This window comes from Podarcis cretensis (genome assembly GCF_951804945.1).
Source record: "Podarcis cretensis genome assembly, chromosome: 16".
Taxonomy (NCBI): Eukaryota; Metazoa; Chordata; class Lepidosauria; order Squamata; family Lacertidae; genus Podarcis; species Podarcis cretensis.
Genome location: NC_137186.1, coordinates 6,322,988 through 6,394,062, shown reverse-complemented (window position 1 = coordinate 6,394,062; position 71,075 = coordinate 6,322,988). Strand labels below are relative to the sequence as shown.

The following is a 71,075-nucleotide window of genomic DNA, read 5'->3' as shown; positions in this document are numbered from 1 at the left end:
GGTAAGAATCCAATGTCTCTATTCAGACCAGGTCTCTCCGTGGTTTTAAGTTTAGTACTAAGTTGTAATTCAGCAACTTCTCTTTCCAGTCTATTTCTGAAATTCTTTTGTAATATGACAGCTACCTTGAGATCTTGTATAGAATGTCCTGGGAGATTAAAGTGTTCTCCTACTGGTTTTTTAAACCTCCTTAGGAAACATGGGTAGGTTTAACAAAACAAAAAAAAAGGCCAATAAATCAAATAGCAAAAAAACCAGCAAGAAAACTCTTGCAACGAAGAATACTTCAGGATCCAAATAGCCAGACAAGTTTTTGTTTTGTTTTTAAGAAAAAAGTCTTTAATCATTTCTTCAGTGTGTGAGCTCAAATATCGTTTGGGAGGGGGCTCCCAAGCTGAGGCGCCACCCTTTGTGGCAAAGGACTCATCTACTAAGATTTTGGGACTTTCCAAAAGCACACACGCAAAAACCTTTGGGCAGAGCATTCTAAGGAACCAGGAATCACCCAGTGAGCTCATTCCAGGCTTCTAATTCACCAGAACTGGCCTCTCCCCCTCTTTGCAAGAGAGCCAGTGTTTTGCATATTTCTCTTCTCCCCTCTCTTCAAATGATGATAAGATAGCAGGTTCTGCATCAACAGCAGGGGGAATTGAACTAGACAAGTAACCAGTTGTCTGTGTGAAGGGGGTTGGGAGCAAATGAGAGGGATTGTGGCTTAGAAAATGGGGAAGCTGCAAATATCTCTCAATTGTGGGAAAACAGGGATGTCACCGAGTGGCTCCAGGATGAGCAGCCGCCTTTCTGCAAATATAATTTGTTGCTTCTGCTGGCCCCACAGCTTTTGCTTATCTTACCACAAGGTTGTTAATGTGCCAGAAATGATATGGAGCGAACCACAGTCAGATTGCCAGTGCAGCTGCCCAGGGTAATTTGGACTGCAATAAAATATATGGCAAAATAATAATAATTAAGGGTGGAGATTATTGGGAGAGCAAACAGGTGGGGAACATTCAGTTGAAGGGTGTGTCTGAATAGCAGTTGGGCTCGAATCCTGCTTGTAAGCCTCCTAAAAGAGATCTGAGGTGGGCCAGTTGTGAGAAAAGGATGGGTCATTGGCTATGATCCTGCAGACTCATCTTATGGCATTCATTCCAAAGGCTGTCAATGGTCTTCGGAAGCCCGCACTAGGAACCATTTGCTCTGGAAAGCTGAAGGCCTCATCTCGCTGTGGTTTCCAACAGCTGCTCTTCAGATACATCACTGCCTCTGACCACGGAGGGCACCCTCAGAGGCTTCACAGGTGGCAGGAGAAGATCTCGAGGTCACGACTGCACCCTTGGGTGCCACACCGGTGGCCCAAACCTTAAGGAACATTGTTACATGCCACCCTAAGCTCTGAGAGGTGAGGGACTCCAGCGGTTCCAGGCAGGTTCCTAGATCCAGTTTCCTTGGAATGAAGGCTACCTGAGGCTGGAGCAGAACCCAGCAGAGACTGTGGTGTCTTTAGGATATATGTTTTTATTTACACACCTGTGCAACCGGAGCATAAGATGGAAAGGCTCACAGCACTAACACCCCCAAAGATCTCCGTGCGTCACAACTTAGGATCCAGCACAGAGCAAACATGTCCCTGTGTCTGCAGCTTCCAGTCTCCTTGAAGCCCACCTCTCTCTCACTCTCTCTGGCTTTTGTTCTCCTACCTAGCAACTGTCAGGCTTCGGGGAATTGGCTCCCCCCCCTCCCCCGGCAGCAGATAAGAAGATCAAACAAAAGGAACGGCTTGCCAGTTAGAATCTTTACTCTTCCCACCGTGAGAGAACAAAGAACACATCTCCTAGAATGCAGTTCTTCTCAGAGAATACCAAGTTCTTTGTCATGAGCCAAAAAGTTCCCAAAGTGCATACGGCTATGATGAAGCTGCAAAGATCCTGACCATCACTTCTGCTCCCAATTAAGGCTCACACACCACCACCCCTGTCCCTATTAATCTACGTCACCCCTACATCTTGTAATCTGAGTTTGTAACCTCTGCGCTTTCTGTTCTGACACTTTCTGAGCTCTCTGACTTTGGAGACGGTGGGGAGGGAGGATTGAATGCTGTCCAGAGACTGAATTTGTTAACTCCCTCTCTTCTAGTGTTTCTTCTGCTAGCTGTTCCCCATCCAGCATTTCCCAGCTTCTGCCTTCTGAGCTGTGCCCCTCTGCAAACCACTGTTCCAAATCTATACATGGTACCTCTGGTTACGAATGGGATCTGTTCCAGAGGCCAGGCTGTATCCCGAAAATTTCATAACTGGATGACTGCTTCTGCACACGCGCGAGCGGCAAACCCACTTCCGGGTTGGCCGCGTTCACAACCCGAAGATTACTTTACCCGGAGGTAACGTAAGCTGAGGGTTCACTGTACTGTCCTCCTGCTCCTGGGAAGAATCAGGATCAGGATAAGGGAGAGGGGGTGGCTCCCACCATTCTTCCTCAGTGCAGTCCTCCTCAGCATGGTCCCTGACATCAACTAGATGAGCGGGCAGAAGAAAGCCCCAGCCATTAGCTTGCAAGTGCAAGGCACCATTACTTAGGTGCAATTCTTGCAACCCGGTTCATTCTTTGGGGATGCTGATGAGGACACTTAAGTGCCCAACTATGGTCCTTGCCTTATAAGTTCAGCAACCTCCTCCTCTGCTGGATTTGAACCCTAACTGGGTACAAGACTCCAAGAACTGGAAGGGACTCAGGCATCATCTAGACTGACCGAACTCACACGCACCCACCCAAACCTACAACATCATGTTCTGCTGAGGTGCTTCTGCTTGTAATGCTGCTGTCTTAAACAAACCAGACACTTTTCTGCTCAGAGGATGACGACTGCTGAAATCTAACTGGGAAGTGAAGGGGGGGGGGAGAGAATGGCAGAAGTCCACCTGAGCTGAACTGGGGTATTTTGGGTAGGGCTGCACAGCTGGAATCTCCCGAGTTTGAAAAACAGGAAGGTCATCTTTGGGTCAGGAAGCACGAAGCAAGGGAGGAAAATTTACAGAACACTGGATCCACAGCTATGAATGAGGAGAAAATGAAACTCACACAAGAGCTTGGTTTTAAAAGTGTTGATATTGGCATGAGTGTCCAAACAGATTTGATCAAGTGAACACGTGTGAAGTTGCTGGACTTTTTAAAGGATTTTAGCCCAGGAAATAAGCTGACACAAGGGCCAAATTAAACCGACCAGAGGGCCGGATTAGGCCCCCGGGCCGGACTTTGCACATGCTTGGCTTAGGGTCAGAGAAGAAGAAGAAGAAGAAGAAGAAGAAGAAGAAGAAGAAGAAGAAGAAGAAGAAGAAGAAGAAGAAGAAGAAGAAGAAGAAGAATTTATTATTTGTACCCCGCCCATCTGGCTGGGCTTCCCCAGCCACTCTGGGCGGCTTCCCAAAAAATATTAAAATCCTCTAATACATCAAACATTAAAAGCTTCCCTAAATAGGGCTGCCTTTAGATGTCTTCTAAAAGTCTGATAGTTGTTGTTCTCTTTGACATCTGGTGGGAGGGTGTTCCACAGGGAGGGCGCCACTACCGAGAAGGCCCTCTGCCTGGTTCCCTGTAACTTGGCTTCTCGCAGTGAGGGAACCGCCAGAAGGCCCTCGGCGCTGGATCTCAGTGTCTGGGCAGAACGATGGGGGTGGAGACGCTCCTTTAGGTATACTGGGCCGAACTTCAGAGACCACCTGCTCACAAATGGATTCCCCACCTTTTCTTCCCTGACCAGCTTCAGGGGCACCGCCACCCCCTCTCTCTTGGTATCAGCCAGGCATTTAAAAGAGACAGTGTCTCCTCAGTGGCAGCACCATGATTGGAAAATACTTCCAGATTCCCTCTCTTCTCCGGCAGATTGAGGTTGGGCATTCATTGCATCACTGAAAAAGAGGCACCATTCGCATTAAAGTTGCATTTTCCAATTTATACCAATGGAGGCAAACTTAGAAGCTGGTATCAAAATTTAACGAGAAACACAAAACACCTCACCTTAGTAGAGAAGACTGCAACCTGAAGGCCATCCCATTTTGCTGCCCAGGTGCTGACAACACACCTTGCCCCTTTCTAAAATGTATTTATTGGTGTGCATTTTCCTTTTAGTACCAAAGAATAAAATCTACCAAAGAATGAAATATAATAAAACTGGGATTAACGGGTTTTCTCAGGACGGTGGAGGTTGTGTGTGCTGTGTCCCATTGAGGTAGCAGTCGTGGCACTCGCCCTGTGGATAGAAAATGTTCTGTGGTGGTGTCAAAAAATGGGGGGGGGGGGTGTCAAGGAGGGTCGGTTGGCAGGGAAGTGAGAAATAACCCTCTTTTCACCAGAGGACTGATGGAGAGTACGTTATTGTCCTTCTTCTGGTGAATGTGCAGCGCTAGAGCTTTGTTTTCGAATGCAGTTCTTCCCAGAGAATACCAAGGTCTTTGTCGTGAGCTAAAAAGTTCCCCAAGCGCAGACGGCTATGATGTAGCTGCAAAGGTCCTGACCATAACTTCTGCAAACCCAACCGCGAGGCTGCTGAGCAAGGCCGAGACCTTGAGGCCTCTTCTGGTTTCTCATCCCTCTCACGCCTGAAGGCCACCACCTCTCTGCAGCCACAAGTAGGCCACCCTCTGACCACGACGCCCACACGACAGGCTCGGCCGTTGCTTGGAGCAGCCGAACGGTGCAGATGTCTCCATCCTCTGCTCTCGGGTTGGCAAGACAGCAGGCTGTGGGAATGTCTGCCGAGGGGAGAGAAGTATTGCATTTTGACCTAAGTTCTTGCAACCGATTGCTGAACACCGAAGGCTAGCGGCATGCTTTTTTGTGATGTGTTTTCAGCTTTTATGAGAATAGAGAGCATTCCCCCCTACTTCGCTTTGAGAAGAGATGGCTGCCTTGCTTTAGTTTCAGATTCAAAGCTTCCTCGTAAGAAAACCTTCCCTACTGAGCCCATGACCCTTTCCTACAAACAAAAGCAAGGTTTTCGTCTTCGTGGTCCTGAATAAAACCTTGTTTTCAATAGGGAACTGTCTCACGCTGTATCAGTCCATTCTTATTGAAATATACTCGGAGTCGAGAGTGGATTTCATGCTCTTTATTCAGCTCTTAGTGGTGAGGAAGAATGGAGGTTCCCCCAGAATGTCTGCTTTATATACATTATTTACACAATGGGCCCCACTTGATTGGCTAATTCTAAGATTCTCCTGTAGGCCAATCAGGTTGTGGATTGACTTCCACCTGGAGCTGGATTGGGTGGCTCCTGTGGACCAATCAGACTGCTGCATTCTGAATCCTATTGTGCTAGGACCAATTAGACTGCTGCCTTTTGGATCCTATTCAACTCAGTACATAACAGTTATGGATCCCCTTCCCCTCTGTCCTTTTTCCTTTCTCCTTCTGTGATGGAACTCCTATTTGGGGACTTCCCTGGCTTTTTTCTGGCTCACGTAGGACCAGTCTGGATAGTTGGCCTTGGTGAAGATTTGACGTTTTCATCCCCAAAAAGTTTTTAATTTGAGTTTCTACTGAAATGAGGCTGCATTTTAATGTTGTATTTTAATCTTGTTTTTAAGTTGTATTTTAATCAATTGTTTTTATACCTGGTGTTAGCTGCCCTGAGCCCGGTTTTGGCTGGGGAGGGCGGGGTATAAATTATTATTATTATTATTATTATTATTATTATTATTATTATTATTATTTTCCAGGGTTTACTGTTCTGGATTTACAGAAACCGTCCCGGTTTCTGATTTGATCCCGGAATGTCCCTCTTTTCCTTAGGACATCCCTATTTTCAACATAGAAATGTTGGAGGTTTTGCAATGGCCAGGCAGATACTTCTTGGAAGTATCCTGAGCCATCAGGATCTGAGCATAAGAGCAACTCTTCCCTCCTTTGGCTTCTAGCCACTGATATTCAGAAGCATCTCTGCCTCCAGCTATGGAATCAGAGCATAACCATCATGGCTAATTGTCCTTCTCAGATTTGTCTCATCCTCTTTTATATCTACCCTAGTTGATGGTCATCACCGGAGTGCCACAGTTTAACTGCGAGCCGCATAAAGAAGTTATTTTATTTTGTCTGCCCTGAATTGTTCAATGTTCAGAATCACCGGATGTCCACAAGTCCCAGCTCAAGAAATGTTGCTTCTATCAACAGTTCCATATTTAGGGTAAAAGCTGCTGGCCCTGTTTGTTTTTTGGAAAACTCAGCTGTTTATGTTACGGTCATGAGTTTATGCTCATGACTTCATGGTCAGGAACTGAGTTTTTCCCCTGCTTACAGTCAAAGCAAAGATTATGATGAAGCATAAACTACAGAGAATTTTAACAAGCTCATATACCAGTCCATGGTGGGGCTCACATCTTACATTCCTTAAATTTTTGGGGTGGGAGGGAATGTTCCTTTCTGCCTCTTGTTTTTTTAACTCTCTGCCTCCTGTTTTTTAACTGGTTACTGAGCCAAAAGAGGACTTGCCTTCTTATTCCACAACTGCCAGGATTACTCAGAAATCTTTACAAAGGGCAGTGGTGTTTTTCCTGGGGGGACACAGGGGTACGCACACCCCTAAACATTTTGTGCATCTAACTTTGGCCTCATTAAGGGGCAGTATTTCAATATGAGTAGGAAAATTAGAGTACCCCTTGTCGCAGGAAACCCCCCCCCAAAAAAAACCTTCAGTTTATACAAATTCGACACACACTCACACACGACATATGCTACGCTTCTGTTATAAATTCATAGAAAATCAACCATACATCAGATCTGCACCATTCCACTTTTATTTTACTCCATGAAGGAAGGACTACAAAATGAGGAAAGTTTGATACAGGGCAGACATTATCCCTTGAGCATACCAGCACATACACAGGAGCCCTGCCCAGTTGGCATGACAACCTTGATGGTCCCAGACAGAAGACCATCAAGGTCACAAAGGACTTGCATATGGGAGTGGATTCAACACGGACTGGAACAAATGATCAGATCTTCCCTCTGGGGGCAGGAAACTGCCAACTCCCCTTTGTCCTCTGGAAATGACTCATGGGGAGGGGGTAAGGAGGAACCAGCCAGGTGACAGGACACTCAGGTTACCACCACAACTCCTCCCTCAACCCCTCCTTTTTGTGATGTTTCAATGATGTAGCCATGATGTAGTTGTGATGTAGTTCTAGGGCTGTAGTTTGGGGGATTACTAACTGATAAAAGTTGGGGTCTTGTTTTGTTCTGGGCTTCCATTTTGTTTCACCTGGTGGCAGGTGGGAGTCCTGTCGCGACAGTCTTCAATAGCCTACTGGCTGCTATTTTGCTCTGGTAGTCCTGGCAGGTGTCCTTGTTTTTTTCTCCAAAGGAGCCCTCAGATTTCTCCGTTAACACCCTAAACATTATTTTTAGAAGGAAGGAAAGCGCTGAGTAAGGGAATATATAGAAAGCCTTTTTCTTTTCATTTCTTTTCTTTTCTTTGTGGTTTTTAATTCTGAAAATGCAAAGAGGGTGGGTTTTTTTAGAGGAAGGTTTTTGAATATATAGGGTTTTTGAATATCATGGTTGTATGCAAAATAATTTTTAATTAAATTTTTTCTAAGCCACACAGAAAACCTCGTGCTATGCAGCAGCATGCAAATGCCAACAACACAATTAAAGGAAGAGGAAGTAAAGAGGAATAAATTTCACACTGTGACATAATGAGCACATGATAATCTGTTCCCCCTTACATGGTTTTGGTTATTTTTGCTACGGATTTGCAAATGCCAAAAGAGGAGGCTTGCAACAACAACGTGGTGAAAATTTCTGGGACTTGACACAGAGCAGACACTTTCCACAGCCGGACTGAAGGTTGTGTTTTTAGTGGCTTCGGTGCTTCTCCGGTTAAGTTTTTTTATTGATGTTTTGGGGAAACAGCTGTAAAAAATACCAACAAAATAAACCAAGTCCTCTTAAAGGTAGCTCTCTTGACCCTTACCTACCCATAGAAGGCATGCCACTTTGAGTTACTTGGGGGGAAAGTTCAGGAAAATTGGTCAGCATTTTGGTTCCCGCGGGTGGCGCTGTGGGTTAAACCACAGGCAAAATTTGGAGAGGAGCAAATAATAATAGTAATTCAAAATGCAAAGGGCGGTTTCGCTTCGGTTTTTGACTCATTCCTTATCTACAAGGGAGCTTCATGCTAAAATAGAAACCAGACGGAGATTCTTCCTTCTCTAAACTCTAGGCAGGGAATCCCCTACATACAGTGCTTTTTTCTGGGGGTATGCACACCCCTAAACATTTTGTGAATCTAAGTTTGGCCTCATTGAGGGGCAGTATTTCAATACGAGTAGGAAAATGAGAGTACTCCTAAACATTTTTTTAGGGGGGAAAAGAGTAATATGTAACCTACATTCCTCGCAAACATATGTAAAAGGGAGCTGAGCAGGTCTTTACATTTATTTTTTAATCTTTGCTAACCCTGTGACTCACATTCCTTTCCTTGGTGGTTAATAATAATAATAATAAATTTAAAAATGAAGTTTTAGGTTGTGTATATCTGCTGGAAAATGTAAAGGCATTTCCTCCCTTTCCTGACCACAACTTTCAGTCTGACTAAGTTACCTGAACCTGAAGCAGTTGCTAACTCTCTTAAGCAGGGCTTATCGGAAAGAAAGAAGGTGGTCGTCTGTTATGTACTGAGTTGAATAGGAACCAAAATGCAGCAGCCTGATTGGTCCTAGAACAATAGGATTCAGAATGCAGCAGTCTGATTGGTCCTAGAACAATAGGATTCAGAATGCAGCAGTCTGATTGGTCCACAGGAGCCACCCAATCCATCTCCAGGTGGAAGTGAACCCGCAACCTGATTGGCCTACAGGAGAATCCCGGAATTAGCCAATCACGTGGGGCCCATTGTGTAAATAATGTATATAAAGCAGACATTCTGGGGGAACGTCCATTCCTCCTCACCGCTATGAGCTGAATAAAGAGCATGAAATCCACTCTCGACTCCGAGTATATTTCATCTTCTAGATTGAGGGTGGGGGCTCAGGCCTGTGGACCAGATGTACCCCCCCCCCTAGGCTACTCTGTCTGCCCCCTGAGACTCTCCCCACACCATGTCTCTCACTTTCCCTGCTTTGCACCCTCCCGGGGGTCTTTTTGCCTGTCTGGAAATGTGTCCTTGAACTCCGATCCTGCTCTTGTTCTAAGAACTTTAAGGTCTCAAACCAGGGTAGGCAACCTAAGGCCTATGGGCCACAAGCAGCCCAAAGGGGTCCTTTAACCAGCCCATGAGCTGCCCCCAAATTGAGCCGCCTGTTTGGCAAGTCCCTGTGCGCTGCACTAAACTGGCGCAGCACAGTGCGGGGACTCGTTTCCACGGCGCTGGAAGCCATGTCTGTGCATGCGCAGATGCCAGAAACCGCATCTGCGCAGACACAGATGCTGGAATTCTTGAGCGCACGCATGAACACGCGCACACGATCCAGCCCACAGAGGGATCTGTGCTGGAGTGAACCGGCCCAGGCGAGGTAAACCTTGCCAACCCCTGGAAATATAGAATAAATATTCATACAGTAGTGCCTCGCAAGACAAAATTAATCCGTTCCGTGAGGCTCTTCGTATAGCGGTTTTTTCGTCTTGCGAATCAAGCCCATTGACACCATAGCGGATTAGCGCTATTAGCGGTTTAGCGGCTTTTAGCGATCAGCTGTTAAGCGGCTTATCAGCGGATCAGCTGATAAGCGGCTTAGCGGCTTAGGAAAAGGGGGGGGGAAAGGGGAAAAAACCCACAGGAACTCGCAAGACATTTCCCCCCATAGGGAAATTCGTTTTGCGAAGCGCCTCCAAAACGGAAAACCCTTTCGTCTAGCGGGTTTTCCGTCTTGCGAGGCATTCGTCTCGCAGGGCACCACTGTAAATGCACGCATATCTAAATATATGAACCATTTGTCTGAAATAGTACAGGAGAGCAATCCTGAAGCCATTTTGACTCTCCCAGTTACCTCAAATATTCCTCTGCTGTAAGGGAGGCAAATGGGGAAAGCCTTCCCATTGTTTTTTTGCTTGCAAATCTTGTCTTAAGGGCGCATTTGCATATGAATTGGGTGAGCCTGTGACCTGGATTCAGGAACTAAAAGTATTAACCATCACAAAAGAATGGCCAGGCTGCCCGGGTAATGCAACCAGTGACCCTTATCAGGTATCCTGGCAGACAGGATTTCTGCTGTAGACCGCCTCCTTCTGTGATGTATGTATGATGTTTTGGGAGGTGGTCTTGGGCTACAGGGTGGGCAATTTCAAGAGTCTATATAAGGGCTTGCACACCGTTGTTCAGGGTTCTCCTCCCTCCTGCGTGTGGTGAGTGGGGACCCTGTTGCAATAGTTCCTTGAATAAAGATCAGGCTTACTAGCTGCTTTGCTTCTCAATATCCTCTGGTTGGCCTCTGTTATTTCTTCTACTGATAGGGAACCCACTTAAGGACTCTGTATGGGCTCCGGAATACCCCATAAGGCAATAGGAGCAGTTTTTCTTATAACACTGTTGTTGTTAGGGGTCTTTTTTGGGAGAAAGAGCCAGGATACCCCTCAGCAAAATAGGAGACTGAGGATGGAAACTCCGTTCAAATAATCCTTCAATCAAAACTGAAACTTTGAGTACTCCCTCCAAAAAAAAAGTCTATCCAGAAATAAAATGGTCCATTCAGCAGCGAACACAAGATGCTGACTGACTTTTCAAGTGAATCTCAAACTTCCCTGGAGGAGTAAAAAATCTGATTAGGAAGGGATTTTCAAGCCCACGGCAAATCTTCAAAAAGATCATCAGTCTTGAGTTACCCTTATTTCTATAAACTAAAGAAGAGGAGCTTTGAGTGGATGACAGACCAGCTTTTGTTTTAAACAAGGATGACCAAAGCTAATGCGAATTCAATTATGTTTTAACTGTTTTAATTCTGAATTTTAAAGTGTGGTAACCTACCCTGGGGCCTGCTGGTGAAAGGCAGTTAATAAAGTTCATAGTGATAATAATCCATACTGTCAGGGATCTGTTGGCTGAGAAGGGGGGAGAGATAGGAATGTACAGGGAGCCACCTCCTTTAATGAGCAGCTGCACTTTATCCGAGAGAGAGGAGTAGGAGGGGCTGTCAGGAAACACAGAAACAGAGAGAAAGGAACAGCCTCCAACGCTTCGGTTTTTAAGTAAGGAGAGGAGGAAAAGGGGGGTGGCTCAGGAAGTTTCTATGCTGGAAAGGGAAAAGGCACAAGCCACTTCCGGCAACTGATAGAAACTGAGGAAGGCATGCTTTTAAGAGTTTCGGATTGTACATAGTTTTGGGACTTAATAAATCTTGTAAAAGCTGGCTGGAATCCTGGGTTGTTATCTCAGCTAGCACCCACATATCATCCTGACACTTACAATTATTATTTTTTTGCATGCAGCTGTACCTAATGTACACTGTCAGGGAACTGCCATCAGAGACAGAGGTGGAGGGAAGGCTCCAGAGCGATGCCGGAGAGGGTCCCAGCAGGGAGAGAGGCAGCCCAGCTGCTGGGGAAGGAAATCAAAGTAACACCAGGAGAGAAGGGGGGCAGATGGGGGAATCGGAGAAAAGGCTCCAGGACTCTTCACCGGAGACCAGTGGGGAGAGCACGAGTACTCCGCTGCCCACACCCTCCCTGCGCAGAAGACTTCCGTGCAGGGAGAGTAGGAGGAGACTTGGCGTCAAAGAACTTTTTTGCTGGAAGAAGTTTAAGAAACGCCCACTGACGGATTCTGCCAGCGACTGAGACAGCCACGCAGTGAAGGGCTGTCCAGACAGAAAGGGTTCAACCAGGCAACCAAGCCAAGAGTGGCGGCAACTTACACATGAGCAACCCCCTAGAACCATTACATACACACTTTGGCAAAGAACCACCCTGACAGAATGCATCACACATATATATTTCTTTAGGCACAGTTTCTCCTGATATACCATTTTCGTTTGAATGGAGAACTGCACCACAGAATTCGAGAAGGTGCCAATTTGGAAGGGCGGTTCTGCTTCCCATAGTATTTCGGGAAGGGCTAATGAAACAGCTTAGCAAGTCAAATGCAAGCTGATATGAATTTCCACCCCCTCGTCACAAATGCCTTCCCTTCCCCCAAACAGCGATATTCATTCCTTTCCCCGCAATGTTGTAAGCAGACAGCTTGGTCAGAATGCAACCACGAAAAGACGAAACTAGAATTCATGGGCAGTGGCACGATGCTTTTGATAGGATGATGCAAGAAAGACTGAGACTCGTATGAACCAGATGGTTGTATTAGCCTTGTTGACATGAGATGAGATTTAGCTAGGGGGAAACGTCCTCATTCTCCAGTCCAAAGTTCTGGTGCTCAGAGAATCAGCAGCGGTCTTGGACTCAGCGGTAAAAAATCAGCATTGCAGACTCCAGCAACTGTTTTGAAACACTCCAGGCAGTGTGGGTGCCGTAGCCGTCCCAGTCGAAGGCCGTGTAGTCGCCGCACTGCCGGCTTGATTCTGGAAAGTACCCTCCTCCACCGACACAGAACTGGAGACAGGAAATTTGGGAGAGTCTAGCTCGGAACTGGGAGTGGCCTTCATCATATTCGGCTTCGCCAGTGGGACAAAGCAGCTCCCAAACTTATCCTGCCTCTTTTATTATTATTTACCGCATTTTTCGCTCTATAAGACGCACCAGACCACAAGACGCACCTAGTTTTTGGAGGAGGAGGAAAATAAGGAAAAAAAATATTCTGAATCCCAGAAGCCAGAACAGCAAGAGGGATCGCTGCACAGCAAAAGCAGCGATCCCTCTTGCTGTTCTGGCTTCTGGGATAGCTGCGCAGCCTGCATTCGCTCCATAAGACGCACACACATTTCCCCTTACTTTTTAGGAGGGAAAAAGTGATTCTTATAGAGCAAAAAATACGGTATTTATCACACTTTTTTTTCCTGCAAAGTGGAAGGCGTGGTTTCCTCCCCCCCCCCCCATTTAATCCCCGCAACAACCCTGTGAGGTAGGTTAGTCTGAGAGGCAGCAACTACCCCCCACCCCCACCCCAAAAGGTAAAACCCAGTGATTTCCGTGGCTGAGCGGGGATTTGAACCACAGTCTCCCAGGTCCTAGTCCGACACTCTAACCGCTACACCACCCCGGGAGTGGATCTAAACACAGTGGGGAAACCACTATAAATACAGTGGTACCTGGGGTTACAGATGCTTCAGGTTACAGACACTTCAGGTTACAGTCTCCGCTAACCCAGAAATAGTACCTCGGGTTAAGAACTTTGCTTTAGGATGAGAACAGAAATCGCACGGTGGCAGCAGGAGGCCCCATTAGCTAAAGTGGTGCTTCTGGTTAAGAACAGTTTCAGGTTAAGAACGGATCTCCGGAACGAATTAAGTACTTAACCCGAGGTACCACTGTACTGCATTTTTTCGTTTATAACATGCCCCCAAGTATAAGATGCCCCACCCCCTATTTTGGGGACTCCAAATTGAGAAAATGGGGGGAGATTGTATCCATGTATAAGACAACCCACAATTATCAACATAATTTTAAATTTTAAAACACCTAGTCTTATACCCGGAAAAGTACGGTAAGCCAGAAATTATATTGTTTTAAATAAAAGGAGAAAAAATCCAAGGGGAAATCCAAGGGTGTAGGTAGTTGGCAGCAGCTCACCCCGGGTGTCATCCCTAAGAGGGGTGACAAAACCCCCCCTGAGCGGATCACACCCCGCCCCCCTGGGCACCGATTGCCCCCAATGGCTGCTGATTGCAGTGCCGCTTGCCCCCAATGGGCACCAAGGGCCCCCCTGGGCAGCTCCTCCACCCCCACCCCTCTAGGTGCCTGAGCAGCTAGCTCCGCCGCTGGGGAAATCTCGTTTTAAACTATTCCTTCTCCCTTCCGCCATCTGCTGTTGCATGTGTAAAACGCGTTCAGTTCCTTTTTTCTTTGCTAATGTAGCTGCTTTTGAATTCTGGTGCTGGAGGAGACTCTTGAGAGTCCCATGGACTGCAAGAAGATCAAACCGATCCATTCTGAAGGAAATCAGCCCTGAGTGCTCACTGGAAGGACAGATCCTGAAGCTGAGGCTCCAAGACTTTGGCCACCTCATGAGAAGAGAAGACTCCTTGGAAAAGACCCTGATGTTGAGAAAGATGGAGGGCACAAGGAGAAGGGGGCGACAGAGGACGAGATGGTGGGACAGTGTTCTCGAAGCTACAAACATGAGTTTGACCAAACTGCGGGAGGCAGTGGAAGACAGGAGGGCCGGGCGTGCTCTGGTCCAGGGGGTCACGAAGAGGCGGACACGACTAAACAACAACAATAATGTAGCTGAGTCCTGGCTCTCTTTCCACCAACTTACAACTCACCGTTTCTGTATTACAGCCGGTGGCTTTGATCCCAGCACAGAGCGCCATGGCAGCTTTCTCGTGGTTGAAGACCCGGAACTGTATGTAGCCAGCGACAAATTCACCTGGAAAGACAGAGAGGCGGGGAGGGAGAACACAGTCTTGGTGGCTGATAGCAATTGACAGCTTTCTCCTCCTCCGTGAATTTGTGTAATCCTCTTTGAAAGGCATGGGGACAAAGCTCACGTCCATAAAATGGATGATGCACATTCAACTTACCTTTAAAGCACAGAGCTCTGCCCCCCAAAGAATCCTGTGGGTTCTAACTTACCCCTCCCCAAGCTACAATTCCCTTAACAAACTAAAGTTCCCAGGATCCTTGTAGGAAAATCCATGTGGGTGTATCTTCAGACCGGAATGGACTTGCCTCTGGAATTTGGAGAGTAATAGAACGCCGTCTGCTGTGCATTTCCGGTGTCATAGACGACAGGGACAATGGGGCCATTATTACCTGGGCAGCTGCCGAGCCCAAACTTGACTGGGTATTGCTGGAAAGAAGAACAAATGGGAAATAAACCAGAGAGAGAGAGAGAGAGAGAGAGAGAGAGAGAGAGAGAGAGAGAGACCTTGGCCTGTTCAACTTAGAAGCATACAAGCCTGAGCATCAAATTTGTTTAAAAAGAATATACAGTGGTACCTCGAGTTAAGTACTTAATTCGTTCCAGAGGTCCGTTCTTAACCTGAAACTGTTCTTAACCTGAGGCACCACTTTAGCTAATGGGGCCTCCTGCTGCTGCCGCACCACCGGAGCACAATTTCTGTTCTCATCCTGAAGCAAAGTTCTTAACCTGAAGCACTATTTCTGGGTTAGCGGAGTCTATAACCTGAAGCGTATGTAACCCGAGGTACCACTGTAATTGCATCATCCTCCCTGTGTCCTTGCTTATTTACTTATTAATTTGATCACATTTAAGGACATAAGAAAAGCCTGCTGGATCAGACCAATGGCCCATCTAGTCTAGTATTCTATTCTCTCATTGGTCAACCCAATGCCCCAATGGGAAACCCTCAAGGAGGGCCAGGGCACAAGAGATATTCTCCCCTTCTCCGGTTTCCAACAACTAGCATTCAGAAGCATCTACAGCCTCCAGACAGAGGTGAAGCTAGCTGCTCCGACACCCAGAGCGGCGCTCATGCTGTACACCCGGGGGTTGGGCCATGGGGGCATGGCAAGCATCTCTTTCCCATGTTTTCCCTAATGAAGTCATAACAGAGGGCAGAGTGAAGTTGCGTGGCGAGTTCCCGCCCCCCACCAGGATAAATAAAGACACGAGACACCATAATTAAGGTTAATTGGGCGAATTAGGCCACAACTTTATTGAATTCAGGAATGAGAGGCATTGGCTTAGGCATTGGTCCTATCGACTATCCGGCTCCAGCCCATTTGCTGGAGACACGGGGAAGGGTTAACACTTTATCGGGGGAGTCTCCTGCCGAGGCACGTCGACTAGGAGCTCCCCCGGGTTACCGCTCTGGGGCGTGCCTTTGGCCCACACCTCCATAGGCGTTCGGACAGGGCCACGCCCCCCGGAGTCCTTTAACGGACCACCCTTCGCTCGCTGGGGGGAGGTGATGGCGTTCCTCCCCCCACACACATCCTCTTAACCCCTTCTTACCAATGCCTACCGCCAATGCCGAAAAGTTGTGACGAGTTGCTATGAGGTAGGCGAAAAACCAAAAGGCTACAAATTGCCAATTGGGAAAAATTCCTACCTTTCCTACCTTTCGGCGACAGACCAAAGTCCATAGCAAAGTCAAAGACCTACCTAAGCCTAGTTAAAGGGAGGGAGGGTGGGAAAACATGGGGGCGAGCCGGCGAAAAGAGGGCGAGCCCCCTCTGCGCCGGCCCTAAATAGGGCAGACCCAGCCGGGATTCCCCTGTTCTCGCGGGGGCTGAAACCAGCCCCCGCTCACGTGGGGGTGGGCGTGAAGCCCGCAACCCTACCTCCTGGGCAGGCCGGAAGTGGCTTTGTGATGTGATGGGAACCTGGACCTCTGAGATCTACATCTGAGGCTTTCGGGTATTTGGAAATCTCCTGCTCTCCAACACACATCGCCACCTCCTTGTGAGAGGTCCAGGCTAACTGAGGCACTAAATATTGACTGTCCATTCAGCCACATCAGTTACCTGATAAAGCCCGTGAAGGTTCCCTCCTTCTACAGACAAGAACCCGGTCTCGGTGTGATACCTCAAGAAGGCAGAGTCACGCCATTCCCTCATGGGGGTGTTGTTTGGGACATGCCAGATGGCCATATCCCGTGCTTGGAGGTCAGAGTAGCCTGGATTCTGTAAAATATTAAAAGAGGGTAGGGGAAAACACCTATATATTTAGTCAGGGCCTTATTCTGCAATCAGAGTGCCTCGGTGGCGGATTCATAATGGACCATCCACACAAGACTCTGCTTTAATACCGTATTTTTCGCTCTATAGGACACACCTGACCATAAGACGCACCTAGTTTTAGAGGGGGAGAACAAGGTGGGAAAATTCTCTCCCTCTCTCCGCAGCGCCTCTTCAGTGAAGCAGCAGGAGAAACGGAGGCTTTGTGTTGCTTTCGCTGAAGCCATGGAGCCTGCATTTGCTCCATAAGACGCACACACATTTCCCCTTAATTTTTGGAGGGGAAAACGTGTGTCTTATAGAGCGAAAAATACGGTAGTTGTTCTGTGATGCTTCCACAAGGTTAACACATTGCTGCCATCTAGAGGGACGACTCCATAACGCAACCAAAGTGGAATGAAAAGTTAGGCAGGAAGTTATAGGGCAGGGGTCAGCAACCTAAGGCCCATGGGCTGGAAGCAGCCCACGGAGGTCATTTGACCTGTCCACAAGCCCCCCCCCCAACTGAGCTAGCCAGCGTGACTAAGCTGCTTCTGGCACAACAGAACACCGTGAAGGAAACCAGAGCACATGGAAATGCTATTTACCTTCCAGCCACAGCGGTACCTATTTATCTGCTTGCACTGTGTGCTTTCGAACTGCTAGGTTGGCAGGAGTTCGGACCGAGCAACAGGAGCTCACCCCGTTGCAGGGATTCAAACCGCCGACCTTCTGATTGGCAAGCCCAAGAGGCTCAGTGGTTAGACCACAGCGCCACCCACGTCCTCAAGAAACTCAAGAAAGGTAACAGAGCCTCACCTTATAGTCATCACACGTTGAGCCCACAGCTGTCCCAAAGGTGTTGTTATTGGACCAGTTGCCTTCTCCACTTGGGTAATTGGCAGTGTTCCCTTGTTGACTAGACCAGCGATCTCCCAGGGTGCACTTCCCATAAATGTTGTTCTCGTGGATGCTGGCCACCAGCGTCCAGCCGCCTCCATTGGTGGACATGTCGCAGAAGGTTTGGTAGATCTCACCATCCTCCGTGCTCAGGAAATACAACCCATCTGCCGATGAGCCAAACAAGCTATCATTATGACCCTCTCTCCGTTGGCGGCATTGACTCTGATCACGTTTTGTAATCCTTGCCACATCTCAGGTGTGGAGAGTCCTCCCCTCCCTTCGGGAACTCCACAGATAAGAATTAACGAGCATTTGATATATTTATGGTCCTTTTATTACAGCATCATGTCGCAAGCACAAATATACAGCTCTTCACAAGGAGGGTAGCTGGCTACTCTAAATCCTTCCTCCGACCCTCTGCCTCTTTTGCTCCCTGATACGTTCGGACCTCCGAGTCCATGGTGAGGGCAGTGTCCCCCACACTCTCAAGTGGCGTCTCAGCTAGCTGCACCCTCCCTTCTGTCTCCCTTGTCATTATCTCGTAACTAGGTAGCTCCTCCCTAAGCTGTTCAGCTCCTGTCTCTTTCTGTTTCTGAACAGGTTGTGGACGGAGGGAGGCGACTCTTCCCCCTACAGCTCTCCATCAGAGAGAAGCTGGTCTGCCATAGAATGCAGTCCCCAGTTCTCGTTTTCAGACCATTCCCTGACACCGCGGTGAGCATAGAATCATAGAATTGTAGAGTCGGAAGGGACGTAAAGGGGCATTTGGTCGAACCCCCTTGAGATGCCTACGAAGAGCCCCTGATCGGGCGTGTCTCCTTCCTGGCTTACCTACCTGGAGCTCCTTCCAGAGCCGTTTTGATTTCCTTGCAGCTCCGAGGGAGGGTCTGGAGGAGGTTTGGGACCAGGCCCTGCTGGTTCTGGAGGCAACTGGCATCTTCCCATTTGACCATCAGCGTGAGGATGTCTCTTTTCAAGGAGGCGATGCAACCGTCCGTGTCTGCGCAGAAGGGCCTCCTTATTAGACTCAGGAGAGGAAAGGTGGAGTGCATTTATTGGGGAAAGAGGTGGGAATGTGTTTTGTGGACCTCTCAATCTACAGTCATACCTCCTGTTATGATAGCTTCAGGTTGCGCGATTTCAGGTTGTGTCCCACGGCGACCCAGAAGTAATGGAACGGGTTACTTCCCAGTTTCGCCGCTCACGCATGCGCAGATGCGCAAAATGATGTCATGCGCAGAAGTGGCGAATCACGACCCGTGCATGTGCAGGCGCAGGTTGCGTTCTGTTCAGGTTGCAAATGGGCCTCTGGAACAGATCCCATTCGCAACCAGAGGTGCCACTGTAAAGTCTTCTGGACGGTCTTATTTCATGCCATCACCATGATAAATTCTCATAATCCTGCCCCACATTCCCACCCAGCTGCCAAACACCGCCTCAGTTTAGGATGTCTGATGAAGATGAGGATCAGACACTGGGACTGCTATGCCTAAAGAACCGCTTTCCCCCTTAAAACCGTCTGAGGATCTTCTTTGTGTCCTACCTTCAAGGGAGGTCCAGGGGTTGGCGGTAAGAGAACAGGGCCTTCCCTGTAGTAGCCGTGCTGTTAAGGGAATGTTTCCCCTGGCAATTTGACTGGCACTGATTTCGTCATCATTTCAGTACCAGGCAAAATCATTTTTCTGTTTTTCTAAGCAGTTGGGTAGCACCAATGATGTTATGCGACACTGTTAAAACTCCTTTCTATTTATTTTATTATTTTATTTCTTACCTTGATTGTAAATTGATTTGAGGCTTTTTTTAAATCTCCCTAGATAGAGCCATAGGACTGGAAAATCCAGGACTTTGCACGGCAGAAATTTCAATAAAACAATGAACAGAAGGGTGGTGATACAATGGCTACTGCAATTGACACATGTAATAGGTTTTCTTCCAAAAGAAAAGAAATGAGCACTGACCCACTGATATATTACAAGTGAGCTCTTTACTCAATACGTTTGCAATTGTTTAAGATAAAACCTATTTGGAAGAGAAACTACTTTTGCCATTTTTCTGGACGTTTATTGTTTGTTTACAGATAGTTGCTTTGGTGATATTGTCTTGTGAAGATGTCGGCAGCCTTTCAAAATGTCTGGGAAAACTTGGGGAAAATGTGCAAGCAGGGTTTTTTTGCTGAAATGTTTAAGAAATTGCTACAAAACTGTTAGGGGGGGTTGCGAGAACTTTGGTCAATAAACTTTGGCACTGGTGGAGGCATTCTATGTCTTGCGTATGTGTGAGAGAGAAAGAGAGAGAAAGAAAGAAAAGGGGAACTGGGGTGGAGAAGGAAATATGTTTTTGTCCTTTTGGAGGGCAGCTGTTTGTGAGAGAGTGGTCTTGAAACATAAGGTAGTGTGGCCCTTTGGTTGGTTCAGAAGCGGAGAAGGAAAGAAAATGTCAGTGTGGTTTTAAGGAGGGAAATTGAGGCAATAAAAGCTTTACAAAACATTATGTAGCTAGTTCTCCCCTCTTCCCCTATGAACATACATAGACTTACCACACTCCAAACCATTTGGGAAGACAATCACACAAAGCAGAATGGCCACAAGCGCCTTCATTCTTCTGAGTGGGAGGGATCAATTTTATTTCGTGAGAATCACTCTTCACCACCTACAAAAAAAAAGTCTCTCAGGCAGAAATCCACATGAATCTGACCTTTGAAGAGTTTGTAAGTAAAATATTTTTAACTTACTGAATGTGCAGTCTTTTTCTATGCTGGGGGAAGAGGGAAACTCTGGTACTGACTTTAAAGGGCACATTTTAAGGGTCTAGCAGCCTTTACCTCCACACTTTGCTGAATATTTTGTGACTATAAATCTCTGCTGAGGTTCTCTCACCAAAGAGTACCAAAGTACTCTTTGCATCCCAACAAAAACTGCAATGTCAGCAATTCCAATTTCCTGATTCAGTCCACAATCCAAGGAAAACACACCATATTTACACTTTCTGAAAAAATATGTGAACCAAAGTACAGCCATCCTTTTAAACTGGCACTGAATTTTGCAACGAAGTCCTCCAGCCAACAAGTGTACAGTATATACAAATAGATTGCATATACTATTGTGAAGTGTGCATAAAGATAAATACACCTGTGACTATTGCATGCAAAAAAATACATTATATTACAGGAAACAACTTTGTAAAAATGTGTCTGTTGGACATATCCATATGAATGAGGATATTAGGAGAAATTTGCACTAAAATGCTGATAAATTTTCATGAGCACATTTTTAAATTTGAGGAAATTTGGTGAACCAAACTTAGGGTTGAAAACACCAGGAACAGTTTCACCCAGTCCTGCTCCTGGGTGATTGGAGGTTGCACAAAAATGCTTTCAGACTTTATTTTGGAGCTGCAAGCCTCCTCCACCCGCCCACCCCTGCTTGAAATTTCTTTGTTCCAGTTGCAAAAGCGGAACTGTCCCCAAGGCCATGAGAAATGCCTGTCAAATAAATCTGAGGGAAAGAGAACAGACTGACATGGGGAGGGGTAAGTTTATTACAAAGCCAGGCCAATATTCTAGAGGACAGTGAGAAGGGGAGAATTTTCAAGGCAAGCAAAATATTGCGGTGGGTGTGGCATAGACCACCCCTTCAGCCAGACAGGATGGCTGGACTGTTGCAACTAGTCTCCAGACCACAGAGTCTTGTGCCTCCTTCCCAAAGCCTGGCATATTACCAAGGTCTGCCCCTAAAGAGAGGGCTTTCTCCAGTGACAACCCCTAATCTGCAGAATTCCCTCCCCACAGAGGTCTATTCCAAAGCTTCAAAATGTAGTTTCTGTCATGTCATTAAGACCCACCTCTTTATCCTGGCCCTTGACACCACATGTATCTGTATATACCGTATTTTTTGCTCTATAAGACTCACTTTTTCCCTCCTAAAAAGTAAGGGGAAATGTGTATGTGTCTTATGGAGCGAATGCAGGCTGCGCAGCTATCCCAGAAGCCAGAACAGCAAGAGGGATTGCTGCTTTCATTGCGCAGCAATCCCTTTTGCTGTTCTGGCTTCTGAGATTCAGAATACTTTTTTTCTTATTTTCCTCCTCCAAAAACTAGGTGCATCTTGTGGTCTGGTGCGTCTTATAGAGCAAAAAATACGGTATTTTAGATTTCACCCTATTTTTTTGGACCGTAATTCGCATTAAACTGGTGTTGTCATTCTTGTTGTTCTTGTCATTTTACGCTGCCAGCACCCACACTGGAACCTTAAGGTGAAGGGTAGGTAAGGAATCCAATTAATGATAATGAATTAATTAATTAATAGCTCACCCTTTCAGCAGCTCAGCTCGTTTGGAGTTTCTAAACTGCAGCTTTCAGCGGCGGCCGTGGAAATGGAAGGAAAGGCGCTGGCGTTCTGCCAACTGCCCTCTGCTTTAGACAAACGGACCTTAGTCGAGGATGAGGAAATCTAAGCAGGTGACCAGCAGTGACCTGGGCTTCTTGGCACACACAGGGCAGGAGGGCAGTGGATTGACTGCAGACGGGATCATTCTTTCTTTATTTGTATTTTTCCTTCAAGTATTCCTTCCAGGGCTTACCATCTGCAAATTCTGCTACCAATCTTTCCAACCCAGTGGTCCTCAAAGAGGATGGTACAGACCCCTGGGGGGGGGGATGAGACTACCTGGTGGTGCTGAGAGCTAAGAAGGGGGCACAGGGGCACTGGAGGTGTAAATGTCTATCAGAATTTGAAAACCTCATATCAGTGGGCCACGTTCATCATTTTTTGTTCAACTGATTAAACTGATTAGTTGGATTTTGAATAAACATGCAATTAATTGTTACTGTTTTGAATTTTATTGCTTTGCTTCTAGTGGGCTGTGGAAGCCACTATTCTAAATAATGCTTCTTATAGCACAAAAGTAAAGGGACCCCTGACCGTTAGGTCCAGTCGTGACCGACTCTGGGGTTGTGGCGCTCATCTCACTTTACTGGCCGAAGGAGCCGGCATACAGCTTCTGGGTCATGTGGCCAGCATACTAAGCCACTTCTGGCAAACCAGAGCAGCGCACAGAAACGCCGTTTACCTTCCCGCTGGAGCGGTACCTATTTATCTACTTGAACTTTTTTTTTTAATAATTTTTATTCATTTTTCAAACACATAATAAAAGCAAAGCACAAAACAGAAAGTCAAAACACAAAACAAAAACATACAAAACATTTAAACAAATATAACTTCAAAATTGTATTTTCATACCCTTCTTTCCTTCGACTTCCCCATACCTCCCCATCCCTGCATCCTTGTTTTATGATTCTTTAGCAACCCTTTGGTCAATTTATCCTGATTCCCTTTCATTAAATTTCCTTTAGTTTTTTGGTTACAGCTGTAATTCTCTGTTTCTTACCCCTTGACATCTTAGCATTCCTCAATTTTGCAACAGTTTTTAAGGTATATTTTAAATTTCTTCCAGTCCTCTTCCACTGTCTCCTTCCCCTGGTCACGGATTCTGCCCGTCATCTCAGCCAGTCCCATAAAGTCCATCATCTTTGTTTGCCATTCTTCCAGAGTAGGTAGTTCTTGCATCTTCCAATACTTCGCCAGTAGAATTCTTGCTGCTGTGGTAGCATACATAAAGAAAATCCTATCCTTCTTTAACACCAATTGGCCAACCATGCCCAAGAGAAAAGCCTCTGGTTTCTTAGGAAAAGTCCACTTAAGGACTTTCTTAATTTCATTATAGATCATTTCCCAGAAAGCTTTAATCTTCGGGCAGGTCCACCAAAGGTGATAAAAAGTACCTTCAGTCTCATTACATTTCCAACATTTATTATTTGGCAAATGATAGATTTTTGCAAGCTTGACTGGGGTCATGTACCACCGATAGATGATTTTCATTATGTTTTCTTTTAAAGCATTACATGCAGTAAATTTAATACCGGTAGTCCATAACTGTTCCCAGTCAGCAAACATAATATCATGACCGATGTCTTGTGCCCATTTAATCATAGCTGATTTCACCGTCTCATCCTGTGTGTTCCATTTCAACAGTAAATTATACATTCTTGATAAGTTCTTAGTATTGGGTTCTAACAATTCTGTTTCTAGTTTTGACCTCTCTTTCTGAAATCCTATTTTCCTGTCCTGTTTAAATGTCTCATTTATCTGATGATAGTGCAACCAATCTCAAACTTTGGGCTTTAATTTCTCGTAACTCTGAAGTTTAACCCTTTCACCATCATATTCTAAAATTTCACAATATTTTGGCCATTTAGAGTCCATATTAAGCTTTTTCACTTCCCTAGCTTCCATTGGTGACACCCACCTGGGAGTTTTACTTTCTATCTACTTGAACTTTTATGTGCTTTTGAACTGCTAGGTGGGCAGGAGCACGGACTGAGCAATGGGAGCTCACCCCATCGCGGGGATTCGAACCGCTGACCTTCTGATCAGCAAGTCCTAGGCTCAGTGGTTTAACCCACAGCAACACCTGTGTCCCTTCTTATAGCATATTATCATTTTATGTATTAAATTTGTATACTACCTCTATACCTGTAGATCTCAGGGTGGTTCACAACATAGGGTAGCAGGGCACTGGGGATGAGTTTATAAAACCAAGGGTGTGGGGGATCAAAAAAGGTTTGGGAGTCAGTGAGTTAAGGTCTTTGTGTACACAAGAGGTCATGAAAGGAGAGCTGGAGGCTGCTGGGAAAATATTTGCATTCAGATACGTAGGTGCTGTGCCAGTAATAGCATGGATGGATGGATTAGCACTATATCTATTGCTTATTATTGTAGTTTCTAAGCGTTTTGCAAGAGCCAGATAGCATAGAGTCAGTGAACGCAAACCATGCATTTTGTGTGACTGTGACAGCATTTTGTTTATGCAGCTATTTTGTTTTGTTTTGTTTTTCAAATTTTTTATTGATTTTCCAGAATTTTAGGCAGACAAACAAACATACATCTTAACTATACTTAGTCCAATCTTAGTAACAGTGTTAGGTGACTTCCTCAAATCCCCCTGGCTGCGTTTCATTGTATATCATTGTAGCAGTTTTCCAAAACAAATTTTCTCATAAAATTAACTTAATCACATAACGACTTTTTTCCTTTTCATTTTAACTTTAAACAAATTATTCTCTAACATCAAATATTTAAATCCTAAGCCTATCTGGTATTTGCACGTTTTTCCAATTAAGATCTCTTAACTATTTTGTACTGAGTTTGCGGTGTTTGCAATTTAATTCAACTTCCTGCCCCGATCGTCTGTCGTTCTGGCTGCCAATTTTTTGCTACACGCCTCCAAGCCGTTAAATTAACTTCAGCACGCCCCCTTGTGGGTCGTTGGTCTAAAACACTTTATAGAGTGACCCACTGTAGAAGAGTGAAGTCCTGTAGCTTTAGAATCACAGGATCATAGAATTGCGAAGTTGGAAGGGACCCTGATCATCTAGTCCAACCCCCCCTGCGGTGCAGGAATCTCAGCCAGATCATCCATGGCAGGTGGTCATCCAAACTCTGCTTAAAAGCCTCCAAGGATGGAAAATCCACCGTCTGTTCCGCTGTTGAAGAGCTAAGTACATGAAAGGAATAGAATAGAATAGAATTTATTATTTATACCACGCCCATCTGGCTGGGTTTCCCCAGCCACTCTGGGCAGCTTCCAACAGAGTGGTATATAAATGAATTGAAAATCAATCCATCATGCAGATGTATGTTTGGTATAGAATCTGTCTTTTCACCTTTTCTGTCTTTTTCTACGTTTCTGAGCACAATTTATTGGTGCTGACCTTTAATACTCTAAATGGCCTCAGCCCAGTATACCTGAAGGAGCATCCCCTCCTTCCATCGTTCAGCCCGGACACTGAAGTCCAGCTCTGAGGGCCTTCTGGCAGTTCCCTCCCTGCAGGAAGTGAGGCTACAGGGAATCAGGCGGAGGGCCTTCTCGGTGGTGGTGCCCTCCAATCGGATGTCAAGGAAATAAACAAGTCTCTGAGTTTTAGAAGACACCTGAAGGCAGCCCTGTTTAGGGAAGTAATAATAATAATAATAATAATAATAATAATTTATTTATACCCCTCCCATCTGGCTGGGCTTCCCCAGCCACTCTGGGCGGCTTCCAACAGAATATTAAAATACAATAATCTATTAAACATTAAAAGCTTCCCTAAACAGGGCTGCCTTCAGATGTCTTCTAGAAGTGTGGTAGTTGTTTTTCTCTCTGACATCTGGTGGGAGGGCATTCCACAGGGCGGGTGCCACCACCAAGAAGGCCCTCTCCCTGGTTCCCTGTAACTTGGCTTCTTGCAGTGAGGGAACCGCCAGAAGCCCCTCGGCACTGGACCTCACTGTGATGGTCTGGGAATCTGATTCAGAGGCTGAACCTGAGGAATCCCAGCCTGCACAGGAGTCCCTGCCTCCAGGGCCAGCTGAGCCGGGGCAGGGACTTGAACCTGAAGGGTCCTCGCCTGTGCCAGATCCTCAGGAGCAGACACCAGCTGAGTCTGCTCTGGCTCCGGAGGTGATGGAGGACCCATTGCCTGCAGGTGCTCCACTCTCAGCCCTGTCAGAGGAAGCTGAGGTTGCCTCTGGGTCCAGTAACCCTCCAGCCTCTCCTGAGCTGCAGAGGCTCAGGGCAGAGAGGCGGAGGGAACTAAGTTCTCGCAGGAGGAGTGCTCGCCTCCAGGCCAGGAGAGGCGAGTCACCTGAGGATTGGGGCCGCCCTATGCCTCAGAGGAGATAAAGGCCAGCCCGCCCAGTCCCAGGTTGCGGGAGCAACATTGTTGGTTACCTGCTCCTGCCGGCACCCTGTCCTGCTCTCCTGCCAGAGTTCCTGACCATACCTGACTCCCTGCCTTGGACCCCGCTTCAGTCTCAGACTGGACACGGACCACACCGCACAGTAACCCCACCCCACCCCACCCCCACCCCCCGGAACCAGCACACTCAGTGTCCAGGCAGAACAATGGGGGTGGAGTCTCAAAAGGACCACAGTGTAGGCCAGAGCACCTGCTTTGTGCGCAGAAGGTCCCGGGTTCAATCCTCAACAGCATCTCCAGGTGAGAAGCTCCTGCCTGAAATCCTGAAGATTTCATTGCTCGATGGATGCAATCATCTGACTCTGTACAAGGTTAGTTGCTGAAAGCAGTGGCATCACAACAGGGGGTGGTGCACCCTGGGTGCCATGTCTGGGTGAGTGACAAGAAGGCAGGGACTCACCCTGCCGTGATGGCGAGAACAGCCATTGTGCCGCCGCGGCCACATGTGGAGGATCCTCCGTTCACAGCTGCAGCCACGAGCAGAGGATCCCGACACTGTCCGTACAGCGCATGTGCGGCATCGCTACGTACGGCGCATGCGCAGCTCTCACTTTTCTTGCCCATCCCTCCTCCCACCTCGCTGTAAGGCAAGCAAAGCACCTGTCCCGGTGTCTCCTCTTTTACAGTGAGGCAGGAGGAGGGATGGGCAAGCAGAGTGACAGCTGTGCAAAGCAGGAGAGAAGCCCTGTAAGCGACTCTCACTTTGCTTGCTTTAAAGCAAGAAAAGAGAGAGCCACTTACATGCTCTGCACATAATTTTTTTTTTCTTGCTTCCCCCCACTAAAAACTAGGTGCAACTTATGGTCATGTGCATCTTATGGAGCAAAAAATATGGTAAATTGCTGCCTGATTTTGGGTTGTAGTCAACTTAGCCCTACCTTCAGAGTAGACCTATAGAAAGTGGGTCTGCTTTGCAAGGGAAACGGGACAAGGAGGGAAGAGGGAAAAGGCAAACTCAGCACCTATCGGTTGTCACACAACATATATCAATTTAACCAAGTTGTCTTTACCCCGGGCAGATACCTAGGAGCCAACTCCTAGGGGCCGAAGGGTCTTTGCCTGCCCCCCTATAAAATATTTGAGGGCATTGCCATTCAAATGGTGTGTGCGCACTGCGTTATGTGATCGATTATGCAGAGAGGGGCTTACCTGGGCCCCCCAAATATTTTATTCAAGTTGGCACTCCTGGGCAGATTGAAATTCATTTCTGGGCAGGTGTTTACACGGCTGTGAGTCATATGGTATCTCTTTGTGGCATCTAGCGCTGACAGGACGAACTGCAGCTCAGGCCAGAAGCAGGGAACATCTGGTTAGAATCTGAAACCACGAATTATTAGTTTGATCAAACAAGCAGGGACCTGGTTTATACAAGGAGCGTGCTGAGCATCGTTTGCTGGTGAGGATGCAGAGTGAGCCAGCTCTGTCCTGCATTAAAGCAGTTTTGTGTGAAGTGGCACATTTGAGAGGTGTCTGTGTGTGTGGTTGTGTGTGCTGTGTGTGCTGTTCCAAAGCATCTCGTTGGACGCGGTGAGAAGAGGGTGTGCTAGACTACATGGGGGTCAAACTTTTGCCTGATCCATCCACAGGGATATTCTGATGCTCTTATATACCTTTCATCATCTGCAACCTTTAACTGGTATAAATGGAGTATAAAACATTCTTTTAAAAGGTCTTGATCATGGGTAGGCAAAGTAAAGCCCAGGGGCCGGATCTGGCCCAATCGTCTTCTCAATCCGGCCCACGGACGGTCCAGGAATCAGCATGTTTTTCATGAGTAGAATGTGTCCTTTTATTTAAAATGCATCTCTGGGTTATTTGTGGGGCATAGGAATTCATTATCCCCCCCCCTTCAAAATATAGTCTAGTCCCTCACAAGTTCTGAGGGACAGTGGAGCGGCCCCTTGCTGAAAAAGTTTACTGACCCCTGGTCTTGATGAAATCAAAGGAAGTCGACCTAAAAATTGATCAGAATCTAAGCAAAATTATCAGTTGTTAGGGGGGAGAGAGAGAGAGAGAGAGAGAGAGAGAGAGAGAGAGAGAGAGAGAGAGATTGCTTTCATGAAGGGGGAAAAGTCCTTAACAGGACCAAAAACAAATCTAATAATAATAATAATTTTGTTCTTTGTATGCTGCTCATCTCACCTGGTTGCCCCAGCCGTTCTGTGAAGGTATTAAAGATGCAGGAGGTGGTCTGCTGTTTTGCAACTTTACCTTCCATGGACAGCTCCTGCTCATTTTTCCCCCTTTCAAGGCATGCACAGATTAACACCTTGGTTAATCTGTGCATGTTATTTAATGGGAGAGGGGCCTGGACTTGCCTGTTTTCACCGGCCCTATTTGTCAGAAACACAACTGTAGAGACATAGCTGTCAACCGTCCCTTATTTGGCGGGAAAGTCCCTTATCCCAGCGCCATGTCCCGCTGCTGTCCCTTATTGATGATGTCCCTTAAATTTCCCGGGTTTCAAAGGAAGCAGCTTCTCTCCCTCCCTCCCTGCCGGCCGGGGAGGAGGGAGGCTCCAGCTGTGTTGCTTGGTTGCGTTGCTCACCCAATAAGGAGTCTGATAACGACTGGGGGGTGGAGCTTGCATGCCTTGCGCCAATCAAATTGGCCGCATTGCCTGGGGACTCGCCTTTGCTCAGCGCTTCCCAGCGGAGAGGTGACAGTGGTTTTCCTTGCTGCATCCCCTTTGCCGGGTTGCTGCGCTGTGGGAACCACCGCTTGAGGCTTCGTTTGGCTTCTGGCTGGGCTTTCTGCCTTTGGCTCAGAAGTTGAACATACCTGTGCTTGGAAAATCCCTTATTTTGGCTGCTGATCCCTTATTTTCAAGGCTGCTGGTCCCTTATTTTCAAATCTGTAAATTGACAGCTATGCATAGAGAGAGATTACATTGCACATTTGGGGACTGGAGCAGCAATGAAATTACCCATGAACTGGTTTACTGAAAGTTAGGAGGAATGTCTAAATTGGAGATACAGGGATCCTCTCCTTTCTGACTTCATGCTGGACATCCTGCTTGCATGCATTTCGTTTTTCCAACGGTAGAGGAGAGACACTCCCCGCCCTCATTAAGGCGAGTTATTTTTAGCTTCACCTGTTGCAAGCCGGGCGCTTAAAGGAGAAACAGATGAGAGGAAATGAAGGCTTCAAAAATAGATGTATTTTTAATGCCAAACACTTGAGGATTAACGGAGGCCGTACGGAGGCAGTTCAGAAGCGAACACTGTCAGGGCTGGAGGCAGGGTTGGAGAGAGCACAATATGGGAATATGTCTCGTACCCAATCATTGTGACGTGACGTGGCTTGAAGGAATCAAAATCTAGAAATTCATTGCAGGCTACGTCACCACACACACACACACACACACACACACTCTCATTCTTCTTCCCCCTTGAAATTTTAGTTTCCTGGTCATTCCACACCAAATCATCTGATTTTAATACTCGACCATGCTCCATGACTCAGATTTTCTTCAAAAAAAAAAAAAAACATGTAGATAGCTATGAGATAACCTCAAATTAATTTATTTAGTTTTTTTTGTCCCAAATTGGGTGCAGGATAATTTTTTGAAAATTTCAATTTTCGAGCGATTTAGGCTAATGCAATTTCTGCATCAGTTTAGGGGGGGGGGAACCTCCTGTTTTGCTTATTTTTCAACTGGGCTTATTTTGGTATCAAAATAAAGCTAATTGTGGTATAGAAATTGTATTAGGTGCCACAGAAAAGGGACACCAACCATTCAAAATGAATTTTTGTCATTTTATTCCCGGTAGGTTCGATAAGCCATAGCGCAGAAACCACAACTAGCACATGTTTCATACTTTTTTTGTAGAATGGGCTAACCATGTACTTGTTATGGTTTAAAGATAAGGAGGGTGTTTTTTGTGGTTATAAAGTAAATTGTTTTTGAAGATTTTTTTTTTTTACAAAAAAATGTATTATTTGTACAGGTTTAAGGTCTCTTTGAGCCTGAAATAACTCACACATTTGTGAGAATAGTTAAAATTGTACCCTCTTGTGCTACAATGTCATCTAATATAGTGTAAAAAATCAGTTTTATTGATTATTTAATAAAAACAAAATACGTCTCAGAGCCCTTGCTCATTTTATTGTGTAAAACACTTTGCAATGATATGGTCAAAGCTATTTTGCTTCCAATACATGTGATATGGTCAATGATGGACCAAAAAATCTCTAAAAGTTAATTTGAGGTTATCTCATAGGTATCTACATATTTTTAAAAAATGGATGAAAATCTGAGTCTCGAGAGCACATGGTACCAGGTGATTTGCCATGAAATGTCCCTTCCATGCATCATCAATAACTGATACCAATGACACCATTAGCAGATCACATTCACAGTCTCCACGGACAAATGCAACCTCTCTTAAAGTCTTCAGCTTTAATATATTAATCATTTTCCCCCTTTCTTATTTACATTCCTTAATAATTTCCCAAAGTCCCTCCCCGATCAGATCCAATAGGTTTCGATTAGCACAAGTTATACGGGCCTAAGGTTGCAATGCACACATCACCAGCATTAGAGTAAAGGTAAAGGTAAAAGGTACCCATGACTGTTAGGTCCAGTCGCGGACGACTCTAGGGTTGCACGCTCATCTCGCTCTATAGGCCGAGGGAGCCGGTGTTTGTCCACAGACAGCTTCCGGTTCAATGTGGCCAGCATGACTAAGTCGCTTCTGGGGAAACCAGAGCAGTGCACGGAAACACTGTTTGCCTTCCCGCCTGGAGCGGTACCTATTTATCTACTTGACGTGCTTTCAAATTGCTAGGTGGGCAGGAGCTGGGACCGAACAACGGGAGCTCACCCTGTCACGGGGATTCGAACCTCCAACCTTCCGATCGGCAAGCCCTAGGCTCTGTGGTTTAACCCACAGCGCCACCCACGTCCCTTAGTATTAGAGTAAAGGTAAAGGTAAAGGGACCCCTGACCATTAGGTCTAGTCGTGGACAAATCTGGGGTTGCGGTGCTCATCTCACTTTATTGGCCGAGGGAGCCATCGTACAGCTTCCGGGTCATGTGGCCAGCATGACTAAGTCACTTCTGGTGAACCAGAGCAGTGCACGTAAACACTGTTTACCTTCCCGCCAGAGCGGTACCTATTTATCTACTTGCACTTGATGTGCTTTCGAACTGCTAGGTTGGCAGGAGCTGCGACCGAGCAACGGGAGCTCACCCCGTCACAAGGATTCGAACTGCCGACCTTCCGATCAGCAAGCCCTAGGCTCTGTGGTTTAGACCACTGCACCACCCGCATCCCTTAATATTAGTCTCCCTCATATCAGTAGGCTTGCCCTGGAGTCAACAGGCCACGATGTCAGGGCTCATTCCAGAGAGGATTCTCCTGGCCATGCTACATTGAGATTTGTTTATTCAGGACTACCGAAGCCGTTTTGCTGCCTGACGTGGACGAGAATCATAGAATTGTAGAGTTGGAAGGCACCCAAAAGGTTGTCTAGTCCAATCCCCTGCTAAAAAAAACCAAGATGGTGTCCCCCTCCTGGTCCATGTAGAGAAGGCTGTTGGATTGGCAGTTGACTCTTACTTCAGTGCTAAAGCTGGTGCCATGACCTTCACTGTACCTGAGACGAGCAGGTGAGCTTAACAGGGTGTCAGGCAGAACATGGGGCACACACAATAAGAGTGTAAGCAGACATAATTCTCTGTTCCGCCCCATATTCGCCACTTGTAGGGCCATTTCCTAAAACGATACGCCAACTGAAGCACAGGTGTCATTGACATCCATACTTCTCCAAATTTTGCGATGCAGCTAACCAAGGAAAAGTGTACAAATATGTATCTGGTAGGATAAAAAATGTGCATGCTTTGGTAAAATAGTGTACAAGAATGCATTTCTATTAATTGCTTGCAAAAAAAAATGTGCATATTAGGAGAAATTCTCACCAAAACGCTGACAAATTTTCATGAGGATTTGTTATATAAATAAAAAATGATGTGGAAGTGCGACACGCTGAATTTAAGATTTGAGGAATGAGGAGCGGGGAGGTCAAAATCCACAGATTTGTCCATTTCCACTCTCAGCTTTTCTTCTCCCTAATAAAGTTTTGACGGTCAGGGTGCCCTGATTCTAAACATAATCTCCATCCATCCAAGATTCTTACAGCTTTACAGTTTGCCCTGTCTCATCCTTGCTGAGGACCATGCTTCTGGGAGAGTCAACCCCATTTGCAAATATCCTCTCAAACTAGCACCATACAACTTTCCACCAGCCCTTTCCACCAGAAACCTTCAGAAGTGTAGCTGCAATGCTGAAAGGACCAACGTGATGGCGATGAGGAAGGCCGAGCAACGGGACACGCAAGCTGCGTCGCTTTGGAAGAGGTGGTGCTTCTTGGCGTCCGGGTGGAAGAGTTTGGCGTCCTCCAAGGCAGCGTGCGCAGCCAGCGTAAAGTTGACGTCTCCCGATGTCACCACGTCAAAGACGCACGACTGGAAGTAGACGTCCTCCACCGGCAGCTTCTCCTTGCACAGGAGCTGGGCCTTCTGAGCAGGGATGGCTCCGTTGCTGCAGCAGCATTCGGTCTGGGAGATGCGCTGGCTGGGCGGGCAGCCACCCACACACAGCTGAAGGTCCTGCTCCTCCGTGAAGGAGCGCACCACGTCCTCGGCCGCCCGGATGGAGAAAGAGAGTTGCCTCCCTGCCTGCCGCACGGCAATGGTGGTGCCAATGTAGGTGGCGAGGATCTCCACGTGCTGCCCAGGTGTGCGCTCGTGGATGCTCAAGCTTTTCCCTCCGGGCTTCTCGCCCCCGTTCGTGGATCCGTCCTCGAAAGCCGCCGGTAGGTTGTCGATCTCTGCCTGGTAGACTTTCTGGTCTATGCACTCCTTCATGTTCTTGAATATGATGGTGAGCTGAAAAGAGAGAGGTAAAAAGGTAAGGTGAAGGACCCCTGGATGGTTAAGTCCAATCAAAGGCGACTATGGGGTCGAGGGGCTCATCTCACTTTCATGCCAAGGGAGCCGGTGTTTGTCCACAGACAGCTTTCCAGGTCATGTGGCCAGCATGACTAAAGCTCTTCTGGAGCAACAGGACACCGTGATGGAAACCAGAGCGCACGGAAACGCCGTTTACCTTCCCGCCGCAGTGGTAGCTATTTATCTACTTGCACTGGCATGCTTTCGGACTGCTAGGTTGGCAGGAGCTGGGACAGAACAATGGAAGCTCACTCCATTGTGGGGATTTGAACCACCGACCTTCTGATCTGCAAGCCCAAGAGGCTCAGTGGTTTAGACCACAGCACCATTTCAAGGCTCTCCATGTGTGCCCAAGCCACTTAATCTCCCTGGGAGTGTGATAGCTGTGAGCTGACCCATTTATTATTTTCCAAAAGTATGCACAGGGAAGAGAAATGCACACTGAAATCCTGACAGATTTTCAGCAGGACTTTTGGATGTTTGTGGGTAGTGGGTATGTGTATCTGTGTGTATATATACATATACATATGCATATACATACTGTATGTGTATGTATGTGTATGTATGTGTATGTGTGTGTGTGTATATATATATATATATATATATATATATATATGCAAACACACACGCACACACGGGATGTGGGTGGCACTATGATCTAAACCACTGAGCCTAGTGCTTGCCGACTGGAAGGTTGGCAGTTCGAATCCCCGCGATGGGGTGAGCTCCCATTGCTCTGCCCCAGCTCTTGCCAACCTAGCAGTTCGAAAGCACAAAGTGCAAGTAGATAAATAGGTACCACTCTGGTGGGAAGGCAAACGGCGTTTCCGTGCGCTGCTCTGGTTTCACCAGAAGCGACTTAGTCATGCTGGCCACATGACCCGGGAAAACTGTCTGCGGACCAACACCGGCTCCCTCGGCCAGTAAAGCAAGATGAGCGCCGCAACCCTAGAGTCATCTGGCAGATGGCCATCCAAGAGCCCTGTGTGCTTCAGAATATACGTCCTCTCAGGTATCTCTCTTCTCCCCCTCTCTAGTTTTCCATGTACGAACTTGAAGGGTCCTCCTAGGGGACTCGTCGCTCCTTAAGGGAAGTGGTAGCATCAGCCCTGGGCAGTTTCCCGGTTGTTGACATCTGCAGGGCAGCCGCTTGGGCCTCTGCTCACACTTTTGCAAAGAATTCTAAAGCAGGTGGGTTTTTCCTCGGCTGACGCTGCATTTGGGAGAAAGGCACTGTGGAGGGTTGTTCATATTTGTTCTGCTGCAGGGAAAACCAGCCCTGTCTTTAGGGAATCCTGCTCTGCTGCATCCTATTCGTAGCATATGCATTGGCAAAACCAAAAATTGGTACTTGCCATTAATTTCTGTAAACCGGAGGATATCCGCCCACCTCTGGTTCCCTCTCTTATTCCCTCTCTTATTCTCTTATTCCTACGGAGTGTAGGTTCATATGCTTTTGTTGTCCTAGTGCAGATCTACACTCGTGGTTTTTAACGTTAAATAAGGGTTTTGATAACCTGTATGGACACACGACGTCCTACTTTTAACGTTCATAACATGCTATTAAAATGCAACACAGGTAGGCTGCCCAGAGCAACCAGCCACCAGCAGTAGAGAGACAGCTTTTCAAAGAAAAGAAACAAAGGTAAAACCCACTTTAATTAACAAGCATGCCCTGTGATGTTTTAGAATGATATAACTCAGGCATGTCCAATCAATATCTACTAACAGATCCCCGGCTGCTCGTGGTAGATCACGGGGTCATTCCCAAAACAACTCTGGGCACTCCCCCCTAAAAAAAAGCTCAAAAACTCTGGGCAATCCTCCCCCTGCACACACACCCCACACACGCTCCTCCTCCCAGAGGGAGGGAACTAAGGTGGAGGGAACTAAGTTCCCTCAGGAGGAGTGCTCACCTCCAAGCCAGGAGGGGCAAGTCACCTGTGGACCGGGGCCGCCCTATGCCTCGGGTCAGATAAAAGCCAGCCAGCCCCAGTCCCAAGTTGCGGGAGCAACGTTGTTGGTAGCCAGTTCCTGCCTGCACCCTGTCCTGCCGGAGCTCCTGACCTCGCCCGACTCCCTGCCTTGGACCCTGCTTCAGCTTTGACGGACGGCCTCAACACTGCTCCCTCGACCTCGGACTGGACTCAGACCTCACCTCACAGAAACCCACGGGACCAACCAGCGGCGTAGCGTGGGTTGTCAGCACCCGGGGCAAGGAAAGTAATTTGTGCCCCTTAACCTGGGGCAAGGCAAGTAATTTGCACCCCTAATCCCTAACCTGCCGCCGCTGCCAGCTTCTTCTTGCTGCTGCCTGGGCTGGGGTATTTATGGTAAGGTAGCCACGGCAGCGGCAGTGGGTCCGTGTCAGGTGATCTGAGGCGAGTTGCCGCTGGCACTGCCGCCCAAACGAAGCCGCTTGCCCGGAGGAGGAGGGCAGAGAGGCGAGGAAAATGCAACATGGCCCAGCAGCTGCAGCAGCGGGGCTGTGAGGAAGGGCTTCCTGGTGCGCCCTCCGCGGCCCTGATGCGCGGGGACCGCGGCGAGCGCTGAGAGCCGCTGCCTGCCGGACACCTTCAGCCCAGACGCGTGCACAGCTCGTCGGTTCCGTGAGACATGGGGCTCTGCTACAGCCTGCGTCCGAGGCTCTTCGGCGACTCCGGAGGCGGCGAGCGTGCGCCCCCCCCAGATGTTGCGCCCGGTACAGCCGGCCCCCCTGCACCCCCCATGCTACGCCACTGGGACCAGCACACCTAGGAGGGCAAACGCCATAGATGCAATTTGCTAGAAATGCCCATAGTAATTATGAGGCTATCTCCCTGGTCACACCACCAATGAAACAAGCCATGGGAAACTTTAATGGGACACCTGTAGAGGTCACCGTTTCTTACCTTGCTAGTAGCTGTTGCGTTTGATCCTTTCAAGACGGGGTAGCTCGTCGCTTGAGCAAACAAATAGTTGTTGTCCAGGAGTGGCCAAGAACCTTCCACTCTGCATGTGTGGAACTCATCGCTGAAGGTCCGTACGTGGGGGTCCCCAAACGTGGCGCAGTGCTGGTACGTGGGGGGTCTGTTGTGCTTCCGGGAAAAGCTCTTCTCATAATCGCAGATCTCTGGGGGTTCCAAACCCTGGTGTGCAGGGGGTGGTGCAGGGGGTCGCCGCGGCGAAGTGGGCCCCTCCTTGGAGCACTTGTTCTGGATCATGAGGTCCTCGATGCCGTGGACGGCAGAGTGGTAGGCGAGGTCCCCACGGCAGGTACGGGCCGTCCTGCGAGTGCAGCGGGAGTAGGAGCGTAGGGTGTTGCAGTAGCTGGCGTGCTTGTTGGGGCCACGCAGGTTGAGCGTGGCGGCCACGTACTCGGAGTTGCAGCGCAAGATCTTGCAGTGGGAATATGCTGCAGGGCAGGACCCAAATAGCAACGATGGTAACGGTAGGAAGAGAAAGGAAAAAAAAAACAGCTGTGAAGATCAGAGTCAGGTAAAACGTTCTGATTTACATTTCAAAATATTCATTCAAACAACCTTAACCAAAGACTTCCCTTCTTCTCTTTCCGTGGTTCATTTTGCATACCATACATGCCTGCATGTTTTACATGAACTAAACCATGGGTAGGCAAACTAAGGCCCGGGGGCCGGATCTTGCCCAATCACCTTCTAAATCTGGCCCGCAGACGGTCCGGGAATCAGTGTGTTTTTACATGAGTAGAATGTGTCCTTTTATAAAATGCATCTCTGGGTTATTTTGTGGGGCCTGACTGGTGTTTTTACATGAGTAGAATGTGCTTTTATTTAAAATCTGGGTTATTTGTGGGGCATAGGAATTTGTTCATTCACCCCCTCCAAAAAAAAAAATAGTCCGGCCCCCCCCCCCACAAGGTCTGAGGGACAGTGGAATGGCCCCCTGCTGAAAAGGTTTGCTGACCCCTGAACTAAACTATTCACTAATCCATTATTACTTCCATCAAAACTTATTTTCCCTGTTGAATTTATCTTAATGCTACCAGAGTTTTTAAATGAACACAATTTTCATCCATATATTCAGTAAGCATTTTTCAGTCTTCTTTAAACGTACACTCTCTTATTCTATATGTCAAATTCGCAAGCTGCACGTATTCCGTCAGTTTAAGCTGCCACTCTTCTTTGGTTGAGACCTCACTCGTTTTCCATTTTTGGGCTAACAAAACATGGGCCGCAATAGTGGCATGCATAAATAGTCTTTTTTGACCCCTGGGAATTTCCCTCTGAATTATCCCCAATGAAAAGGACTCTGCTTTTTTTCTTTTTTCTTTTTTTTTGGGAATGGTACTTTAAAAGGTTATAAGTTATAAGACTAAATTCTTCCGACATGTAAAACAGTTCAGTGTTCGTTGCAGTGCCATGCTGGCAGGGATCCACTGGATCACGTGGGGCAGCTGAGTGGGGGGTGGGGACCCCTTGTTTCACCCTCCTTCCTTGCAAAGATAACTGTGGAGAATTCAGCAACACACTCGTACAATCACTGAGCTGCAGTCCTTGCCCTAAAAATAATATCCAGTCCTAAAAATAATATCCAGTTTCCCAGTCCTTGTGGTTCTGAATAAAGGGCTGGAGATTTAATATGTTTCCCTTGATGATATTAAGAGGAAGATATTTAGCTCTCCCAGAAGCAGAGCATCTCTGCAAATATGGTAGGCAGGAGCCTGATACGTTGGAGCATATTTTCTTTTCTTGTGATTTTGGCATTTATGCCAGAAGACAATTGTTAGAGGCCTTACAATCTAACAGGCTCGGTTCTATGCTGCTAACGGTTCAGGGCCTGCTCTCGGACAGGAATGATCAAATCTCTTTAATAGTGGCTAAATTTTTGAGTGCTGTCCATGAGGAAAGACTGGGCCATTATAGAGAGATTTAGTGGTTCTTGAATTGTCAGTGATGTGGTAGTGTTATACTGTTTTATTTATGCAAATTTTTATGCTGAATTCATATTTTCTTTCCGCAATCTGTATACGGTGTTTGATTTATAATGTGTGGTTTGCTGTGCCTAATAAAGGATTGATTGATTGAATAAAGGGCTGGTTTAAACAGGTACAGTGGTACCTCGGGTTACAGGTGCTTCAAGTAACATACGCTTCAGGTTACAGACTCCGCTAACCCAGAAATAGTACCTTGGGTTAAAAACTTTGCTTCAGGATGAGAACAGAAATCATGCTCTGGTGGCGCGGCGGCAGCAGGAATCCCCATTACCTAAAGTGGTGCTTCAGGTTAAGAACAGTTTCAGGTTAAGAACAGACCTCCGGAACGAATTAAGTACTTAACCCAAGGTACCACTGTATAGCAGAAGAGTCTTCTGGATCCAGCCACTGGCCTGTCGAGTCCTTACCATGTCTACAAAGCAGGAGAAGGAAGAGCGCTTTAATGATGAAACCAGCATTCGTCGAGCGTCCCGGCCTCATGGAGCAGGCGAGTCTCCCCATTCCAATCCATCCAGAGTTTAGGAACGTTTCTTACCCAGATTGTTCCTCTCCCTCCGTTCTCATTGCTTCCTTCTTTCTTTCAGTGGTTGTCTGGAAGAGAAGCCAAATAATAATAGTAATGTTAATAATTTATTAATACCCCACCCATCTGGCTGGGTTTCCCCAGCCACTCTGGGCAGCTCCCAATAGAATATATAAAACACAATAAAACATCAAGCATTAAAAACTTCCCTAAACAGGGCTGCCTTCAGATGTCTTCTTAAAGTCTGGTAGTTGTTTTTTCTCTTTGACATCTGATGGGAGGGCGTCCCACAGGGCAGGTGCCACTACCGAGAAGGCCCTCTCCCTGGTTCCACGTAACCTTTCTACTTGCAGGGAGGGAACCGCCAGAAGGCCCTCGGAGCTGGACCTCCATGTCCGGGCCAAACGCTCCTTCAGGTATGGCCGAGGCCGTTTACGGCTTTAAAGGTCAGCACCAACACTCTGAATTGTGCTCAGAAACGTAGAAAAAGACAGAAAAGACAGATTCTATACCAAACATACATCTGCATGATGGATTGATTTTCAATTCATTTATATACCACTTGATTTTTATTTTTAAGAAAAGGAACTTCACAACAGTTTATAAAAAAGAATAAAGTTTTTTTAAAAAAACCATTTAAAATATTCAAAATGTAATTAAAATCAAGGATAAGCTATAAAAAAACAAAACCAAGTTAACTACCACATGTCAACATTCTGCTTGTTCAAATAGGCTTTCCCCAAATGGCAATGTTTTCAGCAGGAGCCACAAAGAATACAGTGAAGAAGGCACCTGCCTGAAGCCAATGGGCATGATTCTGATTGAGAGTCTTGCTCTCGCCCCTTTTCCTTTCAAAATAAAAACAATACAAAGTTTCTGGAATGAACTTTGATTTGCACATTTGATGAAATTTGGGTAGGTGGCAATTTTTGGAGAACTTGCTGTTTTTGAGGATTGCACCAGGTTTGACTGGTAATAAGCCCTCCCCTAAAATGCTTAGCAGGGAGAAGACTTCCTTCAACTGGTTGGACGGTGTCTGTCCTGAAATTATAAAAGGTAAAGGGACCCCTGACCATTAGGTCCAGCCGTGGCCGACTCTGGGTTGTGGCGCTCATCTCACTTTATTGGCCGAGGGAGCCGGCGTACAGCTTCTGGGTCATGTGGCCAGCATGACTAAGCCACTTCTGGCAAACCAGAGCAGTGCACGGAAATGCCGTTTACCTTCCCGCCAGAGTGGTACCTATTTATCTACTTGCACTTTGACGTGCTTTCGAACTGCTAGGTTGGCAGGAGCAGGGACCGAGCAACGGGAGCTCAACTCGTCACGGGGATTCGAACCGCCGACCTTCTGATCGGCAAGTCCTAGGCTCTGTGGTTTAACCCACAGCGCCACTCGCGTCCCTATAAAATATGGGTATTCCTTATTCAGATGGTTGAAAACAGAGGTGGAAGATCCTTTCAAGAAGGCAGGTGAATTTTGTTTTCCTTTTTGCACTATTATTATTATTATTATTATTATTATTATTATTATTATTATTAAAAACCTGCTTCACCATCCCACATATAGCCCAAATATTCCCCCTTTGTCCTGCCCCGCATGCAGATATAGTATATTTCTTTACCCCTTTCTGCATATCCAGTGAATTATGCATTCATTGTTTTGCATGCTGCTGCTTTAATTTACATTCAGATGTCTTCATTACGCTTTCCTACATCATTAATCACATTCTACATCCAGTTTCTTTTTTTCTTTTTTTAAATCAATTTTTATTAAGATTTTTAAACATAAATGCAAATATAATAAACAATGTAACATATATCATAACATAATTTCTTAACTTCTTTGGACTCCCTCACGTCTTCCGCTCCCACTTGCATCTTTGTCAATTCTTGCCCGCAATTTATCATCTTGTTTACATTCTTATGTCCCATTCATTTAGAATATAATCTAATAGTTCTCCCAAAGGTTTATGGTTTTCCCTCAATCTCACTTATCATCCTAATTGCATCTAATTTAGTGGTGGTCAATTATTTATGATCTAGCCTCCATCATAACATTCAACCAAATTACAATGCTTTTTTAAGTAAATCTTAAATTTCTTTCAATCTTCTTCAACCTTCTCTTCTCCCAGGTCACGGATTCTGCCGGTCATCTCAGCTAGTTCCATATAGTCTATCTGTTGCATCTGCCACTCTTTCAGTGTGGGTAGATCTTGAGTTTTCCAGTGCTTAGCGATGAGTATCCTTGCTGCCGTTGTTGCATACATAAAAAATGTTCGGTCCTTCTTTAACACCTTCTGGTCGACAATACCCAAAAGGAAGGCCTCTGGTTTCTTAGTAAAGGTATACTTAAATACCTTTTTCAACTCATTATATATCATTTCCCAAAAGGCCTTCACTCTTGGGCAAGTCCACCAGAGGTGAAAGAATGTTCCATCATTTTCTTTACATTTCCAACATTTGTTATCAGACAAATGGTATATTTTGGCAAGTTTAACTGGGGTCATGTACCATCTATATATCATTTTCATTACATTTTCCTTCAAAGCATTACATGCAGTGAAGTTCAACCCAATGGTCCACAACCTTTCCCAGTCCTCAAACATGATATTATGCCCTATATCCTGTGCCCACTTTATCATGGCCGATTTAACCATTTCATCTTGTGTATTTCATTTTAACAGCAAGTTGTACATTCTTGAAAGTATCTTAGTCTTAGGTTCTAACAGTTCTGTTTCCAATTTTGATTTCTCCACCTGGAACCCTAACTTTTTGTCATTTTTAAAAACTTCATTAATCTGAGCGTAATGTAACCAGTCTCGCACTTTGTCCTTAATTTTCTCCAAACTCTGCAATATCCAATTGTCTCCATCTTTTTCTAATATTTCCCAATATTTTGGCCATTTGGCCTCCATATTCGGTCTTTTTCGGGCCTTAGCTTCCAGCGGTGAAAGCCACCTTGGAGTTTTATTTTCCAATAAGTCTTTATATTTTGTCCAGACATTAAACACTGCTTTTCTGACAATATGGTTCTTAAAGGCCTTATTGATCTTAACCTTGTCATACCATAAGTATGCATGCCAACCAAAAGCATTGTTAAAACCTTCCAGATCCAGAACGTCAGTGTCCTCGAGAAGTAGCCAGTCTTTTAGCCAGCAGAAAGCTGCGGCCTCATAGTACAACTTTAGGTCTGGCAGGGCAAAGCCCCCTCTTTCTTTCGCATCAGTTAATATCTTAAACTTAATTCTGGGCTTTTTGCCCTGCCAGACAAACTTAGAAATATCTCTCTGCCACTTCCGGAAGCACTCCGTCTTGTCCACAATCTGTAATGTTTGGAACAAAAACAACATTTTTGGCAATACATTCATCTTGATAGCAGCAATTCGGCCTAACAAAGAAAGTTTCAATTTTGTCCAACTATCTAAGTCTCTCTTAATTTCTGACCAACATTTTTCATAATTATCCTTAAAAAGACTCAGATTTTTTGCTGTTATGTTTACCCCTAGGTACTTTACTTTTTTAACCACATTTAGTTCTGTCTCTTTCTGAAACCGTTCTGACTCTGTATCTGTCCAGTTTTTTCCCAATACCTTAGTTTTCTTGTAAAAAAAATGGGTCTTCCTTCCAGTTTCTTAAGTAGGTAGCCTTGTGTTAAGTGGATAGCAGTGCTTGATTTATAACATAGAACACAACTACTTTTACTGGGAGCGGCCGCCGAGACCATATAACACTGGTCTTGAAAGACCTACATTGGCTCCCAGTACGTTTCTGAGCACAATTCAAAGTGTTGGTGCTGACCTTTAAAGCCCTAAACGGCCTCGGTCCAGTATACCTGAAGGAGCATCTCCACCCCCATTGTTCTGCCCGGACACTGAGGTCCAGCTCCGAGGGCCTTCTGGCGGTTCCCTCACTGCGAGAGGCCAAGTTACAGGGAACCAGGCAAAGGGCCTTCTCGTTAGTGGCGCCCGCCCTGTGGAACGCCCTCCCATCAGATGTCAAAGCGATAAACAACTACCTGACATTCAAAAGACATCTGAAGGCAGCCCTGTTCAGGGAAGTTTTTAATGTGAGACATTTGAATGTATTTTTCATCTTTGTTGGAAGCCGCCCAGAGTGGCTGGGGAAACCCAGCCAGATGGGCGGGGTACAAATAATAAATTATTATTATTATTATTATTATTATTATTATTAATATTATACGATCATGGGACAGCTACATAAGAACAGAAGCCGTTCCCAAAATACAGTTGTAAATGAGCCTCTTGCAGAAGTGCTTTATGTATACAAACTCAGTCAGAGGGTGCGAGTTTGCTTTGGCCAGACAATTTCATTTATTCTACGTCTAATTGGAGACAAGCAAACTCTCATCTCCTTATCAACACACATATAAGCCCTTCTCTTTTCTGCATCTTGCATTTTTGTCAGAGCTTAAAATCCCTCTTCACAACAATATGTCATGGAGAAGTATTAAAAACCAGTCATTGCCCTTGGAGTGGATACTGTTATTTCTGCTTGTATAAAAGGTAAAGGGACCCCCGACCATTAGGTCCAGTCGTGGCCGACTCTGGGGTTGCGGCGCTCATCTCGCTTTATTGGCCGAGGGAGCCGGCGTACTGCTTCCGGATCATGTGGCCAGCATGACTAATCCCCTTCTGGTGAACCAGAGCAGCGCACGGAAATGCCGTTTATCTTCCCACCGGAGTGGTACCTATTTATCTACTTGCACTTTGACGTGCTTTCGAACTGCTAGGTTGGCAGGAGCAGGGACCAAGCAACGGGAGCTCACCCCGTCTGCTTGTATATACATATGTATACACACACACAGAGTCGTACCTCCGCTTACGTAACCCTCTAGATACGTAAATTTTGGGATGTGAACGCAGCAAACCCAGAAGTATTTTTCCGGGTTTCGCCATGCGCACATGCACAGAAGCTCTAAACTGCATCACGCGCATGCGCAGAAGCAGTCCTCCAGTTGCAAATTCCTTGGGATGTGGCCGGACCTCCATAACAGATCCCGTTCGCAACCCGAGGTACCACTGTATACACACAGACATGCACAAATACACGCTATACTAAGCTACCCTACACTGAAATGTTAAAATGTTTGTCTTTTTGAATTGCCCTTGAATCTTCCTGCCACACTTGCCATCCCCTCCTGCCACACACCCTGGCATAGGGTTTCGGGCACCGTTCTCTCCCAGCCCCACCTAGAGATGCCCCATGGGGATTCAAACCTGGGACCTTCTGCTTGCGAAGCAGGTGCTCAGCCAACAGAGCAGTAGCCCTTCTCGGCGATAAAATTGCAGCATTTAACCACCACCCTGAAGGTAGATGATGCGATGCCCCTTTGGGTATTTCTCAAGAAGAGTGGATACCTTCAAGATCATAACAGCAAGCCAAAACTGGGTTTAATCATCTTCCCTCTGAGCTGCAGCAACTGACATAAATGCTTTGACTCGTGGAGAATTGAGGTGAGTTGCTATCATCGAAAGCCATCAATGAATCAGCACCAAGGCCTGGAATATCACCTGCCTTGAGTGTCATTAACCCTATTCAGCTGCGCGCTCTCTTTCTCTCTCTCTCGTTCCATTTTCTTTTCCCCTTCATCTAGTTTCTGTTTGGAAAAGGAACTGGAAGAATTAATTCAGGGAGCAGGAGTTTGGGGTCTTTTTTTTAATGAAACACCACTCCACAAACCATTTCTCCCTATTCTTTATAATCACACTTTCATCCAGGGACATCGAATAACTTACAAAAGAAAATCATTCAGTCAAAAATCTAATCATAACATGTACCCTCCTATTAGTTATGCATAATGGTATATACTTTTGTCCCTACTCATTTATCCTAATTTCCCCCTCCCCTTTAACCCCTCCCCCCAAAAAAATTGTTCTCACTTCAAATCTTTAACCATGTGCACAGATTATTCATTCTAATTTGGAGGCTTGGGTTGGCTTCCCCCAATGCTATCCAATTCCTATACCTTGTCCATTTGCTCAAAATCTTTTGACATTTGTTTTCCCATTACCTGTTCAAATATATCAGATTGTATATATTCAAAAACATAGTCATTCCATTTTTCCATTGTCCATTTTCTTTCTATCCCGATGAAGTAACAAGCATACCAGATCATAATTTTATCCCAATCTTGCTCTTTTCTACCTCTCCATAAACCTTGCCCACTTAGCACTACCTCTGTCTCATCTTTTGGCCAAGCCAATTCTTTAAAGAAACAGATATGAAGCAATGCACGAAGATGCCTTTGAGCATGTGCAGAGTGCCCCTCATTCACCCACTGCAACCTGCTGTCACAAGAAAGGAGGAAGCAGCCTCCCCTCTGAGAATACATATTAAAAATGGTCGATATCTCAAAACTAAGTGGTATGTATCTCTTTCCGTGTGTGTGTGTGTGTGTGTGTGTATGTATGAAAAGAAATGCAGAAAGAATAAACCAAAATGCTTACCTCAGTGTGAACTAGAATGCTGCTTGATCAAACTCCCCCTGCGGGGAAACGGCCAGCTTTCCTCCATAAACTCCCCCAAAGACCCCCAGCTCCTGCCTTCTCGTGATAATCAAGGGGGAAAAGACATCAATTGCTCGTGGCCAGCAGCCTAGAGACAGCTGAGCCTCTGCAACCTGATCTGTCCCCCAAAAGGCAAAGGTCCGCAACAGATGCTTTAAAAATAGGTTGTAGTATTTTGGATCCTGAAAGCAGAATTCGGGGACGGGCAGAAGGCCACATCCCGGAGGCGGCTGGTTTTATTTTAGTAACTGACACCTTGTATATACACACACACACACACTTTTCCTCTGAATATTAATTGCGGGTCATCACAAATGGGGAGTGATCTGCTGTTTGCTGGGCCTCTGATTGGCCGCTGTGAGAACAGGAGGGTGGACTAGATGGGCTCTCTTTGGCCTGATCTAGCACGGTGGCAGCTTAGAAATACATTTTGCAGACCCAGAATGGGAAGAGGGAAGGGGAAGGACCTGGGAGAGATCTGTAGAAATGGAGGGTTCAGCCCTCAGGGAACTATAACGATACCCGCCCTCCTGATAAGTCACTCACAACTGGGAAGAACATGGATTAATTCACACCTACCAAGGGACACGGGTGGCGCTGTGGGTTAAACCACAGAGCCTAGGACTTGCTGATCAGATGGTCGGCGGTTCGAATCCCCGCGATGGGGTGAGCTCCCGTTGCTCGGTCCCTGCTCCTGCCAACCTAGCAGTTCAAAAGCATGTCAAAGTGCAAGTAGATAAATAGGTACCACTCCGGTGGGAAGATAAACGGCATTTCCGTGCGCTGCTCTGGTTCACCAGAAGCGGCTTAGTCCTGCTGGCCAAATGACCCGGAAGCTGTACGCCGGCTCCCTCGGCCAGTAAAGCAAGATGAGCGCCGCAACCCCAGAGCCGGTCATGACTGGACCTAATGGTCGGGGGTCCCTTTACCTTTACCTACCAAAGTCACACTTTCTGAAACAAATATGCGAATCAAAACAAAAAAAAGTCGCTCCCTCCTTCAGAATTTGCAATTCTCTGAATTTGGCACCGCAGTTCTCCAGCCAAGTCAGGTGCTCAGAAAATGCATATACCAAAGCGTGCATCTGTTGGTGAAAAGAAAACACGCAGAAACGCCTTAAGTCAGGGGAACTTGTTTTGCAAAAATGTACATTGTAAGGGGGAAATTACCTACAAACAGGTCTTATTTTAGGAGACATCCTCACTAAAATGCTGATGAATTTTCATGATGACTCTCCCACAAAAAAGTAAAAGAGAAATCACAAACTGATGTGTCAATGAGGAGAACAGAGAATTACATAGAGGCAGGTGAGGCCCTGATGGAAATCTAAATTGACATATTTCCCCTGTCTTTATTCTCATCCTCAAAGACATTTCTGTAGGCCTCTTAACCACATTTGCTCCTTCTTTCCCCTTCTGTCAAAGTCTGCATCTGGATTGTATCCTCCTCGGGGCAAGGGACTGTATTTGTTGTTTGAGCCGCAAAGTGCCACACACATTCACAACTCGGCATTTGCAACAAAGACCTCATCATGATAACAGGAAGCAAAAACTCCCAGATTCTAGATGCACGAAATTTTGCGTGAAAAATGTTCAGCATCTCCAAATAGACACATTTTATTGTGATCTTGCCTGATATTTATTTTACACATTTTTGCAAGGCAGTTTCCCCTTGTACATAATGTTATTTTCAGGCACGCTTTCTGCTAATATACACATTTCTATACAATTTTGAAGTGTTGGAGAAGTGCATTGCAAAATTCAGAGAAGTGCAAATTTTAAAGGATAGGTTCGTTTCACTTTGCATAAGGTTGCCATATTTCAAAAAGTAAAAACCAGGACACCTCAAAAGGTTTTAGGAATACCCATTTTTTTTTACAAGAAAAAAGAAAAAAGATACAGGACAAAGTGCCGCCTTTTGGAAATTCCACCTTTGAAATCCCGGTAATGTCCAGATGTGTGGCAGCCCTAACTTTGCATGTTGTTTTGAGAAGCTTTACATCCTTGTGGGATGGAGGTCTGTCGCTGATCTGCTGTGCTCATAGAAGGGGTTGGGTTCAACCCCTGGCACCTCTGAATAAGGTTTAGGTCTAGGAGAGACCCCTGCTTAAAACCCTGGAGAGCTGCGAATGTATAACTTGCTGTTGAATTGGAATACATAGGATGAAACGGTTAAATCTGTTATGATTAAATGGGCACAAGATGTTGGACATAACATTATGATGGCTGACCGGGAAAAGTTATGGACCACAGGTATCAAGTTTACGGCATGTAATGCCTTAAGAGAGAATATAATGAAAATGATTTACAGGTGGTACTTGACACCAGTCAAGCTTGCAAAAATTTATCATTTGCCCGATAATAAATGTTGGAAATGTAAAGAGATTGAAGGTATATTTTTTCACCTTTGGTGGACATGCCCAAAGATTAAGACCTTCTGGGAGATGATCTATAATGAAATGAAAAAGGTATTTAAATATACCTTCCAGAAGAAACCAGAGGCCTTTCTCTTGGGCATGGTCGGCCAATTGGTGCGAAAGGAGGATAGAACTTTTTTTATGTATGCCACAACAGCAGCAAGAATACTTATTGCAAAGTATTGGAAAACACAAGATCTACCCACCTGGGAAGAATGGCAGATGAAGGTGATGGAATACATGGAACTGGCTGAGATGACTGGCAGAATCCGGGACCAAGGAGAAGAGTCGGTGGAAGAAGATTGGAAAAAATTTAAAGTTTATCTTCAAAAATATTGTAAAATTAAGGATTGTTAGAAAGATGTTGAAAAATGAAAATTATGTGGTTTTGGCAGAAAGGACATAAAGGATTAAGTAAGAATGAATTGGTGAAAGAGAGAATGTAAAATCATAGTATATTAAGACAAATCATTAAGATAAAAACAAGGTTGGAAGGATTTGCTGAAACAATAATTTGAATTAGAATACAAAAATGGGAGGTGTGAGGAGGTCAAGGAGATAAGTAAAGGAAAGAAAGCTATGTAAAGGTTCGAATTGTTCTTTTTTTTTTACTGATTGTATTTTTTCTGTCTTTTTTACTTTTCTTTTTCTTTTTGTAACCTTTAAAATTTGAATAAATATTATTTAAAAAACAAACAAACCCTGGAGAGCTGCTTTCAATCCGTGTAGTTGCACCAGTTGCCTGACTGTACACAGGTGGCGCTGTGGTCTAAACCACAGAGCCTAGGACTTGCCAATCAGAAGGTCAGCGGTTCGAATCCCCACGACGGGGTGAGCTCCCGTTGCTCGGTCCCTGCTCCTGCCAACCTAGCAGTTCGAAAGCACGTCAAAGTGCAAGTAGATAAATAGGTACTGCTCCAGCAGGAAGGTAAACAGCATTTCCATGCACTGCTCTGGTTTGCCAGAAGTGGCTTAGTCCTGCTGGCCACATGACCCGGAAGCTGTATGCCGGCTCCCTCGGCCAATAAAGCGAGATGAGTGCCACAACCGCAGAGTCATCTGCAACTGGACCTAACGGTCAGGGGTCCCTTTACCTTTACAAGGGAACTGCCTATTCCCTTAGTTAAATTGGAAGAGGAACTGCTTTGCTCGTGCCACATTGAATTTTTATTGATAAGAAACACTTTGGAAAACAAAAAGAAATGGGGGGAAAGAAACAGCTCCTAGCAGCGCTCATTTTTAAATGTAGAATACAACTACTTCATAAAATGATGATGATGATGATGATGATAATAATAATAATAATAATAATAATAATAATAATAATAATAATAATTTATTTGAACCCTTCCCATCTGGCTGGGTTTCCCTAGCCACTCTGGGCGGCTTCCAACAAAAGATTAAAAATAGATTAAAACATCAGTCATTAAAAACTTCCCTAAACAGGGCTGCCTTCAGATGTCTTCTAAAAGTCTGGTAGTTGTTCTTTTTGACATCTGGTGGGTGGGCATTCCACAGGGCGGGTGCCACTACCGAGAAGGCCCTCTGCCTGGTTCCCTGTAGCTTTGCTTCTTGCAGTGAGGGAACCGCCAGAAGGCCCTTGGCGCTGGACCTCAGTGTCCGGGCAGAACGATGGGGGTGGAGATGCTCCTTCAGGTATACTGAGTGCCTCAGCTTTAAAGGTCAACACCAACACTTTGAATTGTGCTCGGAAACGTACCGGGAGCCAATGTAGGTCTTTCATGGGACGTCCATGAATATAAAACAAGGCAACTAGATAAGAACATGAATCATTCCCGAGGTATAACACTGGTTGTCCATCAATCTTCTTGCCACACTTACCATCCTCTCCCACACCAGTGTGGCATGCCACACCCTTTGAGAACCACTGGTATAGACAATACTGAACAAGGTCAATTAGCAAACTGAACCAAATAGTCCCAGCCCTGTGCTATTGCTGCTAGGAGCAGCTCACAGAACCCAAAAGGGCAAGGCTGAAAGTTATGGGTCGAGCGGATAGAATTTGTGGGTTGAGCGGACAGAATTTGTTGCAGCTGTGCACGGGGAATGCAGACAAAGTTGTTGTGTGTGCCAGGTGTTCAGGGAGCAAAGGTGGCAGTTCCTACCATCTGTTGTTGCAGATTTTTCTCAATGTGCCTTGTCAGTATGACTTGGGGAAAGGAAGGGAGAACACTCAGCCCTGCAAACCTCTCGTAGGAATTTTGTAATTATTTTTTTTAAATGAGTGAATGGCTGAGATTAGAAGCTAAAGCGGAACTGCCTCTTTCCACCAAACTCTCTGTGGATACAGGAGTGGCAACTTAGCTCATGCCAAGACCTTTTCCACCATCAGTTGAGTTGCACCTTGCCACAACTGCAGCTTAAATATATTTCTTTTTTAAAAAAAATAAATTTTTTATTAATTTTCCAATTTTTAACTAACACAACAAAAACAACATAGAAACAAACACATAAAATCATAATTTCTTAACCTTATTTCCATAAGCCTCTTTTCTCGGACTTCCCCATACCTTCCCCTTTTTGCATCCTTTTATTTTTAACAATTATTCAACAACCCTTTTAGCCAATTAAATATAAATTCATTCTCCCTTTCAATTTCACCCTAAATCAAACAAAATTTACCGCTGTAATTCTACATCTTCCTCTCCCTTAGCATTTTAGCACTCCTCAATTTTATAGTAGCTCTTAAGATATATTTTAAACTTCTTCCAGTCTTCTTCCACAGTCTCTTTCTCTTGGTCGCGGATTCTGCCGGTCATTTCTGCCAATCCCATAAAGTCGATCACTTTCGCCTGCCATTCCTCCAGCGTGGGTAGCTCTTGTGTCTTCCAATACTTTGCTAGAAGAATCCTTGCTGCCGTAGTAGCGTACAAAAAGAAGTTTTTATCCTTCCTCGGCACCAGCTGGCCGACCATACCCAAGAGAAATGCCTCTGGTTTCTTATGAAAGGTGCATTTAAGTACTTTCTTAATCTCATTATAAATCATTTCCCAGAAGGCCTTAATCTTTGGGCAGGTCCACCAAAGGTGGAAGAAGGTACCTTCAGTCTCTTTACATTTCCAACATTTGTTATTGGGCAAATGATAAATCTTCGCAAGCTTGAATGGAGTCATGTACCACCTGTAAATCATTTTCATAATGTTTTCTCGTAAGGCATTACATGCCGTGAATTTAATACCTGTGGTCCATAACTGCTCCCAGTCAGCAAACATAATGTCATGACCTATGTCCTGTGCCCATCTAATCATAGCTGGCTTCACTGTCTCATCTATTGTATTCCACTTCAACAGCAAGTTATACATTCTTGATAAATTCTTAGTATTGGGTTCTAACAGTTCTGTTTCTAATTTCGATTTCTCCACCTGGAAACCGATTTTCCTGTCTTGTTTGTAGGCCTCCATTATTTGAAAATAATGGAGCCAATCCCGTACCTTGGACTTTATTTTCTCAAAACTTTGTAGTTTAAATTCACCACCTTCTTGTTCTAAAATTTCAGAATATTTTGGCCAATTAGTTCTCATATTAAGTTTCTTTACCTCCTTAGCCCAGAATCTCAGGCAATTGTATCTAATAAAGTCCCCACTTTGCAACACATCTGACAGTTCCCTGTCAAAGTGCTTCACCCAGACAGTCCGTTCCCAGAGTCAGAGGCTGCAGTAAATTGTCCCTTAAAATTTTCTCCTGCAGGTTTCCTTTTCTTCTCCCCCCCCCCCTGTTCCTGCTTACTAGAGGGGGGATTAAACTCAGTGCTAGGGTTAGTCCTTTCAAAAGTTCTCCATAAATTATCAATTACAGCTTCCTGGTTCCGTTGCTTTAGCGATCATGCAATCCGGGGGAGGCAGACTTCCTTTATTTACCGTCCCCACTTTCGGCCAAATTTTAAAATTTTAATTTAAAGTCCCGGTAAAGTTGCCAATCCTACTCACGGGAATCTCTTTTCAGTCCAAATTTCAGGAAGGAATCGGCGCTCTCCGTCAATGGCGATGCGGCTTCACTCCACGGGCTGGGTAGCGACTCTCAGCTCCGCGCACCCCCGATGCTCCTCCGGAGCCTTTAAAAAGGCTCTTTTGCAGTAAAGGGGGGCGCAAAAAGTGCCCACCGAGTCTCCTTGTTCACAGGCTTCCGCGCCTGTGATTTTAGGGGTCCCCGCTCAGCTTAAATATATTTCCACCTGCCTTTCCCATCTCCCCCCTTTCCAATTGCTCTCTGAAAGTATTTTATAGAAGTATTTTATAGAAGAAACGGATATCCATTAAAAAATAATAATAATCAGCAGTGCCCAGCTTCATGAAACAGGCAAGACCAATGTTGCCCTATCTGAAATTGATGCCTTTTCTGAATCCTCTTACCCATTGTCGAAACTCAAGTTTTGTTTAACACCAAACTGGCCGCACAGATTTTAGAGAATCTCTTCCAAACCTGGGCATCACCACTCACTTCCTTGATCATTGGAGAGACATTCTGGAAGATGTTGGCACTGGATTTCTTCATAAGAGCCCAGAACTCCACGCTGGGAATTATGAAAGGGCAGGGGAGACTTCCAAGCCTTCTGCTATTTCCCTTCCCCTTTGGAAGGTATGAGATCTGGGAAAAGATGATGAAACTGGGTCACAGCACCAGGCAAAGGAAAAGACAAGGAGCGATGGGGGGTGGAAAATGCTGTCATTAGACCCATCTGACACACCCTCTCTGGACACGCAGATACAGTACTGTCACCCCCTCTTGGCTAATCTTTGCAGAGGAGCCGGGGGGCACCAGAGATAAATCAAGGGACAGAAGCACCTGTTCTGAAAACTGGCATCTGTAAATGGGAGCTTGAGCTGGGGGGGAGTCTGTGTGTTTAAAACAGGAAACAGCCCGGGAAGGGACCAGAGGGGGGGCGAGTTTTCTAAAAAAAGATCAGAGCAGATGGAGCAACAGAAAGATTCCATCACATGGGTAAAGATCCAGCGAGGACGGCAGACCTGCCATTCGTGACTAGTGGCGTGCAAGCATTTGGCCCAGTCTCTATTAGTGCTGCAGCCTCTCTCCTCACCAGGGATGGGGAAAGAATTCGATTTGGTTCTCGTTTGAAGGTGAACGGCCCTTTACGGAGCAAGACGCAGCCGTCCTTTGGGATTCGCGCTTCTCTGAATTTTGCAATGCGGTTCTCTGACCAAACCATGTTTGCAAAAATAAATAATAATAACGCGTAGATTATGGGAAATGGGGCAGATTTGGGGAAGGGGCAGGGAGAGGAGAGGGCAGAAGTACGGTTGTGCAACCATGTGATGAGCAATTGAAGGAGTCAGGCATGTTTAGCCTGGAGAAGAAAAAACTCAGACATGATAGGATAATAATTAATAATAATAATAATGAATAATGTTATTTATACCCCGCCCTCCCCAGCCAGAGCCAAGCTCAGGGCAGCTAACACCAGTAAAATTACAGTAAAAACATAATGTGGGGGGGGGGGGACCCAATTTAAAATACAAGTTAAAATGCAATTTAAAATGCAACCTCATTTTAAAAGTAGCCCATAGATCAAAACCATAAGGGGAGGGAAACATAAGGGTCAGACTGAGTCCAAACGAAAGGCCAGGCAGAACAGCTCCATCTTGCAGGCCCTGCGGAAAGATGTCAAGTCCCGCAGGGCCCTAGTCTCTTGTGACAGAGCATTCCACCAAGTTGGGGCCAGTACTGAAAAGGCCCTGGCCCTAGTTGAGACCAATCTAACCACCTTGCGACTTGGGACCTCCAAAGTGTTGTCATTTGTGGACCTTAAGGTCCTCCGTGGGGCAGACCAGGAGAGCCACCTTCAGGTGCCCACAAGGGCTGCCACGTGGAAGATGGAACAAGCTTGTTTTCTGTTGCTCCAGAGCGTAGGACCCAAACCAATGGGTTCAAACTGCGAGAAAGGAGATTCTGACTAAACATCGCGAAGAACTTTCTAAGAGCTGTTTGACGGCGAAATTTGGAGTCTCTTGGAAGGTGCTGGACTCTCCTTCCTTGGGGGTTTCTAAGCAGAGGTTGGACGGTCATCTGTCAGGGATTCTTTAGCTGCGATTCCTGCATTGCAAGGGGTTGGTCCAGATAACCCTTTGTGGTCTCCTTCAGCTCTACAGTTCTATGATTCTAAGCATAAATCCCGGCACTAATGCAACAGCTTTGTGGGGTCCTGTATTTGTTACACCTGTATGTTCAGCATTTATGTTTTTATTTTAAAGCTCTTCTACTGAAGGAACTTGGGGACGATGCGACAAACATCTCTATAAATTATAGGCTTGATTCCTAACTCCAGACCCAACATCTCAGGAATGTTGTTGTTTTTAATTTGCTTGGCCGTTTTTTCAGTAATTATTATTATTATTATTATTATTATTATTATTATTATTATTATTAATATCCCACCCTTCCCAGCCGAAGCTGGGCTCAGAGCAGCTAACAGCAGTAAAAATAACACAGTTTACATAAAATCACAATCAATTAATTGAAATGCATTCTAAAATCAATTCATTCTAAAATAAATTCAGAGTCAAATTAATGGCTACCATTGGGCTAGAGTTTTATGAGGGTTACAGAAGGAGGGGGTCAGACTGTGCCTTGGCCAAAGCCTGATGGAACAACTCTGTCATGCAAGCCCTGCGGAAAGATGTCAAGTCCCACAGGGCCCTAGTCTCTTGTGACAGAGCATTCCACCAGATCAGGGCCACGGCCGAAAAAGCCCTGGCTCTGGTTGAGGCCAGCCTAACCTCCCTGTGGCCCTGGATCTCCAAGATGTTTTTGTTTGAAGACCCTAAGGTCCTCCGTGGAGAGGCGGTCCTGTAGGTACGAGGGTCTTAGGCAGTATAGGGCTTTAAAGGTTAAAACCAGCACCTTAAATCTGATCCTGTACTCCACCAGGAGCCAGTGCAGTTGGTATAGCATTGGGTGAATGTGATCCTGCGGCAAAGACCCCGTAAGGAGTGTTGCAGCGGCATTCTGCACCCGCTGGAGTTTCTGGGTAGCCCCACGTAGAGTGAGTTACAATAATCAAGTCTGGAGGTGACCGTCACGTGGATCACAGTGGCTAGGCCAGAGCGAGAGAGGTAAGGAGCCATTTATTCCGTTTATGAATCACGTCTCATAAAATATCTCAGAGCAGTTCCACGGGGGGGGGGGGGGAGAGAGATCAACAACAGAAGCAATCGAAAACAATTCCATATGTAGAAGCAATTTACAATAATACAATCATACCTCAGGTTACAGACACTTCAGGTTACAAGTTTTCGGGTTGCGCACCGTGCCGAACCCGGAAGTACCGGAACGGGTTACCTCTGGGTTTCAGCACTCGCGCATGTGCAGAAACACTAAATTGCGCTTTACCCATGTGCAGAAGTGCCAGATCGTGACCCGCGTGTGCGTAGATGCGGCACTGTGGGTTGTGAACGTGCCTCCCACACAGATCACGTTCGCAACCCGAGCATCCACTGTAATAATGATAATAATGATAATGATAATGATAATAATGTATTACTTATACTTATATCCCGCCCATCTGGCTGGGTTTCTCCAGCCACTCTGGGTGGCTTCCAACAGGAGATTAAAAATACATTAAAACACCAGTCATTAAAAAACAGACTGGGATTAAAAGGCTCATTGGGAAGGTCTAGAAAGTCCAGGAAAATGACAGGGACCTGGAATGCCTATCTGATGTGCAATGAGTTAAGGAGTTTACAAATGTTGCATTCTACTAATGAGAGCCATGCTCCAACAACTGGGAGTTCAAAAGCAGTTTGAGGGAGCCTTCCCAGCAGATGGCGCCGTCTCCATTCCATTGGTAGCTGGAACCGCTGAAAATTGCTGGCTGCCTACAGACTTCTGTTGACGTGCAGGACCAATTAAAGTTGCAATTTTCTGGGCGCAGGGAAGATTCACTGACAGAGTTTATGTTTGATCCCAAATCTGGAAAACAGTTCGGAGAGCAACTTAGGTAACCTGAGTTTTGATACCAGCAAAGGCCAGCAACGTGTAAGCAAAATTAGCAGGTTGGAAGGAATAGAACAGGGTTTCCCAAACTTGGGTGTCCCAACTTTTTTTTGGACTACAACTCCATCATCCCTGACCGTTGGTCCTGTTAACTAGGGATGATGGGAGTTGTAGTCCAAAAAGTGCCGGAGACCCAAGTTTGGGAAACCCTGGCCTAGAGGAAGAACCTTGTGGTTCTATCTGTTATTTCTTTGGGGTTTGTGGAAGTCCATCACTCTAACGGTCTCTACTCCACGTCCGCAGTGTGCCCATATCAAAATTTGAAATACTCCGGGGTCATGTCGAATTTAGAAGGAAGAGGAGGAGAATTCAGAATGAAAAGTTAATCGTGACTTAAGTCCCGCTGAAATAAATGGGACTTAACTAAGGAGGGGAGAGAAACTTGATTCAGTTTTCATTTAAAGCCAAACCCATAAACTTTGCATTTTCTGAAACAATGCGCAAACCAAACCAAAGCACAACTGTGCTTTGAAATTTGCAGTTGTCCAAATTTTATGATGCAGTTCCCCAAACGATGTTTCCAAAAGCACATATACAAGGGGGAAACCTGCGTAAAAAAATGACTATATTAGTGAAAATAAAATACAAAATGCATTAAATGACGAGGAAAAGTTTGCAAAAATGTTAAGTCAAAACTGTGCACAAAATATATGTTCGTTAGGAAAAATTTTCCCTAAAATGCTGTTGAATTTTCATGGGGATTTGAAAAAATATCTGTTAATTATATATATATCCCGCCCATCTGGCTGGGTTTCCCCAGCCACTCTGGGTGGCTTCCAACAAAAGATTAAAAATAGAGTAAAACATCAGTCATTAAAAACTTCCCTAAACAGGGCAGTCTTCAGATGCCTACTAAAAGTCAGATCATTGTTTATTTCTTTGACATCTGATGGGAAGGCATTCCACAGGGTAGGTGCCACTACTGAGAAGGTTGAGAATGACTGTGGAAATGTGGAGAACTGGATTTAAAGTTGCAAATCAATAGAAACGGAGAGAAACAGAGTTGACAGATCCTTCCACCCTCTAGACCCAACAGAACAATCCTGCCTGAGAGAAGTAAGTCTTGTTGGATTCAATGGGACTTCCTCCCAGGTAAGTAAGTGTGCGCCTCAAAAGTAGCCAAAATGGCACCCTCCAGACATTGCCAGACCATCGGCCACATTGGCTGCACCTGATGAGAACTGGGAGTCCAACAACATCTTGAGAGAACCTGGTTGGTTGGCTATCCCTGGATTGCAGTCTATGGGCAACTAAGCTGGTCTGAAGGACCCAATTCAACATCACAGCTGTTACTCCTCCTACACTGTTGTTGTTTAGTCGTTTAGTCATGTCCGACTCTTCGTGACCCCATGGACCAGAGCCCGCCAGGCACTCCTGTCTTCCACTGCCTCCCGCTGGTAGCTCATGCTGGTAGCTTCGAGAACACTGTCCAACCATCTCGTCCTCTGTCGTCCCCTTCTCCTTGTGCCCTCCATCTTTCCCAACATCAGGGTCTTTTCCAGGGAGTCTTCTCTTCTCATCAGGTGGCCAAAGTCTTGGAGCCTCAGCTTCAGGATCTGTCCTTCCAGTGAGGACTCAGGGCTGATTTCCTTCAGAATGGATAGGTTTGATCTTCTTGCAGTCCATGGGACTCTCAAGAGTCTCCTCCAGCACCAGAATTCAAAAGCATCAATTCTTTGGCGATCAGCCTTCTTTACGGTCCAGCTCTCACTTCCATCCATCACTACTGGGAAAACCATAGCTTTAACTATATGGACCTTTGTTGGCTTGGTGATGCCTGTTGTCTTTGTCCATGGAGTTTTCTTGGCAGGGATACTGGAGTGGCTTGCCGGTTCCTGCTCCAGGAGGATCACGTTTGGTCAAAACTCTCCACTATGACCTGTCCATCTTGGGTGCCCTGCACGGCATAGCTCATAGCTTCTCTGAGTTATCCAAGCCCCTTTCGCCACAGCAAGGCAGTGATCCATGAAGGATTTACACTGCAGTAACTCTGTCCTGAAGGGGAAAGAGGGTCCCCTCTTTTGGGTCACAATATCCTGGAGAAGCTGGAATGGAACCAGGGCCAGATTTAGGTTTGATGAGGCCCTCAGCTACTGAAGGTAATGGGGCCCTTTATATGTCCAGCTGTCCTTTGTCAACAACAAATTGTCGCTTTTTGTGTTGAATATATGTTATATTGTAATTTATGGACCTAAAGCCATTTGCACATAACAAAATATGTATTTTACCAAAGTAATTGTTGAAAAGTCCATGCAGAATACAAAGTCCATGCAGAATGTAGGCACTCTATATATAGAAATGAGCAAATCAATGATATTTTAGGGAGCCTACACAACACAAAACACTACATTGCTGTATGTAGGCTTAATTTGTTTCTTATATTCTGGAAATATACATCCAGTTGTTTGTTTCCTTTAAATTTTTTTTTTTTGGGGGGGGGGCTGTGGAGCCTAGGACTTGCCAATCAGAAGGTCGGCGGTTCGAATCCCCACGACAGGGTGAGCTCCCGTTGCTCGGTCCCAGCTCCTTCCAACCTAGCAGTTCGAAAGCATGTCAAAGTGGGCAGGAAGGTAAACAGTGTTTCCGTGCGCTGCTCTGGTTCACCAGAAGCGGCTTAGTCATGCTGGCCACATGACCCGGAAGCTGTACGCTGGCTCCCTCAGCCAATAAAGCGAGATGAGCGCCGCAACCCCAGAGTTGGTCATGACTGGACCTAATGGTCAGGGGTCCCTTTACCTTTACCTAAGAGAGTGGGGCCCTAAGCTACAGCTTGTTTAGCTTATACATAAATCTGGCATTGGATGGAACCCACAGCTGTTTCACAGCAACATCTTCCCTTTAAGAGCTCAGAATGAATGAACCCTCCCTCACTGGGAATGTGTGTGAAGTGTCAAGGTGAGCACTAGGTGGCGCCATAGCATGCTGGACAGCGCATTTTGGCAATTTGTTCCGCTCCGGAGTCAAGATGAACTCAATGCTTGATTTATTTGATCTGATATCTTACGCATCATTCACCACGAGGTGCCATGGAAGGGGGCGGTAGCTCCATGGTAGATAACTCTTGTAAGACAATAAAATACAGTGGTACTTTGGTTCTCGAACTTAATCCGTTCCAGAAGTACATTCCAAAACCAAAACATTCCAAAACCAAGGCGCAATTTCCCATAGAAATTACAGTCATACGTTGGGTTACAGACACTTCAGGTTTTTTATGTTACTGACCGCCGAAACCTAGAAGTACCCGAACGGGTTACTTCCAGGTTTCGGCTGTTGCGCATGCACAGAAGTGCTAAATTGCACTTTGCGCGTGCACAGAAGCACCAAATCTCAACCCGCGTGTGCACAAACGCACCGTTGCGGGTTGTGAATGCTGCGGGTTGTGAACATGCATCCCACATGGATCAGGTTCACAACCCAAGCGTCCACTGTAATGCAAAATGGATTGATTCGTTCCAGGCTGTTGAAAAACTACCCCTAAAATGCTTCTCCCCACGGCCCCAATCAGCATGATCTTTCAAGAATATCTCTTGATCTTGATCTCTGTCTCTCATGTCAAAGCAGCTGGGCTTCAGAACACTGCCGGGAGGTTTCTCTCCACTGCCCCAATCAGCGCAATCTCTCTAAAAACGGAAGCAAAACACTAAAATCGGAAGCTCAGGACATGTTCGACTTCCAAAACAAATTTGAGAACCGGAACGCTCCCTTCCGGATTTGCGATGATCAGGTTCTAAGTTGCTCATGAACTAGGCTGTTTGAGAACCAAGGCACCATTGTACAAGATAAGAAATAAAGGAAGCAATGCAAATACTGCAAAAAAATATAAATGTGGATATTTAACCCAGTGGCTGGCGTCCATCTCCAGTCTTCAGCCAAAATGCTGCAGACACACTGTGGACCCCCTGGATGAAGCTTGGGGTCCACCATTTGGGCACCCCTGACCTTTCTTGAGTGTTGGCCAGCCATAACCTCTTTAGAAGGTTGCAAAAAACCCTTCTGTGAGCTTAAGGGCCTACAGATCTATCAGTTCTGATTTCCCTTCCTTTCTTCTTTTTACAAACTCAAGTTTGGGCCATCACATTTTTGCATCAATTCCTGATTTATGTTCTCAGCGTTCTATTCATCATTTCTCCAAATGGGGAAGTTCTGTGGATCCAATAGAATTGTACAGTTGGAGGTAAAAAATATATACAGTGGGACCTCGGGTTAAGAACTTAATTCGTTTTGGAGGTTCATTCTTAACCTGAAACTTGTCTTAACCTGAAGCACCACTTTAACTAATGGGACCTCCCACCGCTGCCGCGCGATTTCTGTTCTCATCCTGAAGCAAAGCTCTTAACCCGAGGTACTATTTCTGGGTTAGCAGAGCCTGTAACCTGAAGCATCTGTAACCTGAGATACCACTGTATGTAAAGGTAAAGGACCCCTGGACGGTTAAGTCCAGTCAAAGGCGGCTATGGGGTTGCGACGCTCATCTCGCTTTTCAGGCCGAGGGAGCCAGCATTTGTCCACAGACAGCTTTCTGGGTCATATGACCAGCAGGACTAAACTGCTTCTGGCGCAACGGAACACCGTGACGGAAACCAGAGCACAGGTGGCGCTGTGGTCTAATCCACTGAGCCTCTTAGGCTTGCTGATCAGGTCAGCGGTTCGAATCCCCGTGACGGGGTGAGCTCTCGTTGCTCTGTCCCAGCTCCTGACAACCTAGCTGTTCGAAAGCATGCCAGGGCAAGTAGATAAATAGGTTCCACTGTGGTGGGAAGGTTTAGAGTTGGAAGGGACTCCAAGCCTTGCCTAGTGCAGCCCTCGGAAATGCAGGAACACGCAGTTCAATGATCTATAGCAGATGGGCGCCCAACCTCTCCTTAAAAATCTCCAAAAAGGAGAGTACATCATCCTCCAAGGGAGTCTGTTCCACTGTTGAGCAGCTCTTATCATCAGGAAGTTCTTCCTAATATTCATTTGCAAATTTCTTTCTTGCAATTTGAATCCTTTGGTTTAGGTCTTTTAGAAGACATCTGAAGGCAGCCCTGTTTAGGGAAGCTTTTAATGTTTGATGCATTACTATATATTTTGTTGGAAGCTGCCCAGAGTGGCTGGGGAAGCCCAGCCAGATGGGCGGGGTATAAGTAATAAATTATTATTATTATTATTATTATTATTATTATTATTATTATTATTATGTCCTCCCCTCTGGAGCAGCAGAAAACAAGGTTGCTCCATCTTCCATGTGGTACCCCTTCAGATATTTGAAGACAGCTATCATCTCTGCTCATCTGAAGGGCTGGTAGCATATATCTATTTTTGCAATATATAACGCTTTTAAAATATTGGTTTTGCTATTATGACACATTTTAAAAATTATTTCCCCTAATATATGCATTTAAATGCATCCTCCCCACTAATATGAACATGCTTTGTTGGAGATCTGCATTGCAAAACAGAAGCACAAATTTTGATGCAGAACTGAATTTTGAGTTGCATTGAGTTTGGGGGACTGCAAATTAGGCAGGTTTGCATTAAGATGCAAACGGAACTGAATTTCTCTTCCATCCCTACTCAGAAATAACATCGCATTGAACCAACAATTTCAAACTGCTGTTTTCTGCTGAACCATGCTGGATAATCTCTTGAGAATCTGGTTTAATTTTAAAAACAAAAACATCTTTTTTTTAAAGAAAGTGTTATGGTTTCCACTGTGTAAGAATATATATAAACATTAAAAATAAATAAATAAAAGCCTACAGGATACAGCAGGGAGAAAAATACAGAGTAAAAAGTGTAAAATTACACACACACACCCATTGAAAAACAAGGGCAAAAGGTTTAGATCTTAATAGCCCAGTCACATGCTTTTACTGAGTGGGTAGGAAAAGTGTTTTAATATTAAGAACTCAAAAATTTCTTAGAACTTTTCTGGCTTTCCCCAAAACTCCTTGGGAAATCCCACCCACACAAGTTTCTGGGACAACTTTCCATCTCACATAATTTCAGCTGACCTAAAAAAGAATTACTTCAAGATCCTTGACCAATGGTACTTAACACCCTACAGATTAAATTTAATATATAAGCTAGCATCAGAGAAATCCCGGACCTGTGAATTGAGTAAAGTGGGCTATATAATCAACTTTCAGAATTGCTCTCAGTTACAAACATATTTGAAATCTGTCCAGCATAATATTTCTGATACAGTAAGATATCTTATGGTGCTGGAGGAGACTCTTGAGAGTCCCATGGACTGTGAGAAGATCAAACCTCTCCATTCTGAAGGAAATCAGCCCTGAGTGCTCACTGGAAGGACAGATCCTGAAGCTGAGGCTCCAGTACTTTGGCCACCTCATGAGAAGAGAAGACTCCCTGGGAAAGACCCTGATGTTGGGAAAGATGGAGGGCCCAAGGAGAAGGGGACGACGGAGGACGAGATGGTGGGACAGTGTTCTCGAAGCTACCAGCATGAGTTTGACCAAACTGCGGGAGGCAGTGGAAGACAGGAGTGCCTGGCGTGCTCTGGTCCAGGGGGTCACAAAGAGTCGGACACGACTAAACGACTAAACAACAACAAGGATATCATATACCGTTAGGTCCTAAAATATTTCTGCTTAGTTATCTGAAGGTCGTTATCTCAGAAAATGATCGAGAAATAGTAATTTTATAACTGTTGCAAAGATAGCTAAGATTTGCAGTGGTGAAGAGGTAACATCGCCTACTGTATGTGAATGGTTTGCGGGGGGGGAGGGGTTCTAGTAACTATGATTAAGTTAAGTTATTATAAAATAATACACATAAATCAACCTAACAGGTTTTTTGGAGGGAATAGTATTTTTGGTAGTGTTTCGGAATAGTAAATTTAATGATAGCGTTCAACTTTTCAGCCTGTTGGAACGGTACGAATATTTCTTAATTGATATTTTGGTTTCCATTATTTAACTTAAATATATTTTTAAAAAAGAAACACCAAATTTTCAGCCCAAAAAGTAGGGAACGTTTGTTGGGAAATCGTAGCCCCAACCAATGTCTAATTGAATGTTTCGTTTCCATTGTGTGGGGCCAAATTGGCTATTTATCCTTCTGTTAATAATATCTCAGGAATGCCAAAGGGGAGCGAGGCTCTCACGCTTTTGCACCATTTCGGCTGAGTTCTCTGGACCTGAGATACCCCATATTATTTACTATCATTTATTCATTTTTAAGAGGCTTTTCAACTCTTGAACTCTCCCATGGAAACAACCAGACCAACTTTCTCTGTTTGCGAACACAGAGAGAATGAGCGGTAACTAATATTTTTTTCCCCAAAGCAAAACAAAACTAGGCTATCCTTAAACACAACACAACTTTTGGGGGGGTGCCCAGAAAAGGACACAGAGTCGGGTTTTGCGACGACACCAAAATGAAATATTTTGGTTTATGGAGCCCGTCAGGATGTGGGATATGACCCCCTTGGGGAACCAAGAATACTCTAAATCACTGGCCTCTCTGAGATGGAAGACGGCAAAGTCGTTTCCATTGTGTTTTCACAGTGACACTGCTCTGGCGACATGTTTTCCTTCCCGAGTTCAGCGGCGCAGGGAGGATTCTGACCCTGGGAACTTGCAGTAAAATGGGGGGAGATGGCTGTCGGGCCATCACCTGGTTAACCAAACAAAGCTCTGACCCTCTTTGCAAGAGAGTGTCCCAGCTTCCATTGCCTTGTGGGGGAGATTTGGGGACAACTTTTTAAAAACGTTGCAACCATCGGGTTCAATCTAGCTCAGTATTGTCTATGCAGCTTAGAATCATAGAATTGTTGAGTTGGAAGGGATCGTGAGGGTTGTCTAAGCCGCGGCAATGCAGGAATCTTTTGCCCAACATGGGGATTGAACCCACAGCCCTGAGATTAAGAGCTTCACAAACTCCCGACTGAGCCAGTAACAGCTCTGCAGAGTTTCAGGCTGGGTTCTCTCCCAGACCTATCTGGAGAGGCCATGGAACGAACCTGGGACCTTCTGCATGGCAAATACCGTATTAAATAGGGTGAGATCTAAAATACCGTATTTTTTGCTCTATAAGACGCACCAGACCACAAGACGCACCTAGTTTTTTGAGGAGGAAAACAAGAAAAAAAATATTCTGAATCTCAGAAGCCAGAACAGCAAGAGGGATCGCTGCGCAGTGAAAGCAGCAATCCCTCTTGCTGTTCTGGCTTCTGGGATAGCTGCGCAGCCTGCATTCGCTCCATAAGACGCACACACATTTCCCCTTACTTTTTAGGAGGGAAAAAGTGAGTCTTATAACGCAAAAAATACGGTAGCTTGCTTACTCTACCACTGAGCTACAGCCCTTCCTTCTTCATAATGTTATCCAAGATGTGGTGCTCCTCCTTCCATCCATGAATGATTTCCTTCCACTCTTCCATTCTGTCATTTCCCCGTTCTTTCTAGAGTTGGCCAAGAAGTGGGATTCCTTCTTCCATTCTTGGTTGAGTTCCTTCCATTCCCTCTTTCTTCGGTTTTTCATTGAGATTCTTCTGTGCTCTCTGTATTCCATTCTTATTCTTATTCATTTATTTACTCTGGGCAGCATCCACCAAATTAAAACCCCAAAATCCTTGAACATTAAAAACCTCCCTGTAATAATAATAATAATAATAATAATAATAATAATAATAATGTTGGGTGGCTCCCAACAGAATATTAAAAGCACGATAAAACATCAAACATTAAAAGCTTCCCGATACAGCGCTGCCTTCAGTTGTCTTCTAAAAGTCAGATAGTTGTTTATTTCCTTGACATCTGATGGGAGGGCATCCCAAAGGGTGGGTGCCACCACCAAGAAGGCCCTCTGCCTGGTTCCCTGCAACCTCACTTCTCACAGTGAGGGAACCACCAGAAGGCCCTCAGCGCTGGACCTCAGTGTCCAGGCTGGACGATGGAGGTGGAGATGCTCCTTCAGGTATACAGGGTGAAAGCTGTTGAGAGCTTTGAAGATCAGCACCAACACTTTGAATTGTGCTCAGAAATGTACTCCTCTTTGTAGAGTTCCCCAAGATGTGTGACTCCTTGCACCAGGAGAGACACTCAAAAAAAATTACGCTGCTTCAATGCCATCTCAAAATTCTCTCCTTCTAGATGGCCTTTGGCGTAAAACAAGGATAAGTAGCATCTCTGACCTTACAGTTGTTATTGGATGTTCATCTCCCAGAAGCCAACATAGCCCAATGGTCAGGGATGAATGGAGATATAGGCATGACTGTTCCACATTCTTGATTTGTTGTCCAAATCAAGGATAAGGAACATGTGAAACCCCCCAGAGGCCATTGGGCCACCAACTCCCAGCTGCCAGCAAGGCCCGTTGGTCAGAGGTGATGGTGAAAATAGTAATCCCTACAAGATCTCAGACCCTCAAGCATCCCTATTTTCCAGGGACAGTCCTGAATTTACAGTTACCATTCTGGTTTCTAATTTTATCCCGGAATGTCCCGCTTTTCCTTATTAAGTCCCTATTTTCATCAGAGAAATGTTGGAGGCTATGGAGTTACCCAACCCAGAGCCTTCTGTAAAAGCAAGTTTTTTAATGTTTAATTATTATATTTTATATGTTGGAAGCCTCCCAGAGGGGGGAACCCAGTCAGATGGGCAGAATAATAATAATAATAATAATAATAATAATAATAATAATAGAGGGTTTTAGATCTGGAGAGCTGCAAATGTTCCCTATCCACAGCCCAGGTGTATGACGGTTATTTTATCCTGCAATATGCCTTTATCCACAATGTGCTGCTGTTTCTTTCAACATTTGTCATTTTAATATTTTGCTCTTTTTTAACCGTTAGCAATTTATGACTTGGAAAAAAAGAAGTCTTGCAGTCCTAGAGCACTTTAGAAACAAGTCTCTTAATAAAGACACGTTTCACCTCCTCTACAACCGGCGAGGTGCGTTAATGCTCAATTAACATATCATCGGATCATTATGGTTTGCTAATATATCTTCAGCTAAAAGAACAAAGGGCCTCACTGCTCTTAAAATAGCACAAGGCAGCCTATAGCTGTGGAATCTGCAGGAGACATCAGCCCAGGGGATGGAGAACACATACACACACACACACACACACACACACACACCCTGTCAGGTCAAACTGCACACTGTCAAGCACACAGTTAAAAATATACGATACGATACAATACGATAATCTTTATTGTCATTGTCCCATACAGAACAACGAAATTGAAAATCTACATCAGACATTCGGAAACCAACAAGCCTGCTATCCCAGCCTGGTTAGCCCCCTAAAAAGTCTGATACCCCATAATTAAATACAATATACTCCCATAGAGACTACCTTACACTGCATTTAAAACCCAGATCGCATTTGAATAGAAACTGTTTCTCAGGTGGCTAGTCCTAGTCTTTATAACTCTGTACCTTCTTCCAGAAGGCAGAAGCTGAAAGAGATCATTTCAGGGGTGCGCACTATCCTGCGCTATCTCTGCAGCTTTCTTATGGCACCTGGAAGCGTAGATTTGATCCAAGGTGCGAAAAGTGCACCCAATTATTCTCTCCGCAGTCTTTACAACCCTGGACAGCATTCTTTTTCCCCTGACTGTGCAGCTCCCAAACCACACACACAGACCATAAGTTAATACACTCTCAACAGTGCAATGGTAAAATGCCATCGACAGGTCCTTTGAGAGATTGTTTTTCCGGAGGATTCTCAGAAAATATAACCTCTTCTGTGCTCTCTTCATCAGGCCTTTGCTGTTTTCTCCCCAGGTAAGGTCATCGCTCAACTGCATTCCCATGCGCTTGCAATTATAATGGCAGCCACGAAACCCCACACCCCACTTGGATTCAGTTATAATAAGAACATCAGAAGATCCTGGCTGCCGGATCAGGCCCGAAGGAGGCCCATCTAGTCCAGTATCCTGTTCTCATACTGGCCAAACAAATGTCTGTGGGAAAGCAGGATCTAAGCACGAAAGCAACTCTCCCCTCTTGCAGGTTCCATAAACTGGAATTCAGAAGCTTTGCTGTCTCTGACTTTGCAGATGGCCAGCAGCCTTTAAAGACATCAAGATTGGTGGCCTTCCGTGTCTTCTGCAGGAGCGATTTCCATAGTTTAAGCATGTGTTGCATGAAGAAGTCCTTCCTTCTATATGTCCTGTATCTTCCGACATCCAGCTTCGTTCAGGACTTCTAGTGCTGCAAGAGAGGGAGGCGTAATTTTATAAACTTTTTATCGTGTGTGTTGTTGTTGTTGTTTCTTAAAGATACCTCTCCAAACCATTTATCCTGCTTTTCCAGTCTTTGCAGACGGCCTCACAAGAAGGGACTTAGTTTTTTAAAAAAACACAAAACCTGAAAACAAAGCCTGCGCTAAATTGATGGATTCAGCAAAAGGAGTGTATTCAAGCAGATTAGGGACCAATTGGTTTCTTTCCCCCTTAGTTCCTTTCCCTCTCTCTCTCTTCTTTCCCTTCACAATGCCACTCACAGGGCTACCAAACTCTCGGCCCATCTCCGAAGCAGCCCAGCCGCCTTTGGGAAACTCAAGGGCTGAGATCATGCAGGGAGACCGCCGGGGAATCAACTGGGTAAGCCATTTGTGGCAAGCAGGAGAGGGAGGGAATTGGATGTTTGCTAGATTTTCTACGAAGATACATTGCTGGTGTGATTTCCCCTTCGTTCTTGGCTCTGAACAGGGAGGAATCTTCGGTCCCTTTCACCTAGTGAAACGTAGATCCTGAATTCTATTGCAATGTGTGTTCTGTCTTGGATGCTGAAAGTAGTGTGTGGTTTTGTTTCCTTCAAATATTTACTCGTTTTGATTATTTAACCTACGCTTCTGGGTAATTGATTTGATCAAATGTATGTGATTTGTAAGCGAAATGCATGCAATATGTAAGCGATTTGATCAAATGTATGCCTGTCGTTTTGCTCTGGGGAGCCTAAGCTAAGCAATTCAGCTGAGTTCCATAACGGCAACCAGGAATGTGAAGACCTGGCCTTTTCCGCAGAGGAAATATGGGTTTGAATTGCGGGTTTGTGAGATGAATAATCGCAACAACCGAGGCAGGCAGTCCCAGGCAGGAAAAGTTGTTGGTGTGCATTTCTGTGCACGATATGGTAGGGAGAAGCTTTTATCAAAAAACACTTGCTGGCTGGCACTGGTGTGATTGTGATAATATGAAGTTTGAGTCTCTCACTGTGGAATTTCTGTGCCTTCGCCCCACCCACTCAACCTTTTGATGCATTGTTGAAGGAAACTGTAGGTTGTAATCTCTTTGTAATCCCTTTTTGGGGTCATTGGGAAAGACCCGGAACCCCTGGAGGTCCAGCGTTGGTCAGTGCCGATGGTCTGATTCAGACAGAGGCAGCTTTCTGCCTCACCTAGTTGGTCTCAGTTCTCTGAATGCACTCTGCAAAAGCAAATTCCTGCAGCTGTGTGTGGAGAGATCTTGGTGTGGACCTGAGCAGCTTCTTCTGTCCTCCTGCAGTCTCGCTGGAGCTCACTCATGAATCCGTTCCATTCTGCTTTGTGTGGGTCTTTATATTGGAAGGATGTACAAAAATGTCTGCGTTTCAAATCGTACGCATCTTGCAAGCCTCTTGTATCCACCCCCCCCCCCACCCCGCTCCTAATAAGATATGCACACTTAAAACCTAAACACTTTTCAACATAAAATATATACTTTCCAGTGCACTGGTTCGTTTTTTAAAAAAAAGTTTGTGCAATTTTTTTACATATAATATGTATTTATTTTATTTTTTTTGCACACTTTCCCTGAAACTGGACTGGAGAACCTGGAGGCGAAAACCTGGGAGTTGTTTTCCGATTGAGAAGCAAACGGGAGAGTAACAGATTAGGTCAGCCCACTGCAAAAAGCAAAATCCTCCCCCATCTCTAGAAAGAGCCAAGTAATGTGTCCAAGAATCATTTGCTTTCCTGTTATCTACAAGCCTTCGGATATTTGTATTCATCCGGTTTTGTCTTTGGGCAAAACAACAGGTTGTTCTGATGGGGGAAAATGCCTTCACCCAGGGGGGGAAACTAGACAGGCAGCTATTGTGTGACTATTACAGCTAGCCCAGGACTATTAGGCAAAGTTGCAAATGACACCATCCCCTATCGCATGGCCTCTCAAGTTATCATGGTCCTGTATACCTAAACGGCCTCGGTCCTGTATACCTGAAGGAGCATCTCCACCCCCCATCATCCAGCCCAGACTCTGAGCTCCAGCTCCGAGGGCCTTCTGGCAGTTCCCTCACTGTGAGAAGCCAAGTTACAGGGAACCAGGCAGGGGGCCTTCTCGGTAGCGGCACCCGCCCTGTGGAACGCCCTCCCACCAGATTTCAAAGAAAACAACAACTACCAGACTTTTAGAAGACATCTGAAGGCAGCCCTGTTTAGGGAAGCTTTTAATGTTTGATGGATTACTGTATTTTAGTATTTTGTTGGCAGCTGCCCAGAGTGGCTGGGGAAGCCCAGCCAGATGGGCGGGGTATAAATAATAAATTATTATGATGATGATAGCTGAGGCCGTGAACATTCCACAAGTGCCTGTCCTCCTCTCCTTCACAGTGAAAATGCAGCAATAATGGGTGACATGACTAATTTTCTGCCTACCAATGGCACCCAAAACCAGCCACCTGAGGGAGCCGCCTCACTCTACCCAACGTCAGAGCCGGCCCTTATGAATATTCACCTCCTACTAGGGATGTGAAAGAATTCCGATGAAAACAGAAAAGAGAGAGGAAATTGTTAGTGTCCGCTTATTCACCCCATTTCCAGAACAGAAAGCAATGCAGCAAACATGACCGGTATTCGTTGTTGTCATTCTTGCTTTCGGCCCAGAATTGTTACATAATTTGCTGTTCGTCTTCCCCTCTCGATTTGCATCAAGTTTCCTTTGCATTGAATTGAATGGGATGTGATAATGTAATGACAGTGTGAATTATGTAATTTCACCACAGCAGACAGCAGGACAAGTAGTGTCATTTTTTTTTTGTTGGCAGTAGTTGGCCATAGGCAAACTGAAGCTGGACGTTGTGTGTTGCAAATACAGGGAAAATGTTCCCAGTTACATTCCCTGACTTTCTTCCCGTTGCTGCTTCCCTTAACCCTGAATTAGTCAGGCGGGTGGCCCCAACCAATCAGGAACCAAGCAGGACAAAGTCACCATGCAATATCTGACCCAATGAGATCGCCAGAGGTCAGTGCATAACGCAGCCACATGGGTCTGCCTTTCTCCCTAAGTGATTTGAGGTCACCGAGGGCGAACAAGACTAATGTTGATGCAGAAGTGAAGGAAGGTCAAAGTTGCTGGTTTGGGCACCGCTGAAAATGTCGTCCGTCCCCCGTCCCCCCCAGAAAAGTGAGGAGCAATTTAACCACTTCTTTGTATAGCCGTACCGAAAGCAGGGTGGGATGTGGGTGGCGCTGTGAGTTAAACCACAGAGCCTAGGACTTGCCGATCAGAAGGTTGGCGGTTCGAATCCCCGCGACAGGGTGAGCTCCCGTTGCTTGGTCCCTGCTCCTGCCAACGTAGCGGTTGGAAAGCACGTCAAAGTGCAAGTAGATAAATAGGTACCGCTCCGGCGGGAAGGTAAACGGCGTTTCCGTGCGCTGCTCTGGTTCGCCAGAAGCGGCTTAGTCCTGCTGGCCACATGACCCGGAAGCTGTACGCCGGCTCCCTCGGCCAATAAAGCGAGATGAGCGCCGCAACCCCAGAGTCAGTCACGACTGGACCTAATGGTCAGGGGTCCCTTTACCTTTACCGAAAGCAGGGACAGAGTTGGTGATTCCCTACTTGGCAAATGAGAAGATAGACCAGCAAGCAAACCCACCATTCTTGGCCTTCATTTGACACAAATTTCTGAACACATGTTTAGGAGCACTGGATGTGCAAATCTGATGTGCAGAATGCCAAGCATACCACTCTGATGATGTCAGGCCTCATTATCGTGAGTTCTTAGCGCTTGTGTTTTTCTTTTTTTCTTTTTCTTTTTCTTAAAAGGCCTGGAAGCGTTATATTATGTGCATGTAGGTTCAGACCATGATCACTTTCAGAACTGTTCTGTCCAGACTTTACACAGACAGTTTCATGGGCATCCTTCTGAGTTTCCCCCTCTCTTGTGTTTCTCACATCAGATACTAAGGACATACCCTATACAGTGGTACCTTGGGCTAAGAACTTAATTCATTCTGGAGGTCCGTTCTTAACCTGACCCTGTTCTTAACCTGAAGCACCACTTTAGCTAATGGGGCCTCCCACTGCAGCCGCGA

General features: G+C 45.6%; 2 protein-coding genes across 8 annotated transcripts; both read right to left on the bottom strand.

Moving 5' to 3' along the window:
- Window positions 1-12,260: 12,260 nt before the first annotated feature.
- On the bottom strand, window positions 12,261-22,059 carry LOC307205665 (intelectin-like protein). 4 transcript variants are annotated; one of them, XM_079958354.1, is made up of 8 exons: window positions 21,932-22,057; window positions 20,159-20,271; window positions 18,458-18,622; window positions 17,539-17,786; window positions 16,528-16,686; window positions 14,767-14,887; window positions 14,361-14,464; window positions 12,261-12,528 (listed from the first exon to the last, which is right to left on the bottom strand). In XM_079958354.1, the coding sequence occupies exons 2-8, from the start codon at window positions 20,217-20,219 to the stop codon at window positions 12,379-12,381; spliced, it is 1,008 nt and encodes a 335-aa protein (XP_079814480.1). In that variant the 5' UTR covers window positions 20,220-20,271; window positions 21,932-22,057; the 3' UTR covers window positions 12,261-12,378. The 4 variants fall into 4 exon arrangements, with proteins under 4 accessions (XP_079814480.1, XP_079814482.1, XP_079814481.1 ...); XM_079958356.1 differs by having other exon boundaries at window positions 20,171-20,271; XM_079958355.1 differs by lacking the exon at window positions 21,932-22,057 and adding an exon at window positions 20,354-20,471.
- Window positions 22,060-29,564: 7,505 nt separating this feature from the next.
- Window positions 29,565-52,422, bottom strand: HJV (hemojuvelin BMP co-receptor). 4 transcript variants are annotated; one of them, XM_079958265.1, is made up of 4 exons: window positions 52,232-52,422; window positions 38,733-38,916; window positions 36,266-36,768; window positions 29,565-33,311 (listed from the first exon to the last, which is right to left on the bottom strand). In XM_079958265.1, the coding sequence occupies exons 2-4, from the start codon at window positions 38,824-38,826 to the stop codon at window positions 32,688-32,690; spliced, it is 1,221 nt and encodes a 406-aa protein (XP_079814391.1). In that variant the 5' UTR covers window positions 38,827-38,916; window positions 52,232-52,422; the 3' UTR covers window positions 29,565-32,687. The 4 variants fall into 4 exon arrangements, with proteins under 4 accessions (XP_079814391.1, XP_079814389.1, XP_079814388.1 ...); XM_079958263.1 differs by having other exon boundaries at window positions 52,250-52,422; XM_079958262.1 differs by lacking the exon at window positions 52,232-52,422 and adding an exon at window positions 45,316-45,475.
- Window positions 52,423-71,075: the final 18,653 nt, after the last annotated feature.

Excerpts from the sequence above, each read along its gene's own strand:
- LOC307205665 (XM_079958354.1), bottom strand. The coding sequence starts at position 20,219 with ATGAAGGCGCTTGTGGCCATTCTGCTTTGTGTGATTGTCTTCCCAAAT. Across the intron at positions 18,623-20,158 it reads CCCAAATGGTTTGGAGTGTG|ACACGGACGGTTGCATCGCC; the intron begins GTAAGTCTATGT and ends CCTTCTGCGCAG. Across the intron at positions 16,687-17,538 it reads CAACGTGTGATGACTATAAG|AATCCAGGCTACTCTGACCT; the intron begins GTGAGGCTCTGT and ends AATATTTTACAG.
- HJV (XM_079958265.1), bottom strand. The coding sequence starts at position 38,826 with ATGGGGAGACTCGCCTGCTCCATGAGGCCGGGACGCTCGACGAATGCT. Across the intron at positions 36,769-38,732 it reads TCTCCTGCTTTGTAGACATG|CATATTCCCACTGCAAGATC; the intron begins GTAAGGACTCGA and ends CCTGCCCTGCAG. Across the intron at positions 33,312-36,265 it reads ACGCAACAGCTACTAGCAAG|CTCACCATCATATTCAAGAA; the intron begins GTAAGAAACGGT and ends CTCTCTTTTCAG.